The sequence below is a fragment of the Zingiber officinale genome, chromosome 7B, assembly GCF_018446385.1.
Source record: "Zingiber officinale cultivar Zhangliang chromosome 7B, Zo_v1.1, whole genome shotgun sequence".
NCBI lineage: Eukaryota > Viridiplantae > Streptophyta > Magnoliopsida > Zingiberales > Zingiberaceae > Zingiber > Zingiber officinale.
In genome coordinates this window covers 39,132,257-39,204,345 of record NC_055999.1, presented here as the reverse complement: position 1 = coordinate 39,204,345, position 72,089 = coordinate 39,132,257, and the positions used below count along the sequence as shown (strand labels likewise).

Sequence of the window (72,089 nt, the reverse complement as noted above, 5' to 3'; positions counted from 1 at the left end):
TTCAAGGCGGCTCCAATATGCGGTCCAAGGTGCCTCCAGCTCTACCGCGTAGACTTCAGCTCCTTTTCACTCGAGGCACCTCTAAGCTCCATGGAGGCGCCTCGGACACTATTTATCCGAGGCTTAAGGTTGCTCCTTTGTACCTGCAAGATACGTTAGTCCAAAGAATACCCTACAGCACAAAGTTAGCTCATAATATCATAAATATAAGGTCTGACAGTCATCGGACTGTCCGATTTTGACTTCAGATTTCCAATCGGAAACCCTAGGTCGAACCGACGCCTACTATTCCTTCTTTGGGGGAACGCATCCTCACCTACTCCTCTTGGGAGATCATACCTATTGCTAGTTCAGTCCGCCAGACTGATTGGACTTTCCGCCTAGGGTTACCACCCCCTAGGACCTAGGGTTACCACCCCCTAGGATTTTTCTCCACCTAGGGTTACCACCCCCTAGGACCTAGGGTTACCCCCCCTTAGGATTTTCCTCCACCTAGGGTTACCACCCCCTAGGACCTAAGGTTGCCGCCCCTTAGGGTTTTCCTCCACCTAGGGTTACCACCCCCTAGGACCTAGGGTTACCACCCCCTAAGGTTTTCCTTCACCTAGGGTTACCACCCCCTAGGACCTAAGGTTACCGCAACTTAGGATTTTCCACCTGCCTAACCGCAGCTAGGACTTTCCTGAAACATCATTTAAGCACGTTAGATAACAAGAAATCTTAACTTTGAATCCCTTTGCCATTATCAAAACCTAGGTTCGATCTTCAGATGCTTCCCGCACTAACACAAAGCAATACCTTTCTCAACCAGCAGTGCATTAGTCTATTAGTGAAGCTTAAATTTTGAAAATAGCTCATCTAATTTAATTACTAAAAGCTCCTTAGATACTTTGTAAGCATCTACCATGGATGCCCACAAAGTATTCCTTGGGAAGGCATTAAGTGCATACCTGATAATGTTACAATTTTCTATTTTCTATCCGATTGCATGGAGACCACTGAGTAGATATTAAATTTGAGCATGTAATTGACTTGTCAATTTGCCATCCTGCATTTTTATGTTATATAATTTATTAAGAATTAAATCTCTCTTACTTACCTTAGTATCGAAGGTGCCCTCGTGCAGCTCAATTTTCTTTTGCCATAACTCCTTGGTACTGTTGAAGGGGCTGACTCAGCTCAGCTATTCTTTCGTTAATCCAAATTGGAGGGTTTGGGTTACTTTGGCATCAGCCTTGATCTTTTTCATAAGACTTGAGTCCCAATTTTTGCACAAAACTGGTTTTCCATTGCCATCGAGTGGATGTCGAAGTCGGTGTGGATGATGATCTACATTTTGACTTGCGTTTTGAGGTGATACTCTATTCGGCTCTTCCAGTAGTGAAAATCCTCGATGGAGAATAGTGGTGGTCATGCAGTGTTATAGCCTTCGTGGTGGGTCATTTAAAAAAATACTCTTGCAAAGATAAAAATGATAAAACTTGTTCCAAGACTTAGTCTTGGGTTAGTAGAGTGGTAGGAAAATAAGGCAATAAATCAACTCGAATGGTATTGCACTAATTTTGAGAAAAAATTTGATGAATCGACAAATTTTTCAAGAGAGGTTATTAGACCAGTCCTAACTTATAGCAAGAATTTGAAAACAGAAGAAAGGCGTAAGAATTTATTTAAAACAACGGACAAAAAAGTGACGAAAAATGCTCTAACGGTTGTAAGATATGCGAATTTATTTTAGAGTTATGGTGGAATAACCTTATGAAAATTTTAGGAAATTTTAGAAATTTTTCTGGAATTTTTCGGATGTAGTATGAGTAGTTTTACGGGGATAGGAGTGGAGGTCGGTTAAGGATACGAGTGTGAGAGTCTAATTGGGGAGGTAATTAGGGTTTATTTCCCTTAAACCTAACCTTACGTTCCTTATTAATAGGCTTCATTCCCCACCCGAACCCTAAAAACCCGACCCGACCCTTTTCCTTTCTTCTTTCCTCTCGCACGAACACTCGACGCAAACACTGCGAGTTCTTCATCGCGATCACGACTGAGACCGGCGATCTCCTCTTCCCTCGGCGTCGCCGGCGAGGAGCGGATCTTGGAGCGTCAAAGGGAAGAGAGGTTAGTAGAGCCGAACCCTCTTTCTCCCCGATCCCTTTCCTCTTCTCTGATCTCGGTGAACAACGGCGACAGATCTCAATCAGTGGTTTTCTCCGGCTGTCGGGAGGGAATCGAGGGCGTCGGCGTTAGATCTGGGCAGCGTCGGCCGAGTAGAAGAGGTAACAACCATTGTCACTTCCCGATCTCTTCCCTGTTCGTTAGCAAGAACAAGATCGATCGTGCCTTAGCCGCGATCTTGAGGTAAGAGGTTTGGTTTTCCTTGTTGATCGTGAAGTTTGAAACCCTAATCCATCTTTTGGGAATCGATGCTGGTGATCTTTCTGGGAAGCAGGAGGTTTTGTGGTGATTCCGGCCACCACAGCTTGGTTGGGTCGTTTCCTCCACCGGATCTGTGATCATCTCCGGCAATTGAAGAAGAAGAGGTAAGGGAAGCAATTGGTTATTGTTGTTCACAGAATTTTTAGTGGTTTCCTATTGTTCTGTTCCTGATCCGATCAGTGAAGATGCTAGGTGTAGTTTACTGCTCGTAGGAAATTCATGCAATGTTAACTACTGCTCTGTTCTCTTGATCGGGATTTTGGCTGAGATATTTGGGACTCAAATTAGGTGAGTAAGGTTCTGTGTGATAAGAATTTTTGCAAATTCGGTATTCTACATGTAGCTTCTGTGTAGAATTTTGCAAGGAAGAAGGTTAAGGAGTTGGCAGCTGTTGACAGCATTTTGAGAGGGCTGGGGGTTTGATCCACTACTACTTTGCAAGGTAAATGTAGTCCCGTGAAGGTAGCTTTGTGGATTTCTCTTGTACGTGGTTAAATTAGGTTAGTTTAATGGGGGTAGAATTTTATTCTTGCTTAGCTTAACAGTAGAGAATGGTTGTGATTTTAAATCCATGTTGACAATAGGTTATTAGGTTTTAAAATCGGATTGGATGTGGTGGATTAAAATCTTTGGTTAGGGGATAATTGAAAGGTGAGATATAGTTGCACCTAGCTTAATTGATTATGGTATGTCTAAGGTTGAATTATTTTAGATAACCACGGTTGGCTAGTACTATAGAGTTGGTTATTTTTGTAAAGGGGATTCAGTTATGTGTAGTATTGTTACACATATATATATATATATATATATATATATATATATATATATATGCATATTACATGAATTGTATTTGTAACACAGGACCTTGATTTATACGAGCGGTGTGACGTGGGGTGGTTCTGTTGATTGCGGGATATATCGAGGCGGGTATTTCTTCCTTATCTTCTATTTAGTTCTTTGAACTATAAAGCATGGTTATTTTCGGATGCTTAGGTTGCATTACCTTAAATCTGTATATTTGTCTTTATTCCTGCTTGTCTCTTTCTATTTGAGCTTTGATATGATCTTGTTTACCTCGATACAGTCTCATCCTTGATATCGGAACTCTGTGCATGTGCATATGTAGAGTTTGTGTCTTAGAGTCATCTGGTTGGTACGATTAGTGTATTTACCATGCATTTCGAGGTTGAGTGTACATGTGACGGGTATGTGGTATTGGGGTGTGTAGCTTGTTGACCATGTTGTGTGTTGGAGTATGTATATACGTTTGTGGTGGTTATTGGGGGTTTTTGGGGTGCACTATGGATGATGGTATTTATATTGTGACTATTCACATCATGTCATCATTCATTGCATACTGATGACTAATGCCTCCCTTGTGGTGAGGGGGTCGTCAGTTGTCTATAGCTGTCCATTCAGCCACTTTTGGAGAGTGGTAGATAGGAGTGGAGCTAGTCCTGTCGCGCTTGCTCAGCCGTTCAGTGATTATACTCTGTCAGCCTCGACCACTCTGGAGTAGTGGGTCTTGAGGGTACAGTAGTCAGAGGGCTTGAGTTGTGAGTGGTAAGGGACCCTTAGTTGTGTAGTTATATAACTACTTAGCTGACCGTCCACTTCGGCTGCCTATAGCGGTGCTTGTACTGGAGGCTAGTACGGGTTGTCACAGACCCAAGCCTCTCGGCCATACAGGGGTCATGGTGTCTAGAGAGGTGGCGGGGGTGACCATGGAGCATGCATGCACTTTTGCATAGGATGCGCGGTGCATCTGGGGAGATATTTTCACATACATGCCTAGTAGATATTAGTTGCATGTGATTGTGTGCTGTTGCATTTGTTTGCGCTATGTATGTTGCATTTTGGGTGTCATACTGCATACATGTCATCTATTTTACATGTATATGCAGTCGTATCTATATTTGCACAGGTGTCTCGAGTTGATCTGTTGCTAGTTCGGTGAGTTCCCTGATTTTGGTATCATGGTATTGATCCTAGTCGAGTATGTGCATCTACTGTGTCAGGTATGTTTATGGATAGTCATTGTATTAGATATGGCTAGATGTGTTATGTTTAGATAGCATGATCCTATTCTTATGATGGAGACTTTATCTCTTGATTCTTATGTTGTTGTACCTACCATGCTTTATTCTGTTCTTACCCGCTGAGTTCTTTGTACTCACTACCCCGTCTATACTATGATGTTTTCAGGTAGTAGGTAGATGACATGGAGTTACTTGAAGTATGCTGCCAGCCGGTCCCACTTCCCGCGTTATATCCGAGGATTTTTACCGGTTTTTTTGTCTTTTACTATTAGCATTTTATGTTTCGTGGATTTGGTGTTGTGATATCATACTATGTTTTGATACGTGTATTGTGGACTTATACCTGTGGTGTGTTTTGTGGACTTTCGCATTTGTGGGTTCCTTATTCGTTTTTCCGCTGTGTTTTTGATATAGCCGTGTGGGCTACATATTTAACTGCATGGTTGTGGTTATTTTTATGCACATATATCCCAGTCGCATGTGGCTGACGTATTTTGCATGTATGAGAGTTTCAGATTGTCACCGGTACAGGGGAGGTGCTGCCGAAATTTTTCGGGAGGTACTTCCCCGGGGCGTGACAACGGTAGTTGTACCGATTCAGAGCGGCCCTAATCTGATACTAATTGTAGGATCAAGACGTGCTAGAGGGGGTGAATAGCACTCGTGACTTTTTTACACTTTTCAAAAAATAGTCAATCAGAATCACGCAGCGGAAATAGAAAGTAAAATAAATTAAACACTAACAAGTGTTGATTTTACTTGATTCGATGCTTGTGACGACTCCTAATCCAAAGCCCGCGATCGTTGATCGCTTTCATTCGGTAATTCATTATCAATTCAGAAATTCCAATTATAAGGATGAGTACAATAAAAATATAATTTGTATGCTTTACAATAGTTATACTGATGACTTTTTAAATTCAAAGAGTCTTGCTTTCGATCGTTAGAGTCGCATCATGGAGTCGAAGGATCGTCCTTGAAGCAACGCGCAAGAGAAGAATTGTAAGACTGAGTTGTTGATGATGCACTACTCGAAAAGGACATTAATAAGATGTTGAAGGCACCTTCAACTTCCTTTAATGCGCCTCTAGCCCGAATCTGATCCCCACAGCTTCGATCGTCAATAACATCTGCTTTCCATGAATGTTGTCTCTTCGAAGGCATCTTCAAGCACTTGGAAGGTGCCTTGATGCCTCTCCATGCGGGCTTTTGGCTAAGCCTTTCGAGGAGCCTCCAGCACCCCCGGAGGCGCCTTGAACACTATTTATCCGAGCCTTTTTTGTCCTTTTTACTCCCTGTAATATACATTAGTCCAAAATACCAAACATACCCTGTAAAACAAAGTTAGCACAATACATAATGATTAATAGAAGTGTTTGATAGTCTTTGGATTGTCTGGATCTAACTTTTGGATTTCTTAAAAATTCTAAATCAAATCAACGCCTACTGTTCCCTCAACGAGGAATGCGTCCTCACCTACTCATCTCAAAAGAAATTATCTTTTGCCAGACCGGTCCTCCAGACCGACTGAACTTTTGCTCAGCATCAGAGAAATTAAAACTTCATGCTGAATGTCCAACCCTGACCTATCCTGTAACACCCATAAATTTTCTATTCCAAAAGAGCAAAAAGAAATAGAAGAAGAGAAAAGAAATAAAAATATATTCATAAATGCCCCTGGCTAGGATTGAACCCTATACCACTTACTTGAGATTTGTTTAAGTAGCCATTAGGTGGTGGTAAAGTATCACATTGGTAATAGGAAACAATTTCTTATATGTAGGTTATGTGGGAAGACATGCTTCAACTTCCACTTAGTATAAAAGGGAATAAAAGAGACCAAAACCTAAAATCTTTTCATTTCCTCTTCTCCTTTAGCCAAAATTTCTTCCTCCTCCCTTCAAATTTTGGCGAAGAACCTTAGGGTTCCATCCTTTGAAGCTTTTCAAGAGGAGAATCTAAGAGGAGGGTTTTCTACCGGGGATTAGTACGCGGGTGAAGAGAAATCCGGATGTCAAGGCATACAAGGGAGGCTTATTCTCCCAAAACCTTAGTGGTATAATTGTAATAAATAGCAAAAGGAAGTAAGTATCTCTCACCTGCAGTATAAGTTGCTTCGATGTTACATATATTGATACGTTTTAAGCATGTAAAGGAAGATGCATGATATGAGATGTTTATTGCATGTTAAGAAAAGATAGATGCTATGATATATAAGATGCCCTCCAAGTTTGGGATTAAGAGCAATGTTAGAGATCTTGATTTGCTTCCCATTAAGTTTTGGGACTAAGAAGCATAATCAAGTGCCCTAAAGTGCTTTTCTATAAGTATGAGGGATTAAGCGCACATAAGGTGCTTGCTGAAATGACAAGTAAGTGCAAGTATAAGAAAACAATATTTAAAAGAAAGTATTTTACTTTATAAAGGCATGTACTGGACACAAGGTCCATGGGTGGGCTCCTAGATCGCCCCTTGGCCCCTAGATCGCCTAGTAGTACCTTGATAGGTTCAGGATTAGCTACCTCATATCTTATTAAGCATGCGCGTAAAGTGGTATAATGCCGGGCCCAAAGCAAGTTGATTATTATTTTCACTAATTATGTAATATAAAGTTTTCAAACTTCATGGTTTATCTTAGTGGAAGTTTCCTAAGTAGAGAATTTGAGTTATATTGGGTAGCCTTGATGAACTCTATAAAATTCCAAGATTCCTGTGTTCCTTACATTACTAGCAAGGTTTTGAGTTGATGGTTTGCATGATAAATTGGTTTCAAAATACACGTCATGTGCATATTTCTGAAGTATGGTTTTAGCATGAATTACAATCAAGTGCATGTTTTGTATTTTCCCAAGCAGTTCTAAAAAGCATGTCCTCTTTTAATGTATCGTTTTATGAGTAGATGGTACTTACTAAGCATTTGCTTATAGATTTGCATTTCCTTATACTGCAGATAAAGGTAAAGGAAAGCACGAGTAAGAGGGGGCAACAGGAGCAGTGCTTGGTGGGTGGGTGTGTGACGGAACTGTGGAAAGGATCCTGGAACTTACTAGTGCAGGGAATGTGTTAAAACTGGGTGTAGTGTAATTTTCTACTTTTTGGTTATGCATGAAATACCGTTAAGAGTTGCTTATGATGAATTTACAGTTTGCTAGCAATTAATGTATCAAAGACTCTTCCTCAAGTAAAGGGATAGAAGGGTAGTCCAAGGAGGAGTACAAAGGGGAGAACAACTCCTTTTGTAGGGTTGGGTGTGACCCCCACACGGCCCGTGACACGGCCATGTGGATTCACATGACCAAAGTCCTCTCCCTTTCGGCCAAGGTGACATGGTCGTGTGCATTCAGACGGCCGTGCACCTCCTGCTCTCGGCCAAGTGACACGGCCTTGTGTTTTCACACGGCCATGCACCTCTTCATGTCTGCCAGAGTGACACGGTCGTGTGGATTCACACGGCCATGCACCCTTTTAGTCTAGGCCAAGGTAACACGGTCGTGTGAAGTCACACGGTCGTGCACCTCTTCTTCTCGGGTAAGATGACATGGTCGTGTGGCTTCACACGGTCGTGCCCTGCTCCAGCAGTGTAGGCCTTACATGACCGTGTGGCACACAAGATTGTGCCCAGACTCGGGCCCGGTAAGGTCACACGGTCGGTTATCACCACACGGCCACAACTAGCTCCTTCTCGGGTGAGACTACATGGTCAATCAGGGTCACACGGCCCCGACCCTCTAGCAACTCTAGACTTCATCTCAGCTCTGCATCACTCCAAACCATGACTCAATAGTCGAAACAAGTTCAAAGTAGATCTTTGAACCAAGCAGTGTGCATATAATGAAGTCTTTAGAAGGTATGAAAAGTGTAATGCCTGTGACTTAGGTTTGAGTAAAGAAGAAAGGCAGGCGTTACATATCCAGTCTTCCACCCAGTGTCTGTGACCCCCAAAATTTTCACCTAGAGTCCTCAACTCTAGGATTTGGTCTGACATCCTCGACCTGCCAAGACTTTGTCCCAGTCCCTCGGACCAGGACTTCATTGTCTAACCATAGCTAGGACTTTTCCCCTATCTAGACTCCACTAGGACTTTCCTACAAACTCATTCACACTTGTTAGATAACAAAATAATCTTAACTTTGAACTCCTTTACCATTGTCAAAACACAGGTTCGATCGTCTGATGCTCCATGCACCAACAAGGGGTACCTCATAAGTTTGTTTATAAATGCAATGCTAATTCTTTTTGAAGTTTAATCATCAGTTTAAGTGAGCCCCATGACCTATCTAGATCTAAAGCCTCTTATGTGGCAAAAAGGCGACATCGCTCGCCCCCAGCGCCCCCGCCGCACCCGACCCAAGGCCATCACGAGGGAAGTAAATCACAGCATCCTGAGCTAGTATGTGGCAGGTGGGGTGAGTTGCACAGGGATGGGGGGTTTACGCCCCGACTACCCTGAGTTTCGACCCCGCGACCTCATGTGGCAAGCATCCCACCACATACCAACTCGGAGCCTCTTATGCGCGTAGATTATATATGTTAATTTACACTATTTGACGTAAATCTACTTATATTTCATGACTATAATTTATGTGTTTTGCACCTTTTTTTATCATATTTCATCATAATTACTATTTTATTTCTAGAGATCTGCTCAGTGTTTATTTTCACTTTTAGGAGCATTTTGGAGAGGAAACCCAATCAAAAGATGCAAAAGAAGATCAATTAAAGAAGACCATGACCCAACCTTGTCTACCCTAAGGAAAGAAAAGCAAGGATTGGAGTGCCTAAGTTATTTCAGATGCAAATTGGGCTAGTCATGCCTTGAAGCATGACTAGAAGTAGTAAAGGCAAGAGGACGTGCCAAGTGGCACGGCCAAGGAGAGGATGTTGGTGCGGGAAGCATCTGACGATCAAACCTTAGTTTTGATACTGGCAAAAGGAATTCAAAGTTAAGGTTAATTGTTATCTAACAATTTTATATGAGGTTTTCAGGAAAGTCCTAACTGCGGTTAGGCAAGTGTAAAATCCTAAGGGGCGATAACCTAAGGTCCTAGGGGGTGGTAACCCTAGGTGGAGGAAAACCCTAAGGGGTGGTAACCTTAGGTCCTAGGGGGTGATAACCCTAGGTGGAGGAAAATCCTAAGGAGGGGTAACCTTAGGTCCTAGGGGTGGTAACCCTAGGTGGAGAAAAAACCCTAGGGGGTGGTAACCCTAGATCCCAGGGGGTGGTAACCCTAGGCAGAAAGGTCAGTCGGTCTGGAGGACCGGACTGGCAAACAGGTATGCTCTCCTGAGTGGAGTAGGTGAGGATGCGCTCCCCGGAAGAAGGAACAGTACGCTTCGGTTCGATCTAGGGTTTCCGGTTGGAAATATGAAGTCAGAACCGGACAGCCCCGAGGCTGTCAAACATTTCATCTATTATGTTTGTTATGTGCTAACGTTGTGCTGCAGGGTATTTTGGGACTAACATATCTTGCAGGTACTAAAACACAAAGATTTTCCTCGGATGAATAGTACCCGAGGCCCCCTCATGGAGCTTGAGGCGCCACGGGTGCAAGGCAGATGCAGCGTATGCAGTAGGGCTGGAGGCGCCTCGGACGGATCTAGAGGCGCCTCAAATGGGCTTGGAGGCGCCTCAAAGGGTGATGGAGGCGCCTCGGACAGGCTTTGAGGCACCCTCAACAAGCTATTTAAGGCAATTTCGACCAGCAGCTTAGGGAACTTAAGCAAAAAAGCAATCCTTCTTTAGTACGCTGCTAACGAGACATTCCGGTTGAGCTACGACAAGTCCCCGACAATCCGAAGCTTCAAGATTGTCATTTTTCATCGGTATAATTGTCATTTCAAATTTAAGATTGTAATTTAAAATTGTAATCTTTAATGATATTATAGTTGTTGTCCACCGAAAGCGATCAACGATTGCGGACCTTGGAGTAAGAGTCGTCTAAGGCTCCGAACCAAGTAAATCTTGGTGTCCCTATCTTTTGTGTCTTTGATATTTCCGCTGCATTATTCCGATACGTTTTTAATCGATAATTTTCTGATTACGAAACGCGTGAAAGCCACGAGCGCTATTCACCCCCCCCCCCCCTCTCTAGCGCGGTCTCGATCCAACAATTGGTATCAGAGTGGGGTACCTTCGATTTGGTGAAACCACCAATCAAGCATTCTTTTCGTGGTGATTTCAGTTTTTCGGAATCGATATTCTTGCCATCTTCTGATCTTATTTTTTCGTAATCGTACTCTTTTTCTCGAAGTTGGTGCAACACCACTCAAGAAAGTAATTTACTCTTATTTTTATACCGCACTGCTAATCCAGGATCAAGTCCCGGGACATTCTTTTCGTTCATTTTTCTTGTGGTAGATCTAAAATAGCTTTCCAAGAAGGGTTCAGCACTGCTCGCCCACCGCTCTTCTCCGGAGATGATTTTGGGTACTGGAAGGGCCGGATGGAGGCGTATCTCTAGACTCACTTTGAAGTCTGGATGATCTTCAAAACTGGGTTTCAACTCCCAACTAACAGTGCCGGCAAGCCACTACAATACGAGGACTGGGACGCAACTCTTATCAAAAAGGCAGAAGCGAACGCCAAGGTGACTTTCACCCTCCAGTGTGGCCTATCGAAGGAGGAGCTGAACCGCGTCGGCCCTTTCTCCAGTGCCAAGGAATTGTGGGAGAAGCTGATCGAGCTTCATGAAGGGACGCCCGACACCAAGGTAAGTAAAAGGGATTTAATACTTAATAAACTATATAATATTAAAATGCAAGAAAACGAGACGGCTAGCCAACTCCACGCCCGAATACAAGACCTACTCAATGGGCTTTATGTGATCGGACAGAAAGTGGAGAACTGCTACATATTTAGGTATGCCTTAAACGCCTTTCCGAGGAACACCTTGTGGGCATCCATGGTAGATGCTTACAAGGTCTCTAAGGATCTTTTGTCAATAAAACTAGATGAATTATTTGTAGAATTTGAGTTACATTAACAGATTAACTCACATCTGGCCGAGAAAGGGATTGCTTTGGTTACAGGTACAAGCAGAACCCGGGAAACTAAAACAAAGCGAAGAACCGAACTGGAATCAGAAGAAGAACAAGATTTGACGACGACAATGATGAGCTCACGACTGAACTCGTCAACCTAGTAAGGAAACTCTATAGGAAAAAGTGGGGTTTCAACAAGAAGGACGTCAAAAAGGTAATCAAGTCCAAGGAGGCCCAACCAAAGGTGATGTAGCGACCCAACCTCCCTACTACTCTCCAGAGGTGGACGCTACTCAACTACTAACTCTACTTAACTGGTATGATTGAAACCACGAGGAGTCTCTATCGAAAAATTTCGGCAATATCTCCCCTGTACCGGTGACCATAAACTGAGATACATATATAGTATACATTAGCCACAGGTGGCTGGAACATATATCAAACACCCACGCAATTAAATAAGTGTCAAACACCAAAATATACCTACTTACTAAACAGAACTCATCTTAACATGCAATCTAAAACAAGAATAAACTCGAATGACATGGAGTATAAAATACAATCTCAAATGTTTACAATCTCAATAAATCTTATCCACTAAAACACGGAAACTCAATAACATCCCAAGTCTCTCCCATAGTCCTGGTATCACACACCATCCGCACCTCCTTGTCGCCTCCCTTTATCTACAGTAAGAGGAAATGCAAACTATAAGCAAAATTGCTTAGTAAGCGCTATCTAACTCACAAAACTCAAATATGCATGTGAATATACTAAAATCTAAAAGTTGAATGCTCAAAAGGAAAAACTACTCATGCTCATCTACAAGCAAAAGAAACATACTGAAATGTTAAACATGTAAAACAAATCTATACAATCATGCTAGCATAAAGAACTAAACTTACTGAATTTTAAACACTTTCTGAATCTTATTTCACTTGTTTAAAATTTATACTTTTATACTTATGTGAAACATATTTTACTTGTTCAAAAGCTTATACTTTTATACTTCAGAATAATAAGTTTAACTGAACTGATACATAAGTTGAGCTAAACTGATGCTAGGCTAATGCTGAATCTGAACTGTATTCACGTAACTGATTTGTGAAGTTTTGAAAACTATTTTCATAATAGATAAAAATAATAATCAAGCTGCTGATGGGCCCGACAACTGTACTTGCTATGCGTGCATCCCTAACTAGACCCGAGGTAGCTAGTCCCGAATCTAATAGGGTTTACTAGGTTATCTAAACCTAGGGACGACTATGGGAGCCCAACCCAAGGACAACTAAGAGTTCAGCACAGTGCCACTGATAAAAGTAAAATACTGATTCATAAGCTGATTTATCTTATCTTGCTCTTACTAGGTTATCTGAACCTAGAGCTAGGTTATCTGAACTCAGGGGCGACTATGGGAGCTCACCCATTGGACCGTAGTCCCATATAAACTTAAGCATGCTATTTATAAGAATTGTAGAATGAAATGTTAATTATAAGGACTGCTCTTTATGTCCAATCACAAAGCATAACCATTTTGCAGTAGCTACCAAAAACCAACCTATATGCTTTAGAAGAAAACTACACTCTTTCTTGTTCCTTGCCCAACAACAGAAATCCTAAAATCTGTAACCCTTCTACTAACTGATCATGCCCATAAAAATTCATAACTGCAATTGCTAAACATTTGAAATACTGCAACACTTTAACAAAATCTGCCTTCATATATAACTAATAAAAATCGGCACTACATTATGCTAATCAAGATTCTGCAAGTATAACAAAATTTACTACGAACTGCTAAACCACAGGCCAATCTAAAACTGCTTATATAAAAACTGATAATGAAAGATCCAATAACACAAGGGGTTTAACAGCATGTTGAATCAACTGATATCTGAAGAATCTATCAAAGCCATCAAAATCCAACAGGACACCCAATTTAAGGTTATTCACACCCAATGCATGGCACAAACCCAAATTCGTACAACAAGCTTTAAGGAATTGTTCATGCCCCTTTTTCCTAACACCAATCCACATGTTACAGAATTGACAAAGAAGGGTCTAACATAGCTACTAAAATCCAATTGAACGGTTCCATAATTAAAGTTGTTTCATTTGCTCTAAGCTATTTCTTTTATAGAGTGACATAAATCTTTAAGCATGTTTCAGCCGAAATTGCAAAGGAGAAGGAAATCTTGAAACTATTCTTAAGCCTGATCAATTGGTACAACAGCAGTAACCCACAAAAATGGCACACATGCTCCAAATCCACTCACCTCATGCTCATTGTTAGCAACAACCCGAAATCGAAACCTCAACATCCCCTGTTCAGTGCCACGGCAGAAACCAAAGGAACAAAATACTCTACACACTTATCCTTTTCATGTACTTCCTTTGAAACTCACGGCAACAAGCCCTAAACCATAACTTTTACAGCATAATTCGAAAACCAGAAGAAATTAGATCCTTAGCACATCCAAAAATTCTTCACGGCGAAATCCGAAAACCAAAAGAAACTCTATCCCTAGCAACTACACTTCTTAACAATATGTTTTAAAAGCCATAAAGGAAACCTAAATCCTTAGCCAATTCAAAAATTCCTCACGGTAGCAACTTAAGAAAAGCAAACCTCCTTAATAACATGCTTCGAAAACAAGAAGAGGAACAAGGAATAAACCTCGGAGCTATCCTACTGCAGGTGAGTAGCAACTTACAATGGTTTCTTGGACTCACAACCGAAGGGAAGACTTCTAGGGTTCGGATAACCTGAAATCTCCAGCGACTCCTTACGTCTCCGTGCTCTCCTCGATAAGGGAACCGTGAAGACGGAAGAAACTTCTCAGATTGGACCTTGGCCGGCCGTCAGAAAGCAAAACCCTAGCTTCTCTACGTCTCCGCCCGAGCTGAGGCCGACGCCACACGAGAGAAAGAGGAGAGGTAAGAAATTAGGCCACGGGAGAAATCAAGCCCTAAGTTCCTCTCTTTATAACTTAGGTATTTCTGTTATCTACTACCATATAAATATTTTTCGCTTCCCTTCTTATCAGAAACACCCGCTTGAGCACTTGGTCAAACAGAACAACTTAGGGTTCGGGTCGGCTGGAGCTTGTGGGTTCAAATCTCGGCCGAATCCCTTTTATTCCTATTTATTTTTCATTTATTAACTACTACTTAAATAAATTTCTCTCTTCTTTTAATCAGCAGCGCCTGCTTGGGCACTTGGTCAGTCGAGACAACTTAAGATTTTGCTAACCGGAGGTCTCCGGTTCGAACCTCGGCTTAATTTCTTTATTTTTTTTGCAACTTGTATCTTTTGGTAAAAATACCAAACGAACTCCAAAAATTGCATAAAAATACTCTAAAAATTTCTAAAAATCTCTAGAATATTTCTAAAACATTTCTAAATATTTTTAACCACTATTAGAACTCATAATGAGGAAATTTGGGTTGTTACAGGTGAAGTTCGAGGTGATGTGCTACGGGTGTAACCAAAAGGGGCACATCAAGGCCAATTGTCCAAACCAAAAAGATGCAAAAAAGGCAAGAAGGAAGAAGGCCCTGAAGGCAACTTGGGACAAGTCATCTTCAGAGGAGTCCGATGACGAAGAACTCAAGTAGACGAGTTTTCTCGCAATGATGGCTCGGGACCAGATCAACAAATTTGAAAGTGAGGACGAATCGGAGGCTAAGTCTGAGAGAAGCCACGGATCCGCATCCATTTCTGAAGGGCCAAACCCCTTTGTAAGTACAAATCATCTATATAACTTAACAAATTACTTAATGCGCAAATTAGCTAAGTCTAATGTTCGGATCAAGTCGCTTCTAAAGGAGATAACATTCCTTAAAGAAGTGACTAATACCGAATCCTTGTCTGACCCTATTCAGGCTAGAACCTCAACTCAAGTTCAAAAACTTGAGGAAGAGAATTCCATCCTGAAAAATCAAGTCAAGGATTTGAAGACTACATTGGAACGGTTTGCACTGGGTTCCAAGAATCTTGACTTGATTCTTGAAAAATAGAAAGTCGTATACAATCGATCTGGACTAGGATATAAAGCTAAAAAGAAATATCGGTCTTATTTATCGCTTATTAACAGACCGAATAGTAAGATAGTCCAAGCATGGGTACCTAAGTCCAACTTGGTCAATCAAGTTGGACTTGGTCAATATTGGGTCCCCAAGGATCAAGTACATTACCTTGATAGACCATATCGAGGCTATGATCCAGGGGGAGCCAATAGAAAAACTATCTTAATAAATAAATAGAATTGTTTGATGATTGTTTATTTACTTTCCTATTAATATGCATGGTTAGATTAAGATAGATTAAGGACCTAGGCATAATTTACAATTGTTCAATTAAACCTAGGGATTTCAAAAAGAAAATTAAATATGACATTTCTTTAAGCGGTTTTATCTAGGAAGTGGTGGATGATCCTATACCCAAGATGGCCTAGTGCCTCGCCATGACCTGGGAACCAATCCTTGAAATACATATTTAATTGACTAATTGGAAAACCTAAGTTTAACTCAAATGTAAATTAAGTCTTAGAAATAATCTACATCAAAGATAACCATCTCACAAAAACTACTTAAAGTTCCCTGATTGATAACTTAGAATCGAGTGAGGTGGATTTAGATTAAACTTAGTTCAAATTAATAATTTAACTTAATTAATCTATTTATTAATTTAACTTAATTAATCTATTTAATAATTTAACTTAATTAATCAATTTAATAATTTAACTTAATGTAACGCCCGAGAATTCTCAAACTTGCATTATAAATATTCTATGATTTTTCTGGAATTTTTAGATATTTTTCCGGAATTTTCCGAGTAGCGGAAGTGGAAAAAATAAGTATAAACGAAAACGGCCTAGGCGGGAATCGAACCCGAGACCTGTGGTTTAAGGGATAATGTTAGTAACCAGTTGAACCCAGCAGGGCCGTGCTGAAAGAGAAGGGAAACATTTATATTTATATTTGAGTTGGGCCTAGTATCCACTTAATATAAATTAAATAACTTAAGTTGGGTTGGTTTAAGTTTTGGTTCGGCACCTCCTCACCTCACGCCACTTTTCTCTTCTAAAACCTCACCGCCGCCTCTCCCTCCTTCTCCTCTTCCTCACGCACGGCACACCAAGGCAAGGGTCCATAGGTTCATCTTCCGGCGACGACTCCAACACGAAAGAGGTTCTTCTCCGCGAGAGGAACGCGAAGACGTGATCGGATCGTCGAGAGGATCATCTCCACCGGAACTCTAGCGAATAGAATCGTAAGAAATTACGATCAAGAGGTAAGAAACCCCTCACCTGCGGTATAATAGCTCCGTTTGGTTTCCTACGCATTAGTTTTAGCTATATGCAGGTTTTTCCGGCACATAGGGTATGTTTAAACCCTCCTCGAGGATTTAGGGATCTAGTTGAACACCTCTAGACGGGCCGGACACGTTGTTCTCCTTTAGTTGGAGATTCTAGACGTTGTCGGGTGCCTAGAGGTGATCTCCCTATTAGAGGAGAGAGTTGGAGCACACCAAGTGTTCGGTAAAATGTTAGTGTAGCTAAATACCACCTCAGTTATGTTTAATAGCTCAGTTAAATGCATTAGAGGCATTTAAACCAGAACATTAGTTTAGTTCAGTTTTATGGGACTACGGTCCAATGGGTGGGCTCCCACAGTCGCCTCTAGGTTCAGATAACCTAGCTCTAGGTTCAGATAACCTAGAAACAGCATGTTATATCAGTTAGCTATAGATATCAGTATTTTATTTTCAGTGGCACTGTACTGGATTAGATATCCATTGGGTTGGACTCCCACAGTCGTCCCTAGGTTCAGATAGCCTAGATAACCCTGCTAAATTCGGGACTTGCAACCCCGGGTCTAGTAGGGATGCGCGCACAGCAAGTACAGTTGCCGGGCCCAACAACATGTTTAGTATTTTCACCTATTATGTATTAGATTTCAAAACTCAAAATCAATTATGCTAGTTGAGTTTGTTTCCAGTTATAGATTTAGTTTCAGTTAGTTTAGCTTATGTCCAGTTCAGTGTTTTATTGCTTGCTACGATATGATTCAGTGCTCATGCCATGCTTATGTGTTATGCTTTATGATTTCAGTATACCATGTCTTAGCAAGTTCAGTGCATATTTTCAAATAGCATGCTTTAAAAACCATATTGCACCGAATGCATGTTTTTGTGAGGTAGATGGTTTCTTACTAAGCTTGTTAGCTTACAGATACTACTTTTCTTATACTGCAGATAAAGGTAAAGGAAAAGTGGACTAGCAGTGGAGGATGGAGGTCAATGCAGATGAGGATGTGTGTGTATGGAACTGGAATCAATGGTCCTTAGGGGACGTAGCAAATTGAGCATTAGACTCTTTAGCATTTACTTTAGCATTTTATTTATTGGTTTTGGTTTTCATGTTCTAGGCACTTTTAGTTGTGTGTTGCCATGAATTCCTAAACTATGCCCTATGTTAAGTTAGATTACTAGTTTATGTCGTTAAAATGTTATTACATGTTGTTAGAATAGTTTATGATGCATTAGTTAGATGTTATGTGGGGTTTTGGCACGCCAAAGTGTTGGAAATCAGAGTTCCCCGGGTGAAATCAGACTCTGATCGGTCTCCCGACCGATCAGGGCCTGGCTGTGTCACTGGATCGGTCAGCCGACCGATCCAGCCAGATACAGTATGCTACTGTATCCTCCTGGATCGGTCAGCCGACCGATCCAGTACAATACAGTAGCGAGTCCCCGGATTTCCAGGTACCTGGATCGGTCAGCCGACCGATCCAGTACAACACAGTAGCGAGTCCCCGATTTCCAGGTGCCTGGATCGGTCAGCCGACCGATCCAGACATACCTGGATCGGTTGTGCCGACCGATCAGGACACTCCTGGATTGGTCGGTAGACCGATCCAGCTGGGGACAGAAGCGATGTAGCTTCGGGATCGGACAGCCGACCGACCCAGGGTCTTGTGGCCGTACCAGTATCAGCAGATCGGTCTGTGGATCGATCCGGAGGGTGTTACCAGTTGTAAATACCTCCCCTAGCATGTGTACAACTCCAAGGTACACCCAGAATGTTAGTGTCAGAGTTCACATTAATCAGATAGTTAGCAAAAACTCAAATTAGATCAGTTTTCCGCGCAGCTTAGCACAGCAAAACCGTAGCGATTCGCCTTACAGCCTAGTAGTGGAAGGTGGGTCGTTACAGAGTGGTATCAGAGCAGTGTTCCATACTTCCTACACACACGTCAGCATTGTACCTGCAGCTTCCAAGTAAAAACACCTCTACTTTATTTATGCTTCTTGTTTATTATTACAGTTTATGTTTATATACCTACTGCTTGTTGGTATGTGATAGTTTAAACATGATATCAGTAGTTAGATAACTGTGATAGTGTTAGTTATACCTATGTTCTCTATGTCTTTAGAAATGGCACGAGGACGCCCAGCTAGAAGGGCACTAGCTACTGAGCCCCAGCAAGAGGCAGGCAGTTCAGTGGCTCAGTTACAACAGCAGCTCGCTGAACAGCAACAGGAGATAGCCACCTTAAAGGCTAATCAGCAGAACACCCCCACAGTCACCCCGGAACCGAATTTGACGACTCCGGTAGTCTTAGAGGTTCCACCAGCTCAGCCTACAGCACCAGCACCAGCACCAGCACCAGCACCAGTAGCCCCAGCAGCTGAGCCAAGAAAGGAAGCCTATCTGATCCAGTGGCAGCGAGTCAAGCCAGAGAACTTCTCAGGCGCTAGTGAACCATGGGATGCACAAGCCTGGTTCAAAACACTGGAGAGCACGATGGAGCTTCTGGACTGGCCAGAACACGAGAAGGTGAAGTGTGCCTCCTTCTGCCTGACAGGAGACGCACGCATGTGGTGGGAAAGAATCAGAACGAAGCGCCCAGTGAACCAGATGACATGGGCTGACTTTGAGAAGGAATTCTTTGAGGAGTTCTTTCATATGCGGGTTACAAACCGCCACTATGACGAGTTCATCGAGTTTCGGCAACCTCTCGATTGAGGAAGCCGTGAAGAAATTCAACAGTTGGCTCGCCTATGCCCAGAGCTAGTCAGCACGGAAAAGGAACGGATCAGGTTGATGCTCAAGATGCCGAGGCCGGAAACAGTGAACGTGGCCGGTGGCATACATAGGCCACAAACCACGGAGGAGTTAGTGAGCAGTGCCTTGACCACGGAGCATTACCAGGAAGCAGCAGAAGCAAGTCTCCTCAGAGTCCAAGGGCCAAGGAAACTCTCACACTCAAAAACAGCAAGGCCACAGCTCTAACTGGAAAGGGAACTCCAACAGCAAGCGCAAATCAGGGAGTGACTCAAAAGGAGGACCATCTAGCAAGCGACCCAGTTATCCAAAGTGTGCCACTTGTGGGAAATTCCACCCAGGAGTCTGTCGCAAGGGCACACGAGGATGCTTTGAATGTGGACAAGAAGGGCACATGGCCAAGCAGTGTCCAAACAAGACCGGTCTTCCTCATCCACAGCAGATCCAGTATGCAGGCCAGCCAGCTCAGTTACATCAGATGCAGGCCGCTCTAGAAGGTCCACTTATCAGCCAAGGCCGATTAGAAGCCCCTCCAGCTATGGCGAACGCGAGGATTTACTCACTCACCAGAGAGGACGTAGCAAATGCCTCGACAGCTGTTACAAGTATAGTGCTACTGTTCTATTTGATACTGGGCAACCCATTCATATATAGCCGTGGTGTTCTCCGAGAAATTAGAAATACCCCAGAGGTACTCAGTGGACGGCACTACCTTCAGGAGAGGTCATGGCATCCACGCCGCTCGGTGCAGGCTACCATTATAGCAGCATAGGAACTCTTCCGTGATCTCGATCCTATTGAAATGATCGACACGACGTCATCCTTGGGATGGACTTTCTGATCAAATACGGTGCTTCCATAGATTGCCGTAAACAGAAAGTCGTATTACAGCTCGAGTACATCGGAGAACCAAGGAGAAAAGCCGAAAATTTCTCTCCTATGAAGGCGCGAAGTTGATGGATTCGGGATGTACGGGTACCTAGCACATGTAGTCAATACCAGCCATGACGAGGAACAACTAGCAGAGGTCCGAGTTGTATGTGACTACCCAGGTCTTCCCTGAAGAGTTACCAGCCTAGCACCGTGAGATTGAATTTGAGATAGAGCTCTTCCCCAGCACCAATCCTATTTCCAAAGCGCCCACCGCATGGCTCCAGCAGAATGAAGGAACTTCATGAGCAAGAGCTACTTGACAAGGGCTTCATACGCCCTAGTCACTCACCATGGGGAGCGCCTGTGCTATTCGTGAAGAAGAAGGATGGAAGCATGCGGCTATGTATAGACTACAGAGCACTGAATCAGGTCACGATCAAGAACAGGTATCCTCTTCCCAGAATAGATGACCTGTTCGACCAGTTAAAGGGAGCAGCAGTGTTCTCAAAAATTGACCTCAGATCAGGATATCACCAAGTCAGAGTCAAGGAGGGTGATATACCGAAGACAGCATTCAGGACCAGATACGGACATTACGAGTTCGTAGTCATGCCTTTTGGCGTGACAAATGCTCCAGCTACATTCATGGATCTCATGAACAGGGTATTCAGGGAGTATTTAGATAAGTTTGTTATTGTGTTTATCGATGACATTCTTATCTACTCAGGAACTCAGGAAGAACACTCAGAGCACCTGAAACTAGTATTGCAGACCCTTCAGCAGAACCAGCTATACGCCAAGTTCACGAAATGTGAGTTTTGGCTAAATCAGGTGTCCTTCCTGGGTCACGTCATCTCAAAGGATGGTATTATGGTAGATCCCAGCAAGATAGAAGCAGTAAGTAACTGGAGGAGACCTAAGAACGCCAGCGAGATCAGGAGCTTTCTGGGATTAGCAGGATATTACAGAAAGTTTGTAGAGGACTTCTCCAGGATAGCCTCCCCACTGACAGCTCTCACCAGGAAGAACAAGAAATTTCAGTGGACAGAGGACTGCGAGAACAGCTTCAGCGAACTCAAGAGGAGATTGACTAGTGCACCTATTCTGACACTGCCAGAAAATACAGACAACTTCGATATATATAGTGACGCCTCTAAATTGGGATTAGGAGCAGTGCTGATGCAAGATGGCAAGGTAATCGCCTATGCCTCCAGACAACTCAAGGATTATGAGAAGAACTACCCTACTCATGATCTTGAGCTTGCAGCAGTAGTGTTCGCTCTCAAAATTTGGAGACATTACTTGTATGGAGCTCAGTGCAGAGTGTATACAGATCATCAGAGTCTGAAGTACTTCTTCACTCAGAAGGATCTGAATATGCGACAGCGCAGGTGGCTAGAGCTAGTCAAAGATTATGACATAGACATCCTCTACCACCCAGGGAAAGCCAATAGGGTAGCAGATGCACTTAGCAGAAAATCCAGCGCTACCTTATTATCTCTAGCAGCCATGTCACCACCCCTACAGAAGGAGATCGCGGATTTTGGTCTCGAACTCATCGTCGGACAGCTCTCTACTATGACCTTAGAGTCTACCTTGCTTGGTGATATTCAGTCAGCTCAGGATCAGGACCCTGAAATTCAGAAAATCAAGCAAGGGCTAGCAGAAATAGAGAGTAGAGAATTCAGAGTGTCCGATGGCGGGGTGTTGTATTCTCGTGATAGACTCCGTGTTCCAGATCAGGAGAAACTTAGATGAAGCTCACAGGACTCCTATGCGATGCATCCTCCACCAAAATGTATCAAGACCTGAAGAAACGCTTTTGGTGGCCCGGGATGAAGCGAGACATCGCCAAATATGTTAGCATCTGCCTCACCTGTCAGAGGGTCAAGGCAGAACATCAGCGACCAGGAGGAGTTCTGCAGCCTATACAGATTCCAGAATGGAAGTGGGAGGATATCTCGATGGACTTCATAGTGGGGCTACCCGGAACCACGAATGGTTTTGATGCCATCGGGTAATAGTCGACGGGTTGACTAAATCAGCCCACTTTTAGCTATCAAGATATCCTACTCCATGGAGAAGCTAGCTCAGTTGTATCTCCAGGAGATCGTCCGACTACATGGAGTCCCACGAACCATCATTTCGGACAGAGAGATTCACATCACACTTCGGGAGTGTATACATCAACATTGGGCACCAAATTGAAATTCAAGACACCTTCCATCCTCAGACGGATGGTCGACGGGCGAGTAAATCAGTACTCGAAGATATGCTCGGCTGCCCTAGACTTCAAGGAAGTTGGTGCAAATATCCGAGTTTAGCGGAATTTGCATACAACAACAGTTATCGGGCCACTATCGGCATGACACCTTATGAGGCACTCTATGGGCGGAGGTGCGGATCACCAATCTGTTGGTATGAGGTGAATAGAAGGAACTAGAGCTTCAGATAGATCTAGTGGCGATACCACAAGCCCATACAGATTCGCAGAGGATAGAGACAAGATAGAGCCGTAAAAGCTATGCCGATACACCACATGCACCCTAGAGTTTTCAGTTGGGGATACAGTTTTCCTCAGAGTAGCTCCCATGAAGGGAGTCATGCGTTTTGGGAAGAAGGGCAAGCTAGCTCCCAGATATGTGGGACCATACCTTATCACGAAGAGAGTGGGCAAGGTAGCATATGAGCTAGAGCTACCTCAGAAGATGTCAGCCGTCCACAACGTATTTCATGTCTCCATGCTGAAGAAGCATATTCCAGACGCCACCCAGGTGATTGAGCCCCAGTTGGTACAGGTCCGTGATGATCTCAGCTATGACAGTCGGCCTATTCAGATAATAGACCGAGCGGTAAAGAAATTGCGGAACAAGGAAGTACCATTAGTCAAAGTCATTTGGCACAGTCACACAGCAGAAGAGGCAACTTGGGAGACAGAAGCCAGCATGAGACAAAAGTACCCAGAATTGTTCTAAGTTCGAGGATGAACTTTTTATAAGGTATGGGGGATTTTAACGCCCGAGAATTCTCAAACTTGCATTATAAATATTCTATGATTTTTCTGGAATTTTTAGATATTTTTCCGGAATTTTCTGAGTAGCGGAAGTGGAAAAAATAAGTATAAACGAAAACGGCCTAGGCGGGAATCGAACCCGAGACCTGTGGTTTAAGGGATAATGTTAGTAACCAGTTGAACCCAACAGGGCCGTGCTGAAAGAGAAGGGAAACATTTATATTTATATTTGAGTTGGGCCTAGTATCCACTTAATATAAATTAAATAACTTAAGTTGGGTTGGTTTAAGTTTTGGTTCGGCACCTCCTCACCTCACGCCACTTTTCTCTTCTAAAACCTCACCGCCGCCTCTCCCTCCTTCTCCTCTTCCTCACGCACGGCACACCAAGGCAAGGGTCCATAGGTTCATCTTCCGGCGACGACTCCAACACGAAAGAGGTTCTTCTCCGCGAGAGGAACGCGAAGACGTGATCGGATCGTCGAGAGGATCATCTCCACCGGAACTCTAGCGAATAGAATCGTAAGAAATTACGATCAAGAGGTAAGAAACCCCTCACCTGCGGTATAATAGCTCCGTTTGGTTTCCTACGCATTAGTTTTAGCTATATGCAGGTTTTTCCGGCACATAGGGTATGTTTAAACCCTCCTCGAGGATTTAGGGATCTAGTTGAACACCTCTAGACGGGCCGGACACGTTGTTCTCCTTTAGTTGGAGATTCTAGACGTTGTCGGGTGCCTAGAGGTGATCTCCCTATTAGAGGAGAGAGTTGGAGCACACCAAGTGTTCGGTAAAATGTTAGTGTAGCTAAATACGACCTCAGTTATGTTTAATAGCTCAGTTAAATGCATTAGAGGCATTTAAACCAGCACATTAGTTTAGTTCAGTTTTATGGGACTACGGTCCAATGGGTGGGCTCCCACAGTCGCCTCTAGGTTCAGATAACCTAGCTCTAGGTTCAGATAACCTAGAAACAGCATGTTATATCAGTTAGCTATAGATATCAGTATTTTATTTTCAGTGGCACTGTACTGGATTAGATATCCATTGGGTTGGACTCCCACAGTCGTCCCTAGGTTCAGATAGCCTAGATAACCCTGCTAAATTCGGGACTTGCAACCCCGGGTCTAGTAGGGATGCGCGCACAGAAAGTACAGTTGCCGGGCCCAACAACATGTTTAGTATTTTCACCTATTATGTATTAGATTTCAAAACTCAAAATCAATTATGCTAGTTGAGTTTGTTTCCAGTTACAGATTTAGTTTCAGTTAGTTTAGCTTATGTTCAGTTCAGTGTTTTATTGCTTGCTACGATATGATTCAGTGCTCATGCTATGCTTATGTGTTATGCTTTATGATTTCAGTATACCATGTCTTAGCAAGTTCAGTGCATATTTTCAAATAGCATGCTTATGTGTTTCTTACTAAGCTTGTTAGCTTACAGATACTACTTTTCTTATACTGCAGATAAAGGTAAAGGAAAAGTGGACTAGCAGTGGAGGCTGGAGGTCAATGCAGATGAGGATGTGTGTGTATGGAACTGGAATCAAAGGTCCTTAGGGGACGTAGCAAATTGAGCATTAGACTCTTTAGCATTTACTTTAGCATTTTATTTATTGGTTTTGGTTTTCATGTTCTAGGCACTTTTAGTTGTGTGTTGCCATGAATTCCTAAACTATGCCCTATGTTAAGTTAGATTACTAGTTTATGTCGTTAAAATGTTATTACATGTTGTTAGAATAGTTTATGATGCATTAGTTAGATGTTATGTGGGGTTTTGGCACGCCAAAGTGTTGGAAATCAGAGTTCCCCGGGTGAAATCAGACTCTGATCGGTCTCCCGACCGATCAGGGCCTGGCTGTGTCACTGGATCGGTCAGCCTACTGTATCTTCCTGGATCGGTCAGCCGACCGATCCAGTACAATACTGTAGCGAGTCCCCGGATTTCCAGTACCTGGATCGGTCAGCCGACCGATCCAGTACAACACAGTAGCGAGTCCCCGATTTCCAAGTGCCTGGATCGGTTGTGCCGACCGATCAGGACACTCCTGGATCGGTCGGTAGACCGATCCAGCTGGGGACAGAAGCGATGTAGCTTCGGGATCGGACAGCCGACCGACCCAGGGTCTTGTGGCCGTACCAGTATCAGCAGATCGGTCTGCGGATCGATCCGGAGGGTGTTACCAGTTGTAAATACCTCCCCTAGCATGTGTACAACTCCAAGGTACACCCGGAATGTTAGTGTCAGAGTTCACATTAATCAGATAGTTAGCAAAAACTCAAATTAGATCAGTTTTCCGCGCAGCTTAGCACAGCAAAACCGTAGCGATTCGCCTTACAGCCTAGTAGTGGAAGGTGGGTCGTTACACTTAATTAATCTATTTAATAATATATTTAACAATTTAACTTAAATTAATAATTTAATAAACTTAATAATTCAATCGAATTGACTTAACCCAAATTGAGTTAATTAACTTAATAAATCATCTCACAAACACCCATAGGAATACCATGGTTGATCATCTAGATTGGGTGAGATGGAACATTAAAATAATTTCAGTCAAACCATCATCTAAATTCAGAAATTGACCCAAGTCAAGTACTTTATGTAGGAACATAAAGATTTGGATCAATGGATGCTAGATAATAGATGCTCCAGACACATGACTGGAGACAGACTGAAATTCATGAAGTTAAAACTCAAGAACCTAGGGTTTGTCGCATTCGGCAACGACGGAAGCCTTAAAGTAATCAGAATAGGTAACATCCAACTAAATTCTGATTTTTACATTCGAAAAGTATTATTAGTTGAACAATTTAGTTTCAATTTACTTAGTATTAGCCAATTATGTGACTCAGGATATTTAGTCACATTTTCAAAAACTGAATGTATAATTAAGAATATTAATAATCCTGAAATTAAACTTAAGGGTATTAGGAATAGAAATATTTATACTATAGACCTACCAACTTCCTCACTAGAGTGTTTATTAACACAACAAGAGGAAACTGAGTTATGTCACAGGAGATTGGGTCACACTCATACTAGACTCATTTCAAAAATGAGTTAAAATGGTCTAGTTAGAGGTCTGCCCAAATTAAAATTTACTGAAAATTCAACTTGTGATGCTTGTCAACAAGGTAAACAAACCAAGTCAAACCATAAGTTAACCAACCTAAACAGAATAACTTCAATATTTGAGCTCCTTCACCTAGACTTGTTTTATTCACCTGGAGCCAAGTCACTAAGCAAAAATCAATATTGCTTAGTAATAATCGATGACTAGTCAAAATTTACTTGGGTAAAATTTTTAAAAATGAAAGATGAAACCTTTGAAGTATGTAAAATTTTTTGCAAACTAATAGAAAATGAAAAAGACACTCAGATAAAAAGAATTAGAAGTGACCATGAGGGAGAATTTGAAAACCATAACTTTATTGAATTCTGTAAAACTAATGGGTATAAGCATGAATATTCTTGCCCTAGAACCCCTAACAAAATGGTCTAGTAGAACGTAAAAATAAAACCCTACAAGAAGCCGCTAGAACTATGTTAAACGAATACAAACTATCTAATCAATTTTGGGTTGAACCAATTAATACAGCCTATTATATACAAACTAGAATTTTAATTAATAAAATTAAAAATAAAACACCGTATGAAATATATTATAATAAAATTCCTAACTTAAACTATTTAAAAGTATTTGGGTGTAAAGTATTCATCTTAAACACCAAAGATTACTTAGGAAAATTTTCATCAAAAACAACACCAGGAATATTCTTAGGGTACTCAACAAACAGTAGGACATACAGAGTTTATAACAAAAACACCCTAAAAGTTGAATAAACTGTAAATGTAATATTTGAGGAAGAAAATAAAATACCCAATTTAATAAATAAAAATAATACAGAAAATGCTAACTCAAGAAATATAGAAGACGATGAAGAAAACCTACTTAAACCTAGTGATTCACAAGCACCAATTACTAACCCAAATATAAGGCCAACTAGAACAAGTACTAATCACCCATCTGACCAAATTTTGGGTGATCCAACTCAAGCAGTCAGAACTAGGTCATCCAATAGGAACCTAAGCCAGATAGCCCCTATTTCTAAAATTGAACCCAAAACTATAAATGAAGCCCTACCAGACCTAGACTGGACCTTAGCAATGTAGGAAGAGTTAGCCCAATTTCAAAGAAATCAAGTCCAGGAATTAGTACCTAAACCCGTGAACAAGACTATAATTGATACTAAATGGGTTTTTATAAACAAATTAGATGATCAGGGCAATATATTCAGAAACAAAGCTAGATTAGTAGCCAAAGGATTCAATCAAGTAGAAGGATTAGATTATGATGAGACCTATGTCCCTGTAGCTAGACTTGAATCCATTAGGATGTTGCTGGCCTATGCAGCACACAAGGGATTCAAACTATACCAAATGGACGTAAAATCCACATTTTTAAACGTATTTAATAAAGAAGAGGTGTATGTAGGTCAACCCCCAGGATTTGAGGACTTAGAACATCCAAATCATGTCTTTAGACTAAAAAAGACCCTATATGGACTAAAACAAGCTCCTAGGGCTTGGTATGAACGCTTGTCCAATTATCTAATATTAAAAGGGTTCAACCAAGGTTAAATAGATCCAACCCTCTTTGTAAAAACCTTAGAAAAAGACATCTTTATAGACCAAATTTACGTAGACTATATAATTTTTGGATCGACCAACTCTAAATTTTTAAAAGAATTTACCAAATTAATGGAAGATGACTTTGAAATGAGTATGGTAGGTGAACTGAACTTTTTCTTAGGTTTACAAATTAAACAAACCAAAGATGGAATTTACATTTATCAAACTAAATATGCTAAGGAACTAGTTAGAAAATTTGGAATGGAAAACTCAAAAAATATTAATACATGATGTGCGCAAATATTATGATCATTTACGCATGTTTTAGCGCACATTCACGTACTTTATTCATATATATTCATTGCATGATTGCCTCTTTCGTCTTGTATTCATTATATATATTCTTTTCTTCGGATATCTGCTCTTTGTTTGGTTTTGTGTTGACAGGGATGACTTTCAGAGCAAAAACGACGATTATCTACGCACCGAAACAAGCCAAAGAACACGGCCGTGCAACACACGGTCGTGTGACCAGACAGAAGGGAGCAGTGCAAATTTGTGCACCCTTGCACGGTCGTGCGGCCATGGCAGAGGTGGAGCAGTGCACAGCCATGCACCCTTACACGGTCATGCGGCCATGGTAGAGGCAAAGCAACACACGGTCGTGCATCATTGCACGGCCGTGCCACCCCAGGTCGAGACAAAGGAATGCCCGGCCGTGCATCCTTGCACGGTCGTGCCTTAGGGAGCAGAAGCTAGAGACTACACGACTATGCCAATCGGCACGGTCATGCAGCTTCGCCAGAGGAGAGGATGGGCGTGGCCGTGCTAACCTTGCACGGTCGTGCCACGGGCCTTGCAGCGCCCATACCCTAGCTTATAAAAGTGTCAAGAAACCTATTCTTGGGTTCATCTTTGGTTCGGGACTTCGTCCCTCCCCTCGGGGAAGGCCGTCGAGCTTCATCCACCGCCGTCTGTTCACGATCCGTCCATCTCCGAAGCAAGGAAGCATCCCCAAGACATCAGAATCATCAAGCATCTCTTCTTCCTTTCCTTCTAGGGTTGTAAGTATGCTTTTCTTTATGTTCTGGGGTTGTTCATCCACCACAATGGAGTAGACATCCTCTTCTAGGATTAGGAAGTATTTGTAATACGATGGAGATGTAGAACTATGTTGATTAGCCTTATTTCTATTCAATGAATTGTTTATGCCTTGTTCATACTTGATGAAGTTGTGTGCGTGACGTAGTTATGTTTCTTGCACGCTTTGTTGATTGATGTGGAGGATTGTTGATCATGCAAGGGGATGCCCTAGAGGGTATTGACCAAGGTACCCTCGTGACAGGGGTAACCCTTTCCGGACGTCTAAGACATTCCCTTAAAAGGAGAAACAATCCCATAGGAATTGCTCCTCTCATAGAGAGAGTGCTCTAGATCGTATACCCGAGGGGACCTGGTGACAAGGGTAACCCGTTCACGGACGTCTAGGACATTCTCTTGAAAGGAGAGGCAATTCCTCCATAAGGAAGTAGGAACCCGTACCATCTACCTTTATCCTTATTGCTACTTACTAGGCATGAATTCCTATGATCTACCGAGGCGCCCTAATGACAGGGGTTAACCGTTATAGGATTTCACAGGGATCGTCTCTATTCGATACTTAGGGATATTGACCAATCTAACTTCCTACAAGAGCATGGACATAGAGGGTAGAAACTAAGCAATCTATGTAGGATGTCCTAGTATTACAATGAAACCAAAATCCTAGAATCCATCTCCCGAAGCTCATTCCCTCCAAGATCTCTTCTCTCTCTCTCAACCTTCTTTCTCTCTTCAATCACTCTCGTTAGTTTACAAGCGCCAAAGCTAACTTTCGACCGTCTAGATAACCTACTTGCGACATCTCTAGTGCTTAATCAACAACCCTTGTGGATTCGACAAATCTTTTATATTATTGACGACGAAACCGTACACTTGCGGTTGCGTAACAAGTTTTTGGCACCGTTGCTGGGGACTGTTCGCATTAACATTAGTAGATTAGCAATGTAGTTAGTCTAGACTTGTGAATAGTTTTTGTTTTTCCATTTTCATAATTCAAAAAATAAAATAAAAATCTACATTTTCTTTCTTATCTTTAAATTTTGCATTTATTTTTTGTTTTTCATATAGCAATTTATTTCTTGTCTTTCATTTTTTATTTTAAATTCTTCTCATAAAATGTTTTCTTAGATACCATGAGCACTAACATGTCAAGCAGATCCTTAAGAGATTTCTCTGCACCCATTTCGGCAAGATTTTTATCTCCTATTGTGCAGCCTCATATTGAAGCAGAAAGTTTCCAACTAGACCCAGAGTTAATTTCCATGATACAAGGTCATAAATTTGGAGGAGAAGTATCAGAAAGTCCTTATCTGTACCTTGAGAGATTTCTAGAGCTTTGTGATTTGGTGGACTATGAAGGAGTGTCAGCGGATGCAGTTCGATTGATGACATTTCCTTTCAGTATCAAGGATAAAGCAAGGACTTGGTTATATTCTCTTCGTCCTCAAAGCATCACAAGTTGGAAACAATTGGAGTAGCAATTTCTGAATCATTTTTTCTCTCCAAGCAGAACAATCTACATGAGGAGTTGCATCACAAATTTTGTTCAAGCAAATGGAGAACCTTTATTTGAAGCATGGGATAGATTCAAGAGTCTACAAAGGCAGTCCCCTCACCATGGCTTGGAAAAATGGCTTACCCTGCACATATTTTATAGGGGAATTTCTTTCTCAGATAAATGTTATTTGGATTCATCAGCTGGAGGTTCTTTTATGAATAAAAGTGTGGACGAAGCATATACATTGATTGATCAAGTGACATTGAATCCCCAAGAATGGTCAGATAAAAGTTGGATGGAATCTCCTTCAAATATTCAAGAAGTGGAAGCCATAAATACTAGAGAGCCTGTCAAACGAAATACAATTCAACCATCCAAGAATGTCGAAATTCGGAAGTCACAGAATGAGGAGTTCAAACATTTGGGGGCAAAAGATTGAGATCATAGTTTTGAAATGGTTCAAAGAAGATCCCCCTCCTACACAAATAAGATCTAGTGAAAAGTGTAATGATAGTAAGTTGAGGAGCGGCAAGAATCATGAAGAGCTTTTGAAAAATGACTTGTATAGAATTGAGGAGAAGAACATAGAAGACCACATGAACTCAGTTCCATTATTCCAGGAGGTTCCCAAATACCACAAGTACCTTTCCCTCAACGATTGATCAGACCATCACTAGACAAGCAATTTGAACCTCAGCCATATGCTCAACCATTCTAAAGACTTTCACTAAAGGTTCCTTTTCCACAAAGGCTAGTGGGGGCTAATGAAGATAAAGATCTTGGAAAATTCTATGATACAAAAATGGTTGAGTGTAGATTTTTGGATGTATATGAAGATGAGGACTCTTCAGATGAGGATTGTGATGATAATGCAGCGGACAATAAGTTTTCAGATCTACCTTCTAGGATTACAGGGTGTTATGAGGAAATTGAATTTTCAGATGATGAATGTGATGTGGTAGATCAACTTAAAACTGTAAATGAAGTTAATGACCCTCCTACAGATGATTCTCCCACTGAGGATATGGAAGTTGGTTTATATATTGGTGCTTGTGTTAGATGATGATGTTATGGAAGGAAGTGTAGGGAGCTGTGTTGTGGAAGCAGCATGATGTGCGTAGATTATATACTCTTTTATGCATATTTTTACGCACATTTACATACTTTGAGCATGCTTGATCTATGCATTTTTATATTTCCAGCTTTCCTTTTAGCATATTTACTCTTTTGGTTCGGAGATCTGCTTTTTGTGCATTTTCTGTACACAGGAGTCGAAATTGGTGAAGATTATGCGTCCTCGGACAAGCTTGGAAGGAATTGAAGGGAGAGAGCATCAGGCCGTGTACCACACATGGCCGTGTAGTTTTAACAGGAAGGGAAGAGGACATGGCCGTGTGAATCTCACACGGTCGTGTCTTGATTTGAAGAAATTAGAGCAGATGCCATACATGGCCGTGTAGATCTACACGGCCGTGTGAGGTTTCCAGAGGCCAAGCAGGTGGTGGCCGTGTGCACCACACGGCCGTGCAGCTTTGGCAGAGAAGGAAGAGGACATGGCCGTGTGAATCTCACACGGCCGTGTCTTGGGGCCGTGTGGCGCCCGATTTCCTCCTCTATTTAAACCCTCCTTCATGAATTGAAAGGATCTCTCTTCCCCTTTGGGAGAAGGCAAGATTTGGTGGTATCCTCCCATTCTTGGGAGGATTTCTGGGCGATTCGAGGGGAGTTCTTGACGATTTCGACTCCGGAGCGAGGATTGGATCCGAAGACGAGACTTCTTCGTAGATAAGTTTTCTCTTTCCCCCTTTTCTTGGTTTCTTGGATTGGGGATTTAAGAAATGCTTGTAATCTTTATTTCTTCGGGTATTCTTCCTCGATTCATGGAGTAGATCTTGTATTCTAGGATTAAGGGAGTATTTGTATGATGGATTGATGTAATCTCTTATGGATTTGCCAATTTCTTGTTTCAATGACATTGTCTTGCTTGTATCAATTAGATCTTGAATGATTAATGGTGATTTGTGCTTAATTCTCATTCTTGATTGATTGTTTGGATTTCTTGGGGACTTAATAAAGATAAACTCTCACTCGATCATCCGAGGGATCCACGTGACAGGTGCAAGCCCGTGTAAGGACGTTTGAGAGATAATCTTGAAGAGGAAATAGGAATATTCAAGAGAGTAGGATGGATTTTGTGATTAGTTTCTTGTATCTTGATAGATTAATAAGTTGTGGGCTTCTATGTTGATATCCGAGGAAGGCATAGTAATAGGTGCACTTCTGTGTAAGGACAACGTAGGTTCACGTCTAATTGATCATATTTAGATACATTTCTCAGTCCTTAGGCGGTTATCTATTGCAAGAGAGAACCGGCAACTTTCTACAAGTGTTTGGCAATTGAGGGATAAGAATTGGTGAACCATTTACATTCAAGAAATCTTACAAATAAACCGAAACTCCTAGAATCTCCCCTTATCATAACCCAAAACACTAAACTCTTGTTTGTTGATCTTTAATATTAGATTTGTTTACCTTCACTTTGCATTTGAAACAATTGGATAGTTGTTTAGCTAATTCGCATTGAGGCATTTCTAGTGATTATTCCAGTCCCTGTGGATACGATAATCTTTTATATTACTTGCGACATTTCCGTACACTTGCGGAGCGTAACAAGTTTTTGGCGCCGTTGCCGGGTACTACGCTATAACATTAGGAATTATCAATTGAGTTAGACTAAACATAACATTTGTTTTCCTTTCATATTGCATAGTTGTAACTAATCATTAGATTTCTGTTTTTACTTTCTTGTATAACTTTTACTTCTTGTTAATTCTTTTTGTACAAATTCAATTCTGCATTTTTGATTCTTTTATTTTTTTTTCTTTTTCTGTTGAATTGTCATTTGCTATCTTGTTCTTGTGTATGCGAAGATCTAACTTTGCAGAACTTTCCATAAAAGAAGAATTCTGCAAAGGCAAATTGAAGAACAGGAACATTTGAACATGGCGAATAGACCACTCAAGGATTATGCAGCACCTTATGCAAGAGGTTTTCGATCTAGTATTTCAAGACCTCCAGTAGAAGCTAATAACTTTGAGATCAAACCCGCAATTATATCTATGGTGCAGCAGAACCAATTTGGTGGAGGACCTCATGAAGACCCCAATCAACACTTAGAGGTCTTTTATGAAATATGTGGTACCATGAAAATGAATGGAGTTCCTTCAGAAGCAGTTAGATTATTATTATTTGGGTTTTCTTTAAGAGATAGGGCAAAGCAATGGCTGAATTCTTTGGCCCCTAATAGCATCACCACTTGGGAGTAGTGTGAGCAACAGTTTTTTGATAAATTCTATCCACCAAGCAAAATAGCTCATATGAGGAATTTAATTGCAAGCTTCAAGCAAACTGACTCAGAATCTCTTTTTGAAGCATGGGATAGATATAATAGTATGCTCAGACAATGCCCACATCATGGGTTGGAAAGATGGTTAGTGTTGCACACTTTTTATAATGGTATCAACTATCATACCAAAGTGTCCCTTGATTCAGCTGCTGGAGGGGCACTTATGAATAAAAGTTTAGATGAAGCTGAAGAAATTATTGACAGTGTAGCACAAAATCATCATCAATGGGCAAATGAAAGAAGTGGTGGCTATTCTTCTGTAAACCCAACAATTAAAGCATCAGGGAAGTTTGATGTAGATGCAGTCACTCTTTTGTCTGCAAAATTGGACGCTCTTACAAAGAAATTTGAGAATATGGGGACTAGTGCTAATATGGTCAATGCTATTAGTACATCTTGTGAAGTATGTGGGAGTTCAGAGCACTCAAATGACTCATGTCCATTGGGAGCTATCACTGCACAAATCAATCAACTGGAACAATGTGATGCAATCATGAGTTACAATCAAAGGCAGAACAACCCATACTCAAATACTTATAACCCTGGATGGAAGAGTCATCCCAATTTTTCTTACAGAAATAATCAAGATCAAGGACCATCTATGGGGGCAAGACCAAATTTTCAAGCTGGGCAACAAAATTTTCAACATCTATCTTCTCAAGGCTTACCAAAGTCAAATATTAAAAAGATGCTTGAAGAAATTATCTCAAGTCAGAATGAAATGAAGCAAGATTTAGCAAAGCTCATTCAGAGAATGGATAATTCTGAAAAGCATCAAAAGATCCAGGATAGTCAAATTGCCCAACTAGCTTCCTCATCATCCAGAGCACCAGGATAACTTCCAGGAAAACCTGATGTGAATCCTATGGAGCATTGCAATAGAATTGAGCTTAGGAGCGGACGGACCTTGGGAGACTCCCAAGTGACTGCTCTAAAAGGGATACAAAAAGAAGAAGAGCTCTCTCCTCTTATACCAAATCAGATTCAAGCTAATGAGGAGAGTACCATTGAGGTTGAAGAGACTCTTCCACTGAACCATCAGAGCAAAGCTGTCCCTTTTCCTCAGAGACTTACAATGCTCAAGAAAGATGAAGAATTTGGCAAGTTTTTAGAAAAAGTTAAGGAAATTTGTGTAGAGGTACCTCTTATTGATGCTATTCTTCAAATGCCTAGATTTGCCAAATTCCTGAAGGATCTCATGTCAAACAAGAGAAGAAGAGGAGAGGTTGAGACAATTGCGCTTAGTGAGGAATGTAGTGCTATTTTGGAGAAGAACACTTCCCCAAAACTAAAGGACCCAGGGAGCTTTTATATTCCTTGCAACATAGGAAAAGATTTTTTTGAAAAAGCTTTTTGTGATTTGGGGGCAAGTGTTAGCCTCATTCCCTATTCAATCTGTAATAAATTAGGTCTCAAAAACATTAAACTTACTACTATGACACTTCAACTTGCCGATCATTCCTGCAGGTACCCTTTGGGTATTATAGAAGATGTGCCAGTAGAGGTGGATGGGAATGTTATTCCCACAGATTTTGTCGTGTTGGACATGGAAGAGGACCCCAGGATTCCTATCATATTAGGAAGACCTTTCCTTGCTACAGCTGGAGCTATAATTGATGTCAAAAATCATAAGCTTTCTTTGGTAATTAGTAAGGAAAGGTTGGAATATGATTTATCTAATATCTCTAACCATGTCTCGTCTCTTTTAAATGCTTGTAGCAGGACAAGCGTTTATAAACTTGAGGAATGGAATTTCCATCCTCATGGAAGGCCACCAAACGAAGGAGACAATGTGGTGGAAGATGTTGGGAGAAGATCTCCCAACAAAAACGAAAAGTATATCTGTCCTCCAAGGGCGAGGAAAAGAAGTGAATGATCAAGTTTGGTCGAGCTAAAGACCTTAAACAAGCACTTCTTGGGAGGCAACCCAAGGGTTCTTTTAGTTAGTTTTGATTTGTATTTTAATTTCTTTTAGTTTGATGCATTCTTTTGATTTTGTTTTCAGGTTAGGTGCAAAACAGAGCCCGGCCGTGTGCTATACACGGCCAGGCAAAGGTTACAGAGAAGGGAAGTGCTTGGGCCGTGTCATCCAGACACGGCCGTGTAGGATCTCCCGAGGAGAAAAAGGTCTAGGCCGTGTCTCAAACACGGACGTGTAAAGAATCCCGAGGAGAAAAAGGTCTAGGCCGTGTCCCAGGCACGGCCCGCGTCTGGAATCCAGAGAAGAAAGAGAAGGGGGCCGTGTCACAGACACGGCCGTGCGATGAGAAATGAATATGGCCGTGTGATATCACACAGCCTGATCCACATCTTTTTAGGGAATTAGGGCACGGGGTGTGGGCGGCACACGGCCGTGTACCGCCGCTCGTTCCTCTTTCCTATTTTTCCATTTCTAAAGATTTAAACTACTTCTTCTAATTTTTCTTTCTCATTCTTCTTAAGGAGATTTGATTTTCTTCCATGGAAAACGTGATTGAGGAGATTTCGGCCACAAGAAAAGGGAAGGAGAAGGTGGTTGCAAGAGAGGAGAGGAATGTTTGCCTTAAAGGTATTTCTAATGACTTTGGTATTATTTTCTCTAGTGATGAGCAACGGTATAGATATTCTTCTTTATGTAAACGACCTCTTTTAAGCACTAGGTTTCTTGATGTTGAAACTTTAGAAACTTTGGGGTTTAAGGATGATTTATTTTGGTTATTTGAAAGGATAGGATGGAGTGGTTTAGTGAACATAAAATATCCTACTTATCCTAGAATTGTTTTTGAATTTTTAAGCTCAATAGAGGTTGATAATGTTCAAGGTGGGGGGAAGCTTAAATTTCGTTTGTTTAATGAAATTTATGAATGGACGTTGGGAGATTTTAATACTTGTTATGAATTACCAAAGAATGATGTGTGTGTGATTTTGCCCCAATTTGAGAATTCACATTTTTGGCGACAAATTTCTGAACAACCGCTATTTGATCCTCATAATTCTAGAGTTTTCCAAATTATCAATCCTATTTTTAAATATGCTTACTTATTCATGAAAAACACTATATTTGGAAGGGAGGACAAAGAGGGATCAGTAAGACTTATAGATTTGTATTGTTTGTGGGCAATGGTTGAAAATGTTCAAATTAATTCTGGTTATTTCTTTCTTAGACATTTGGCAAAATTAGGGAAATCGAATTCTACCACACCTATTATTTTAGGGGGATTACTTACTCAATTGGCCTTAGTATTAGGATGTGATTTGAGTGAATTAGAGGTGGTGGAGAGTTCTTGTACATTGGATTTGAATTCATGTTTAGCAATGAAAATGATTAAGCATGAAGAGCATGGATTTAGTTTATTCATTAAAAATGGTTTCCCTTTAAAATTGCCCAATCATGATTTTACTACAATTCATAATAAAGAGAATTGGTGTTTAAAGTTAGCTAGGCAACAATCTAGAGCTTTGTCATCTTTTACTCCAAGAAATGTTTCTAAGGGTAACCAAGAGATTCATAGTTTTATGTTTCAAGAACTTAATTCTGCTTTAAATAATATTCATAGTGATTTAGATTCAACTAATGAATTTCTTGAGAATAAGAAGCTTATGGAGGAAGAACTATTTAAAAAGCTACAAAATTGTTTTAAGAGTGAGAGAGAATTGTGTGATAAGATTTCTAAAATGATGAATGCTTATAAGGCTAAAATGGAATTTCATGAAGATCTTAGAGGTTTTATGAGATTTGTGCAGGATGATATTGATAAATTGTTTGAGTATCATAATTTTTTCAGAAACGAAGTTAAATGGTTTGTTAAAGATTTTGCATTTTTCTTCCCTGATTTTCCACCTCCTCCACCATATTGATTTCATCGGGACGATGAAAAGTTTAAGTCTGGGGGGGTGTCATGTACTGTTTAGTTTGGTTTTCAGTTTTTAGTTTTTAGTTTTTGTTAGTTTTTCATGTTGGTTCATATTTTCATTGCTTGTTGCTTTATTTTGCTTGTTTTTGAAATAATCATGGCAAAAAAAAAAAAAAAATTTGAGAACATCAAATCTTCACTTATATGCTTTCTTGGATTCAAGTGAAATGTTAGCACGATTATTGTCTTGATTCATGATGTTCGAATGATGCTAGTAGTAAACTTTGTGTAGTTCTTTTTTCTATCTTGGGAAGCATTAATAAGCTAAGAATCTTATGGTGATGAGTTTTAGTTTTGGTTCAACCTTAAGGATTTTATCTTCACTACACTTGTGCTTGATGCTTGAATAGTTGATGTCATTGAAATAGTCATGATTCATCTTGTTTGCTTAGTACTTGGTTTCCATGGTGATTTCTCAACTTTCATTTTGGTTTCTGGATGAGGCTCAAATCATTAAAGTTCATTTGGAAAAATCAAAATATCCCAACATGTGTGCTAAAAGAACATTTGTGAATAAGTTTTGTACAATGCAAACACTTATAAAAAAAAAGTAAAAAAAAATAAGGGATATAAAAAACAGTTGTCATGAGTGGAATCTAGCAAGTCACCCCTTTGAGACCGAGTTAGGTTACTGGGGAAATGACTGCCTAGCTTCCCTTGAGATTGAGCACACCTTTGAGACCTTGGGCTAGTTGAAAAATATGAACCAAGTGAATGGTGAGTAAGTGCCTATCACTGGTTACTTGTCTTTCACTGGAAACATTAGGAATTTAAATTTGATGACGACTTGACTAGGACATGGATTGAGACTTGAAGGGTGTTGAGTTACTTTTACACTGTGCACAAGATTCTTATGCTTGAACCATACTTTACTTGTTTCCATGATCACGCTTGTTAATGAAACTTTTTGATAGAGTTAGGAAAGTGCACTAGGTTTTATGAATGTGTCATAGAACATATGAATTTAGACTGCAGCATTTTGCTTGAGGACAAGCAAAGGTTTAAGTCTGGGGGTGTGATGTGCGTAAATTATATACTCTTTTATGCATGTTTTTACGCACATTTACATACTTTGAGCATGCTTGATCTATGCATTTCTATACTTCCATCTTTCCTTTTAGCATATTTACTCTTTAGGTTCGGAGATCTGCTTTTTGTGTATTTTCTGTACACAGGAGTCGAAATTGGTGAAGATTATGCGTCCTCGGACAAGCTTGGAAGGAATTGAAGGAGAGAGTCATGGTCGTGTGCACCACACGGCCGTGTAGTTTTAACAGGAAGGGAAGAGGACATGGCCGTGTGAATCTCACACGGCCGTGTCTTGATTTGAAGAAATTAGAGCAGATGCCTTACATAGCCGTGTAGATCTACACGGCCATGTGAGGTTTCCAGAGGCCAAGCAGGTGGTGGCCGTGTGCACCACACGACCGTGTAGCATTTCCAGAGAACAGAAGGGTCCTGGCCGTGTGAGTCACACGGCCGGGCAGCTTTGGCTGAGAAGGAAGAGGACATGGCCGTGTCTTGTGGCGCCCGATTTCCTCCTCTATTTAAACCCTCCTTCATGAATTGAAAGAGGATCTCTCCCCCTTTGGGAGAAGGCAAGATTTGGTGGTATCCTCCCATTCTTGGGAGGATTTCTGGGTGATTCGAGAGGAGTTCTTGACGATTTCGACTCCGGAGCGAGGATTGGATCCGAAGACGAGGCTTCTTCGTAGATAAGTTTTCTCTTTCCCCCTTTTCTTGGTTTCTTGGATTGGGGATTTAAGAAATGCTTGTAATCTTTATTTCTTTGGGTATTCTTCCTCGATTCATGGAGTAGATCTTGTATTCTAGGATTAAGGGAGTATTTGTATGATGGATTGATGTAATCTCTTATGGATTTGCCAATTTCTTGTTTCAATGACAATGTCTTGCTTGTATCAATTAGATCTTGAATGATTAATGGTGATTTGTGCTTAATTCTCATTCTTGATTGATTGTTTGGATTTCTTGGGGACTTAGTAAAGATAAACTCTCACTCGATCATCCGAGGGATCCACGTGACAGGTGCAAGCCCGTGTAAGGACGTTTGAGAGATAATCTTAAAGAGGAAATATGAATATTCAAGAGAGTAGGATGGATTTTGTGATTAGTTTCTTGTATCTTGATAGATTAATAAGTTGTGGGCTTCTATGTTGATATCCGAGGAAGGCATAGTAATAGGTGCGCTTCTGTGTAAGGACAACGTAGGTTCACGTCTAATTGATCATATTTAGATACATTTCTCAGTCCTTAGCCGGTTATCTATTGCAAGAGAGAACCGGCAACTTTCTACAAGTGTTTGGCAATTGAGGGATAAGAATTGGTGAACCATTTACATTCAAGAAATCTTACAAATAAACCGAAACTCCTAGAATCTCCCCTTATCATAACCCAAAACACTAAACTCTTGTTTGTTGATCTTTAATATTAGATTTGTTTACCTTCACTTTGCATTTGAAACAATTGGATAGTTGTTTAGCTAATTCGCATTGAGGCATTTCTAGTGCTTATTCCAGTCCCTGTGGATACGATAATCTTTTATATTACTTGCGACATTTCCGTACACTTGCGGAGCGTAACACAGCATCTCAAGAATCACCTCCTTTATCCACGCAACCTTCTGAGATTATGAGAGTTGCAAGGATTGAGCATGTTGTGGACCAATGTGTAGGAACTTATGCAATGGAAGCAAAGCTCCAAGAATCACCACTTTTAGAGCCAGTTCCACCTGAGCTAGAACTAGAACCAATTCTTAATTCTGAAGAAGTCACATCCCATTATTTAGAGCTTTCAGGTACATCTCAACAATGCAAGGTTAGTATTTCTAGTGATCTTTTAGAAAATTTCATAGAGGTACCTATAATTGATTTTGTTGGATGTGATTCAATTTTTGATGCATATTCAGTTCATACTAATATGGTTCTAGTTCCTTCTAATATTACATACTTGTGGGAGTGTAATACCCCGGTTCTGAGATTCTGGTTAAGTATAACTTAAAAGATTAGATGGTACTATCCATATCACCAAGGTGCACCTTCCTTTTCGGAAGCCCAAACTTAAGAACTCCAAAGTTAAGCGTGCTTGTCTTGGAGAAATCTGAGGATGGGTGACCTCCTGGGAAGTTTTCTAGGGTGCGTGCGAGTGAGGACAAAGCACGCTGAAAGGACCTCCGGTGGTCTGTGGAGCTAGTCATCAAAACGATAGGTAATTCTGGTGTCGTTCCTGGTTCGGTCCGGGTGGGGCCCGCCTTGCGACCGTGAGTGCGCCTGTGGCTGGAGCACCCAGGGCACCACCTAGCAAGGGAAATTCTGGGATTTGTCTGTGGTGTGATTTGTGGTTACACAACGAGGACGTTGTGTCTTTAAGTGGGGGTGATTGTAATACCCCGGTTATGAGATTCTGGTTAAGTATAACTTAAAAGGTTAGATGGTACTATCCATATCACCAAGGTGCACCTTCCTTTTCGGAAGCCCAAACTTAAGAACTCCAAAGTTAAGCGTGCTTGGCTTGGAGAAATCTGAGGATGGGTGACCTCCTGGGAAGTTTTCCAGGGTGCGTGCGAGTGAGGACAAAGCACGCTGAAAGGACCTCCGGTGGTCTGTGGAGCTAGTCATCAAACCGATAGGTAATTCTGGTGTCGTTCCTGGTTCGGTCCGGGTGGGGCCCGCCCGGGCCGGGGCGTTACAGGGAGGTTTGCCTTTCTTTTGGATGTGCAGATTTTCTTGGGACCTATAATTGGAAGCTCGATCTGAACCATCTTCGACCACCTGAAAGGACTTTAAAGAAGACGAAGATGGAGAGAGTGATACTTCACTTCTTAACTCCAACATTGAAAGCTCTCTGTATAATAAGAGCCCTTGGTAAGAGGGTTCTAAAATATTTTACCCCTCCAAGAGCAAGATTTCGATGAATCTAATGAGGTGGTCGAGTTAATGACCTTAAACAAGCGCTTCTTGGGAGGCAACCCAAGTTCTTTCTTATTTTATTTATGTCTTCAGTTCTTTCTTTATAATAAACATGTATCCTCTACTTAATTTTTGTTGTCAATCTTCTTTTATAGGATTCAAATATTAGGAGGAGGGCAACTACATGATGGAGAAGTTCATGACATGGATATTTGGCACGTATCATTTGGTAACTTCTCTTACTTTAAATCTCCTCCACATTATTTTTAGTTTTCATTGTGGCAATGAAAAGTTTAAGTCTGGGGGGATGCATTAGATGCATTTGGTTCAGTTTATTTTTTGCTTATTTCTTTTTGCATAATAAAATTTTTGCTAGTTGCATCTTACATCACATTATGATTGCTTGTTCCTTATTGCAAAATACCAGCACGTTTATTCTAGATTTTATGTGTTACTTATAATGCTAGTATGTTTAGTGATATATCTTTTTAATCTTTAATAGCATGAAGTGAGCAATGCTTTTACTATAAGAGTTTAAGTATTGGCCTTGTTTTATGATCTCTATACACTACCTATTTTTGATGGTTGATAACTCTAAAATAGTCATGATTCATAGAATTGGACTAGTACTTGTGCTTCTATGGTGACCTCTCAACTACATTTTGGTTACTGGATAAACTCAGATCATGTAAGCTCATTTGGAAAAAAAAATTAATCCAAAAAAAAAAAATTTGAAAGTTTGTTCAAGTTTGGTACTTTGCAAAGATTCAAAAAGAAAAAAAATGAATGAAAAAAAAAACAAGGGATAAAAAATTTGTTGTCATGAGTGGAAACTAGCAATTCACCCCTTTGAGACCGAGTTAGGTTACTGGGAAAATGAATGTTATGTTTCTCTTGATACTAAGTATTCCTTTGAGACCTTGTGTAGACGATGCATAGCATTTTTTGAGGGGAACGAACCTTGCGTGTGGCAAGTAAGTGCCTTTCGCCGGAAGCATAAGGAACACAATTTTATGACGAGTTGACTAGACTTAGGGATTGAAACTTGATAAATCTAGGCCACCTTTGCACTGAGCACGGAGGACTACTACTTAGGTCATACTTAAACTACTTTTGTATCTTGCTCACCAATGAAATCACTTGATAGAATTAGATTGACTTGCTAGAGATTATGATGCACTATCTAACCACATGAATCTAGATTGCGGGTTTTGCTTGAGGACAATCAAAGGTTTAAATCTGGGGTGTGATGTGCGCAAATATTATGATCATTTACGCATGTTTTAGCGCACATTCACGTACTTTATTCATATATATTCATTGCATGATTGTCTCTTTCATCTTGTATTCATTATATATATTCTTTTGTTCGGATATCTGCTCTTTGTTTAGTTTTGTGTTGACAGGGATGACTTTCGGAGCAAAAACGACGATTATCTACGCACCGAAACAAGCCAAAGAACACGGCCATGCAACACACGGCCGTGTGACCAGATAGAAGGGAGCAGTGCACGGCCGTGCACCCTTGCACGGTCATGCGGCCATGGCAGAGGTAAAGAAGCACACGGTCGTGCATCATTGCATGGTCGTGCCACCCCAGGCCAAGACAAAGGAATGCCTGGTCGTGCATCCTTGTACGGTCATGCCTCAGGGAGCAGAAGCCAGAGACCACACGGCTGTGCCAATCGGCACGGCCGTGCAGCTTCACCAGAGGAGAGGATGGGCATGGTCGTGCCAACCTTGTACGACCGTGCCACGGGTCGTGCGACGCACATACCCTAGCTTATAAAAGGGTCAAGAAACCTATTCTTGGGTTCATCTTTGGTTCGGGACTTCGTCCCTCCCCTCTTTACGATCTGTCCATCTCCGGAGCAAGGAAGCATCCCCAAGACATCGGAATCATCAAGCATCTCTTCTTCCTTTCCTTCTAGGGTTGTAAGTATACTTTTCTTTATGTTCTGGGGTTGTTCTTCCACCACAATGGAGTAGACATCCTATTCTAGGATTAGGAAGTATTTTTAATACGATGGAGATGTAGAACTATGTTGATTCGCCTTATTTCTATTCAATGAATTGTTTATGCCTTGTTCATACTTGATGAAGTTGTGTGCGTGACATAGTTATGTTTCTTGCACGCTTTGTTAATTGATGTGGAGGATTGTTGATCATGCAAGGGGATGCCCTAGAGCGTATTGACCAAGGTACCCTCGTGACAGGGGTAACCCTTTCTGGACGTCTAAGATGTTCCCTTAAAAGGAGAAACAATCCCATAGGAATTGCTCCTCTCGTAGAGAGAGTGCTCTAGATCGTATACCCGAGGGGCCCTAGTGACAACCCGTTCACAGACATCTAGGACATTCTCTTGAAAGGAGAGGCAATTCCTCTATAAGGAAGTAGGAACCCGTACCATCTACCTTTATCCTTATTGCTATTTACTAGGCACGAATTCCTGTGATCTACTGAGGCGCCCTAGTGACAGGGGTTAACCATTACAGGATTTCATAGGGACCGTCTCTATTTGATACTTAGGGATATTGACCAATCTAACTTCCTATAAGGGCATGGACATAAAGGGTAGAAACTAAGCAATCTATGTAGTATCTTCTAGTATTACAATGAAATCGAAATCCTAGAATCCATCTCCTAAAGTTCATTCCCTCCAAGATCTCTTCTCTCTCTCTCAACCTTCTTTCTCTCTTCAATCACTCTCGTTAGTTTGCAAGCGCCAAAGCTAACTTTCGACTGTCTAGATAACCTACTTGCGACATCTCTAGTGCTTAATCAACAGTCCCTGTGGATTCGACAAATCTTTTATATTACTGACGACGAAATCGTACACTTGCGGTTGCGTAACAATACACCTATGGCCACTAATATTAAAATTGATTCAGACTTAGATGGTAAATCAGAAGACTTGAAATACTATCAAAGTACGATAGGAAGTCTACTGTACCTAACTGCGAGCCAACCAGATATTCTTTTTGCTGTAGGTATGTGTGCAAGATACCAATCTTGTGCGAAAGAGTCTCACTTAACCTTTATTAAAATAATACTAAGATATATTAAAGGGACCCTAAATGTAGAATTATAGTACCCTAGGTGTTGCACCCTTGATCTGACTGGCTACTCGGACTCAGACTATGCTGGGTGCAAGCCAGATAGAAAAAGCACAAGTGGTAGCTGTCAATTTCTAGGTCAGTGCCTAGTAAGTTGGTCAAGCAGAAAGCAACATTGTGTTGTTTTATCTACCATTGAAGCTGAGTATATAGCCCTAAGTGAATGTGCATCTCAACTGTTATGGATGATGCATACACTAAATGATTATCAACTAGAATATCATAAAACAAAAATTTCAATTGATAATATAAGTTCAATTAATCTAACCAAAAACCCAATTCACCACTCAAGGACTAAACATATAGAAGTAAAGCACCACTTTGTAAGAGATCACGTAGCTAAGGGTGATATTGTACATAACTACATTGAGTCAAAATCAAACCTAGCTGACTTATTCACAAAGCCCTTACCTGAACTTGAGTTTAGTTCACTTAGAAGACAAATAGGGATTTGCTTAGTAGAATAGAACTCATTCTCTGCTTACTTTTCTTAACTTATTTTTTTAAAAAAATTAATCTTAGGAAAACTATTTTTCAAAATTCCAAATTTTGTTAGTTTTTTCAAAATTCTGGTTTAGCCTAGGAATTCACCCCTAGAAATCATGTTCCCCTAGTTTTTAGCCAGAGCATCTCACAAGCACACTAGGCTTACCTTGTTTGTGTTTGAAAAACTTAGAATGAGGTGAGATGCAAATGGTACAGTCTAGACTTCAGAATGCTTATTACTGTGCATCGTAGTAAATCTAGACAATAAATACCAATATATATTAATCAAGTTAAGTTATCCATTTTTAGTTAAATCTAACTAGAATTCTAAGCTTAACTTGACTAACCGAGTGAAAGTTGTTGCCCTCTAGGTAATCAACTAGTAACTAATGGTTAGACATGTGGCCAAGGAATTAAGTATTTACCTTTCAGTTACTCATGCTTGGACTTTAGGAATATTTTTTTATTTTGTTTTGTTTCTTCAAAGTGAAAATGGCCTTAGTTAAAATTTTACAAGTTTTTAAGTTAAGCATTTTTCAAAATAATTTCAAATTTGACTAAGTTTCTGTATTTCAAACTTAGCGTCTAAAGCGATTCTAAATTTTTTTTTATGCTAAGTGTCTTTCAAAGGATTATTAAATTTAGCAAAGTACTTCAAAACTTAGCTAAGTTACTTTTCAAAAATACTTGACTTAGTTAAAAATACTTTTCCAAACTTAGTTTTTAAAGAAAAGTTATGTTTCACTTAGCTATATGTTTTATAATGCAATTAATTCCGACAAGCTAAGTGTTTATTAAAGCAAGTTTAAATTTTTTTTTCTCTTTTAAAAACTAAGCGTCTGTTTAACACCCTATTTTTATACTAATTGTTTTCCTTCTCTTTCTCCCTTAGTTATTTTGATAAATGGCAAAGGGGGAGAGTATAAGAAAATTCAAAGAAAGCTCAAAGAAATATTTTAAAAAGAATTATTTTAAAAAAAAATTGTTTAGTCAAAAAGGGGAAGTTGTATTAAGGGGGAGCTTATCATTGTATGTGCTAAAATTGTGCTATCTTTATGCTTGTGCCTATGATTGGTAATGCTTTGTATCTTTTCATTATTATCCTTTTGCTTAACTTTGAATTTCAGTTGTCATAATAAAAAAGGGGGAGATTGTTGGTGCGGGAAGCATCCGATGATCAAACCTTAGTTTTGATAATGACAAAAGGGATTCAAAGTTAAGGTTAATTGTTATCTAACGATTTTATATGAGGTTTTCAGGAAAGTCCTAACTACGGTTAGGCAAGTGTAAAATCCTAAGGGGTGGTAACCTTAGGTCCTAAGGGGTGGTAACTCTAGGTGGAGGAAAACCCTAAGGGGCGACAACCTTAAGTCCTAGGGGGTGGTAACCCCAGGTGGAGGAAAATCCTAAGGGGGGGGGTAACCTTAGGTCCTAGGGGGTGGTAACCCTAGGTGAAGAAAAAACCCTAGGGGTGGTAACCCTACGTCCTAGGGGGTGGTAACCCTAGGCAGATTGTCCAGTCGGTCTGGAGGACCAGACTGGCAAAAGGGTATGCTCTCCTGAGTGGAGTAGGTGAGGACGCGTTCCCCGGAAGAGGGAACAGTAGGCGTCGGTTCGACCTAGGGTTTCTGGTTGGAAATCTGAAGTCAGAACCGGATAGCCCAGAGGCTGCCAAACATTTCATCTATTATGTTTGTTATGTGCTAACGTTGTGCTGTAGGGTATTTTGGGACTAACATATCTTGCAGGTACTAAAACACAAAGATTTGCCTTGGATGAACGGTACCTAAGACGCCCTCATGGAGCTTGAGGCGCCTCAGGTGCAAGGCAGATCCAGCGCATGCAGCAGGGCTGGAGGTGCCTCGGACAGATCTGGAGATGCCTCAGACAGGCATGGAGGCGCCACAAAGGGTGATGGAGGCGCCTTTAACCAGATAAGCTGCGACCACTTCTGTGCTAATCCATGCGGCTGACTTGGCAACTTGGAGGTGCCTCGGACAAGCTTGGAGGCACCCTCAACAAGCTATTTAAGGCCATTTCGACCAGCAGCTTAGGGAACTCAAGCAAAAAAGCAATCCTTCTTTAGTACGCTGCTAACGAGACATTCCGGTTGAGCTACAAGAAGTCCCGACGATCCGAAGCTTCAAGATTTTCATTTTTCATCGGTATAATTGTCATTTCAAATTTAAGATTGTACTTTAAAATTGTAATCTTTAACGATATTATAGTTGTTGCCCACCGAAAGCGATCAACGATCGCGGGCCTTGGAGTAGGAGTCTCCCAAGGCTCTGAACCAAGTAAATCTTGGTGTCCCTGTCTTTTGTGTCTTTGATATTTCTGCTTCATTACTCCGATATGTTTTTAATCGATAGTTTTCCGATTACGAAACGCGTGAAAGCCATGAGCGTTATTCTCCCCCCCCCCCTCTAGCGCAGTCTCGATCCAACAGAGGACCAACATAGAAATACTTTTGCCCATGCCAAATGGCATGGCCAGGAGTTTGCCCATACCTTTCTCCAGAACAGACACAACTATCGTCATGCCCTGAGACACGGCCATGCCTCTAGAGCTGCTTTTCTACTTCTGGGTTGTGCCATTTGGCACGACCAGATATTTAAATCTACAATTCTGGAGGCATGGTCATGCCTCAGGCACGACCATAGCTATGTCTATTTTAGAGAAAGGCATGGGCAATCTCTTGGATGTGCCATTTGGCACAGGCAATCTCCTGGCTGTGCCATTTGGCACGGGCAGAAGTAATTTTTCACTGGTCCTCTCCTTGGCCTTGCCATTTTGTATAACCTCTTGCCTTCACTACTTCTAGTTGTGCTTTAAGGCATGGTCAGGCCAAATTTACATCTGAAATGACTTGAGCACTCTAATTCTTGTTTTTCTTTCTTTGTGGTAGGCAAGGTTGGGTTATGATCTTCTTCAATTGATCTTCTTTTGCATCTTTGGATTGGTTTTCGCTCCAAATGCTCTTGAAAGTGAAAATAAACACTGAGTAGATCTCTAGACATAAAATAGTAATTATCCTGACATATGATGCAAAAGGGTGCAAAAAACACATAGATCATAGACATGAAATATAAGTCGATGTGCGTTAAATAGTGCAAATTAACATATATAATCTACGCGTATCACACCCTCAGATTTAAACTTTTGTTTGTCCTCAAACAACAACCTACAATCTAAACTTATGAATTGAACTTATGCATCATAATCCCTATTGAATTCGTTTAACTCTATCAAATAGTTTCACTTGTGAGCAGGTTATCAAAGCAATATAAGTAGGACCTAATTGCTAGTTCTCTGTGCTCAGTGCAATAGTGGCCAAAATTCTTTCAAGTTTCAAACTCCAAGCCTAGTCAAGTCGTCATTTAATTGTGTTCCTTATGTTTTCGGTGATAGACACTTACCTGCCAAACATAAAGTTCATCCTTTTCAATTTACCTTAGGTCTCAAAGGTGTGGTCAATATTAAGAGAAACAAAGCACTCATTTCCCAGTAACGTCTCAAAGGGGAAAATTGCTAGTTTCCATTCATGACAACTATTTTTTTTATTCCTTGTCCATCACATTTTTTCTTTGAGTATTTACAAAGTATTAAACTTAAACAAACCTCTATTTTTTTGGGATATTATTTTTCAAATGAGCTTACATGATTTGAGCCTCATCCAGTAACCTAATTATAATTTGAGAAGTCACCATGGAGATACTAGTACTTACAAGTTCAATGAATCATAACTATTTTCGGTGTTATCAATAATCAATAATTCAGCAAAGTGAAAGAGATCCTAATATCAGGCATTACTCATAAATTATCAATACAACTTTTGCTCATTTCATGCTACCAATGATAGAGAAAACAATCCACTAGACATACTAACACAAGAAACAATATACATAAGTGAAGAAATAAATGTGCTAGTATTTTCACTTGAGAACAAGTCAGCAGTAATAGTGTGGGTAATGCAACTCAAAATGACTCAAAAATTTTATTTTGATCAAAATCTAAATTTAATTATCAAAATCTACACTATAACCCAATATATATGCATCTAAGTATGCATCCCCCAGACTTAAACTTTTCATTGTCCCAATGAAAATAAAGCCAAATATGAAGGAGAGTTAAGGTTAAAGGAGATACTAAGTGAGACATGACAAGTTAATAAGTCAATCAAGTTATGAAATTACTCTATTATCCTCAAGCCTCCTAAACAATGTATCCTAAAAAAGAAGTATGGACAAGAAAAACTAAGTAAAGGCATTAGGTTAAGAAAAGAGAAAATAAAATAAACTGAAATAATAACAAGGAAGAAACTTGGATTACCTCCCAAGAAGCGCTTGTTTTAGGTCCTAAGCTCGACCACCTCATTAGACTCAACAAAATCTCACTCTTAGAGGGTAAGATATTTCAATATCCTCTTACCAATCTCTCTTATTATGGAGAGAGCATTCAATATATGAGCTATAATGTAAAGTAACTCTCTCTTCATCGTCATCTTCTTAAAAGTTCTTTCAGGTGGTCGAAGATGGTTCAGATTGAGCTTTTATTTTTTAGTCCAAGTGAACACTACACACCCAAAAGAAAAAGAAATCTTCCACATGCATGTTCTATAAGATAGAACCAGAACCATATCAAGATAAGCTGAATAAGTAATAAAAACTGAATCACATCCAACAAAGTCAATTATAGGTACCTCTATACAATTTTCTAAAATATCACAAGAAATACTAACCTTACTTTGCTAATAGATACCTGAAACTTCTAAAAATGTGGGTGTGACTTCTTCTAAAGCAAATGATGGTTCTGGCTCTGGCTAAGGTGTTGGTACAACTAAAGGTGGTAATTCTTGAGATTCTGCTATCTTTGCATATGTCCCTATGTATTGATCCACCACATGTTCAATCCTTTCTATTCTCATAGTCTCTGAGGGTTGTGTGGACAAAGGATGTAATTCTTGAGATGTTGCTTCCACAACATAGCTCTCTACACTTCCTTCCATATCATTAACATTAACACATGTGGTGGAGAATATTCCCACATCAATATTTTTAGTAGGAGAATCAACTACAAGAGAGTCAATAACTTCACTTACAGCCTTACGTTGATCTACCTCATCACATTCATCATCTAAAAATTCAATTTCACTACAATGCCCTATAAAATCAGGAGGTAGATGTGAAAACATGTTGACCACTGCATTATCATTACACTCATCATCTGAAGAGTTTCCATGTTTATACACATCAAGAAATCTACACTCACCCCTATTAGTATCACAAAATTTACCAAAGTCTTTGTTTTCATTGGCCCCCACTAGCCTTTGTGAAAAAGGAATCCTTAGTGGAGGTCTTGGGAAGGATTGATCATTCTTTTTTCCCAAGTTCCCTTTGAGCTCATGCCAGAGATTCAACGTGTTTGTCTGGTGATGTTATGATCAACCTTTGAGGGAAAGGTATTCGTGGCTTTTGGGTTCTAAAGTAATGGAACTGAGTTTTTATGGTCCTCTATTGTTCTTCTCCTCAATTTTATACAAGTCATTTACCTGAAGTTCTTCATAATACTTGCCACTTCTTAACTTAATATCATTTGTAACAGCCCAAATTTCCTCAATTAGAGTCCTAAAAGTAATTTAAAAATATTTAAAAATACTATAGAAATATTCTAGGGATTTTTAGAAATTTTCAGAGTATTTTTATGTAATTTTTGGAGGTCGTTTGGTATTTTTACTAAACGAAGGAAGTTTCGACAAAAAAATGTCCAAGCCGAGAATTGAACCCACAACCTTTGACTCGGTCAAAACCCAGCTGACCAGGTGGGCAAACAGATTTTTCTGTTTAGAAAAGGTAGCGAATTTATTTAAGATAATTAATAGAATATTATAAAAGGGATAAGTTGATCTTGGATTTGTTTGTTTAGAAAAGATAGCAAATTTATTTAAGATAGTTAACAGAATATTATAAAAGAGATAAGTTGAAGTTGGATTTGTTTGTTTAGAAAAAGTAGCGAATTTATTTAAAATAATTAACAGAATATTGGATTATAAAAGGGATAAGTTGATGTTGGATTTGTCTGTTTAGAAAAGATAGCGAATTTATTTAAGGAGTTAACAGAAATATTAAGTTATAAAAAGGGATAAGTTGATGCTCTATTTTCCGGTGACTTAAACCATTCTCTCCTTCTCTTCTGCGTACGATGGCGGAGCTCGGGCAGAAAACGAAAGGGAGTTAGGGAATCATTTCCGGCGGACGGCCAAGGTCCTAGAAGCCCTTTTTGTTCGGTTGTGAGTCCAAGAAGCAAGGTAAGTTGCTACTCACCTGCAGTAGGATTGCTCCGAGATTTTCTTTCCTTGCTGCCGTGGTTTAAGGATTTTGGTTTTATGCTTATTGGCGTGAGTTAGATTTCTGAGAGTAGTTTTTGGACTTGTTCTTCTTGATTTCGAATCATGCTGTAAAGATTATGCTTGTTCTTCTTGATTGTTGAAGCATGCTGTAAGGAGTTTTGTCTTTGAAGATTTCTGCCGTGAGTGTTCTATAGGTTATCGCTTGATTTCTAATTCTTTTTGGAAGTTAGAATGTTGGACCTATGTAGCCCTATCTTTGCATGATTGTCTATTCCTTTGTATCGAAAAGGTTAGTAGTTGTTTGAATTTTCCTTGTTCTCCGAGTTTGGAATGGTAACTTAAGGATAATGAGCAAGTGATTCTATTTCCTGTATCTTTTCTGTTCGAGTACTTTGTTAGAGAAGGTTATTAGGTTTGTTCTTCATATCTAATTTGTATAAGGATTATTCTCTTTTATTAGCAGCAGTAATCTTTTTCTTATTACTTTGCTTAGTTGGAAATAATTCAACATGTGTAGATCTAGTGATGCGTGCTTCAGTATACCACGTGTAAAGGTTGTTAGCAGCAGTAATCTTTCTTATTGCTTTGCTTAGTTGGAAATAATTTAGGATGTGTAGATTTATTGAGTTATTGTTCTTGAATATGCAGATTTATTTTCCAATTTTGTTTGCTATGAGTTAAGCTTAAGATGCAGATTTTTGATAAGCTTAGTATGCAGACCTTAGATAAGCTTAGTATGCAGATTTTGTTAAGCTTAGTATGCAGATTTTAGATAAGCTTAGTATGCAGATTTTAGATAAGCTTAATATGCAGATTTCTGTTTAAACTTGTATGCAGATTTTGTTTAAGCATTGCAATGTTAGAATTTGTTTAAACATTTTAGTTTTGTAAGAAGCATTCTTTTATAAGAAAAGTATAAGAAAGATTAAGAAAAGAAAGAAAAAGGCCAAGGCCTTAAGTAAATCCCAAAGTCAAGACTTTAGGGATTTTGGCACACAAGGTGCTAAAGAAAATGCCGAGGCATTATATAAAAGTATTAAAAGATAACAAGTATTTTACTTTTATCAGTGGCACTGTGTTGGACTCTCTGTCTTTGGGCTGGGCTCCCATAGTCGTCCCTAGGTTTAGATAACCTAGTAGTAACGGCTCTGCCGACGGTCGACGGTCGACGACCATAGGGTCGCCAAATGGGCCGCCGAATGGGTCGGGTCGTTACAAAAGTAAAAGCACAGTTGCCGGGCCCAAGAGAAGTTGATTATTATTTTGAAGTATTATAAGTATAAGTTTTTGAACAAGTAAAACGAGTTTTACATAAGTATAAAGTATTAAAGAATAAGTCTTTAAACAAGTGGAATAAGATTCAGAAGGTGTTTAGAATTCAGTAAGTTTAGTTCTTTATTCTACCATGTTTATCTAGTGGATGAGTAGTTTCATGTCTACCTATTAGATGAGTAGCATGATTAGATGAGTAGATTTCTTAGCTTTTCTTTGCTATTAGTTTGACATGAGCAGTTATGTTTATGCTTTATTTCTTTTTAGAGCATATAGTTTTTAGTTCTTTTCGTATACATGCACATTCGTGATTTTGTGAGTTAGATAGCGCTTACTAAGCAAATTTTGCTTATAGACTACACTTCCTCTTACTGCAGATACAGGAAAGGAAAAGATATAGAAAGGAAGGCGACAAGGTGGCGTGGATGGTGTGTGATGCCAGGACTATGGAAGCCTTGGGACTTAGTTTAAGAATTTATTAAGATTTCCATTTATTAAGAATGTATTAGATGAGTCATTTAGTCTTCCGCTGTTAGTTAATTGTATGTTTTTATTTTGTTTCCGCTATTCATTACTTGCATGATTTGATTTCATTAAACTGCGTGGTGATGTTATTCCTTCTGTGTGTTTGATATGTGTTCCAGCCACATGTGGCTGTGTATATTATGTTATGTATGTCAGTTTAAGGTCACCGGTACAGGGGAGACTCTGCCGAAATTTTTCGGTAGGGTTTCCATGTGATTTTTAATCATACCGGTTAAGTAGAGTTAGTAGTTAAGTAACGGTCATCCTTAGAGAGTAGTAGTAGTAAGAAGGGTGGTCGTTACATCATTACACTATTCTCTAGACCTTATCTAGGTAGGAGGGGGTCATTTTTTAACCATTTTAAAACTATACTATCAATCTTTGCCTTCAACTATTTGAACCCCTCATTTTGTGACTTATAATTTTTAAAATTCTAGAATGGTTGAATTGCATTTTATTTAACAACCACTTTTGCCTTCATGGCTTGCACTTCTAGACTTATCATGGGAGAATCCATCCAACTTTTATCTGACCATTCTTGGAGATTCAATATCACTTGATTAATTAATGTATATGCTTCATCTACACTTTTGTTCATAAAAGAGACTCCAGTTGATGAATCCAATAAAGATTTATCTGAGAAAGAAATCTCCATGTAGAATATGTGCAATTGTAGGCACCTTTCTAAACTATGATGAGAACACTGCTTTAATAAACTTTTGAATCTCTCACATGCTTCAAATAGCGATTCTCCATCTACTTGAGCAAAACTTGTAATGCACTTCCTCATATACATTATTCTGCTTGGAGGGAAAAATAATTTAGAAATTACTGCTCCAATTATTCCCAACTTGTGATGCTTTGAGGACGGAGAGAATAAAACCAATTCTTTGCCCTATCCTTGATATTAAAAGGAAATGTCACCAACTGAATGGCAACCGCTGATACACCCTCAAGTTCACAATATCACAAAGCTCTAGGAATGTCTCAAGGTGCAGATATAGGTTTTCTGATACTTCTCCTCTAAATTTGTGATCCTGTATCATAGTAATTATTCCTAGGTTTAGTTGGAAACTTTTTGCCTCAATATGAGGTTGCACAATCGGAGATAAAAATCTTATAGAAATAGAAATTGGTGTAGAGAATTCTCTTAAGAGTCTGCTTGGCATGTTAGTGCTCATGGTATCAAAAACAAATTATGAGAAAATATAGAAATGAAGAATTAAAGACAAGAAGGAAAATACAGTAATGAAAGATAAAAAATAAAGAACACGAGAGTTAAAGAATTAAAAAATTAAAAAATTGAAGAATTATCTAGACAAAGTCTAATGTAAACTAACTAGACTTAAACACTCAATTCCTAGCAACGGCGCCAAAAACTTGATGTGTGTCACCACAAGCGCACGGTTGTTGTCAAGTAATAAAATTTATATAAGTCGATCCCATGAGGACTAAGAATTAAATGCTAATGGGTTTTACACTTCGAATTTAACTAGACACCAATCGATAATCATTGTTTTTGGGTTTTCAACTAAGATGAGAAAAATAACAAAGAAGAAAAATAACTAAGGAAGTCCTTAGTTTAGAAAATGTTCTAAGCCATGAGTTTCATTGTGATAGTGAATGTTGTACTACAAATTTGTCCTTTCCTAGTTTTCCACTTGTGTGTTTGCAGGATAGTCAAAATTGCTACCGAATACCACTCCACGATAGTGTATCAAAGTACTTCCCTTGCTAGTAACTAAGTATGTTATCAAGTGAAAAAGTAACTTGAGAGTCTGGATTTTCAGTAGAGAATCTCCTATCACAAGGCCTCTCCCTTGTGTATATCTCTAGATTACATAGGTCACTTACGTAGCATATGATTAGGGAAATCCCATTAGGTCAAGTGATAAACTTATCCATACATAGAATTTTTCTCCCTTAGAAGGTTATGTTCCATATAGAAAGATAGTTACCTTAGATGCTCAACCTTAAACAAGTATCCTAAGGTTATGCCGAATTATATCAGAGCATATACTTAAAAGAGACAACAATTTATGCATCAATTTAATGAAAATTCAGGTTCACACCCAGACATAGACATACAACAATGTATTTAACTCAGAAATTAAATCTATGCATATAGAAATGCAATATAGATAGATAAATTTATGTTCATAAGTAAAGCCCACTTGCTAGCATTTTATCAAATAGAACAAGTGTCATACAAGCTTCATCAAATAAGGAAATTGACAATTCAGTAGAGTTTACAACATCCACACATTATAATTACTCCTATGTCCTAGAACAATAGAAATCTACTCCATAATTAGAAGAACTACAATCCAAGAACTCAAATACATAAGAATTTCAAGAACCCTAAGGAAGGGAAGGAAATCATATCCTTAATGTCAAGTGAAACCCTTCAATGCAAATCTTAGAGTGTTGATGAGGATGGAGTAATGGAATGGCCTCGAATCGCCCAGATGACATCCCCAAATGCAAGGATTTGACCTAGATGGTCCCTTCTCACCTTGGATCTTCCTCCCTTTCCAAGGGGATGAAGTGCCCATTTTATAGAGGTGAGGGCACTGGGCGGTCGTGCCTTGGAACACGGACAAAAACCCTTCAGCTTCCTAACCGTGCCATTTGACACGGCTAGAGCCAACTTGTCTCTGGAAAAATAGCTTAGTCGTGCCATTTGGCACAGCCAAAGCATTGTCTGGCTTCATGGCCATGCTTTACGGCACTGCCTGAGCCAACTTGGCTATGTTCACAAAGCTTGGTCATGCCCTCTGGCATGGCCAAAGCAGGGCTGCTCTACTTTTCTACTTTTGGGTCGTGCCATTTGGCACGGCCAGATCTTTAAATCTACAATTTCGGAGACATGGTCGTGCCTCAGGGCATGGCCATAGCTATGTCTGTTCTAGAGAAAGGCATGGGCAAACTCCTGGCCATGTCATTTGGCATGTGTAGAAGTTAAAGGATCGAAGAATGCAATAGAGAGGGGGTGAATATCGTACTTTAAAAACTTTTCTTTTGCTTGTAAAAAAACTCAGAATAAGCAGCGAAAATCAAAACAAAAGCAAAACAGATGACACAAGTTGGTTACTTAGTTCGGAGCCTAGATCGACTCCTACTCCAAAACCCACGATTCTTGATTGCACCGTTGGGTAATTCACTAAAATTCTTCTTTCTAAAAGCTTTAAAAAGAAGCAATTAGTACAATGAAATGTGTAAGATAGTAACAACCTTTTATCTTACTTGAAATAAAGTACAAATCAACCTAAATAAAAATATACCGACACTAGATGTAGAATGAAGCTTGGTCGGTACTTCTTGAATGGAGCAGCAGCTTGCTTAGAGATGAGTAGTAGAATTGTCGCACAAATAGCAGCTTTGCACAGAGATGAACTCAAAATTGATGCCAAGCCTCGAACCTCGAGCACCACTTTTATAAGAATCGTCAACATTCGGTCGACCGATCCTTGGGTTCGATCGACTAAACCCACTCCCTTCCTTCTTCAGTGAGATCTTATCTTCAGAAATTGATGACAATAAATGGTTCAGTCGACTGATCACCTTGTTTAGTCGACCGAACGGGGAAAGTACGGTGCACTTTCCCCGTTCGACAAGATTCTTCATTAATGCACCTTTAATGCGATGATTGTTCGGTCGACCGATCAGTCTGGCTTCCTTCTTCACCTCAACTTAATCTGATCTATGCCACGTCTACTGGGTTCAATTGACGCATCAATGTGTTTGGTCGACCGATTAGTCACTCTACTCCAACTGATCTCTAGTCTGAATCAACTTGGTTTGGTCGACCGATCCTGGTGTTCGGTCGATCGATAAGGTCAAACCTGTAAAACAGAGTTAACCAAAAATGCATTCCTACACACTACAAGAAAAACCCTCATAGACATCTGTGGAACAACATCGGTTTTAAGCAAAAACTGATGTCTTTGAATATTTTACACCGTTTTTTCCAAAAATCGGTGTCTATGAGCGCAGATTTTCACTCATAGACATTGGTTTTTTAGGCGATGTCTATGAGCACCTTTTTTTCGTTAATAGACACCGTTTTTTACAGCGGTTTTTAAAACCCGGTGTTAATGAACCAAAATAAAATAATTAAATTTTTCCACCAATACTTAGCCAAAATTTGCAACACTTCACTCTTATCTCCAAAGCTAAACCTAGCGCGCCATCCACCGTATACACTTCACTCTTCCACTCGCCCGACAAACCCTCAATCCCTAATTCTCATCACCCTCTTCCCTCTCCCTCCTCCGCTCCTCGTCAATCCACCACCCACCTCCCTCTCCCTCCTCTGCTTCGCTCGCCTCCGCTACTTCTCCTCCTCCTCATCAAGCCTCTGTTTGTTTTCTCTTCGAGATCCTCACCTCCTCCACCCCTTCCTCAGTCGATCGTGCCCTTGATAACACTGGCGTCCGTGTCTCCTCGCAGGATGTGGAGGTCGTGCTCAAGTTCTCTTACTCCCAGCCAGGTGTTGTCGTCGCTTCTTCCATTAGGCAAGATCCCTCTACCTTAGCGACCAACACTCACCCTACGCGTGGAACCTTATGGCTGACGTCCTTGACAAGAACCCCCTTCATCGGCTACCCCCTCGAAGAAGGATCGACATATTGTAACTTGGATACCTCAGGCCTCAGGTCCCAAATTCCCATCTTTTTGGTTGTTGGCATGCTGATGTCATTGCAAAATTGAGATTTTGAGCAATTGGATCTTGATTTCTTGTAGGAGGATGATTTACTATGGGAGAATATTTCTCTGCACAGGACTGATAAGTTAGTTTGCAATACTGGTTTCTTCTTTTAGATCTTGTTTGAGTTTGATAGAACAATTTCTATACTGACATGCAACAATCCTTGGTTGGCTTTGGCTACAATTGGACAAGTATCGAAGCTTTGTTTAATGACAAGACTAGCAGATAGTATCGGAGAAGGTGAACAAGTTTGTAAATTGTCAAAAAATAAACATTTGAGATTTCAAATGTGTATCATAATTATTTTAGTAGAGGTTACTCCTGGTGAAACTTGATCAGCAATGCCAAGCATTAGAGCTCCATCATCAAAAAGGACTACAAGTTTATTGGTATCCCTTTCAATTTAGTAAAAATTTGATAATTTTTCAAAAGAGTTACTATAATGCCACATTCTAGTTTCTTTGTGTAGGTGGCAGTAAAATGTAGGCCATTGACTGAAGTAGAACAAAAGCAGTGCATGCATATTATTCAAGTTATGGATGATAAGGTGTTAACAACAGATTATTTATGTTTTACCTATTCTTTGTCAAGTAAAATTTTCTCTCTAGAGTTTAGCCGTGAGATGATTGTTTCTTACTTTACAGAGCTTAATTGTCTTAGGTCTTGACATGTCAAAGGACTGTCTTGACCTCATACAAAATCGGACTAAAGAAAGAAGATATAACTTTGATGTATTTGGATCTAGTTGTTCCAATACGTGGTATGCGCTTTTTATTTATTTTCCTTGTGTTTTTGGTTTATGTATTCCCCCTTTTTTCCACTTTCTCCTTGTGTTTTTGGTTTATGTTCCATTTTTGTATATGCGCATCACCCTGTGTAAACTTCAACTATTTCTATGTTTCTTGATTCTTCATAATTTCTTCAATCATGTGCATTTTTGAGAAAGAGGAAAGGTGTTTTTTTTTTCTATTTTGATATTATAATTATAAGGATGGTGTGATTCATTATGCTTATGTATTTTCTATGTTTCTGGCTCAAAATCCTTTTTGTTGATCATAAATTAATAATAGTTGTAATTATGAGAAAGGTGCAAGGAGATAAACTTTTGTGTTTCTTACCCCTTATGCATCTGACCAATGAGTCACCTTACTTATAATCGTCATACTTAGTTTCTCTTGCAAATTACATTTTTACCTGATTGAAGGGTCCAAGTATATAAAGAATCCACTCAGTGTCTAAGATATGCATAAAAGTGTTTGAGTAATTTGAAAAAGGAAAAAATATGTATTTCTGCTTTGCTGTTAGCTCATTCTAGCCATATATGAACCATAATAATTAACTATATTGTAACATATTTGGAAGAAAGAGTTACCTGCTGATTTTTGATGGTTTGGTTCTCACAACTAATCGAGAGTATTCTGTTGGAAGAAAGGCATGAACAACAATGACTTAGGTATGCTGGTGCATGGATGATCGAAATGTTTCATTTAAGTCACTATTAGTCGAATGGAGCTTGCTGAAGAAACCAACAAATATATTCTACGTTGGCACCCATTTTGAAGCTACTTTGTTTTATAAAACTTAGTGTTGGATCTGCTTAGTTATGCTTGAGCCGTGTAGATTTATGAGTATGAGTTATAGTCCCTTGTTTGGCTAAAATTAAGCAACAATCACACAAAAAGTGGTCATCTACTTATTGTATACACATTGATGTTAGCTTCAGAAATGTTATTCTTGTTGTTAATATTGTATGAAATTCTAGGATGGGGTCTTTGACATGGTTTCTGCACTGTATAAATATTAATTCCTCACATTATGTTAGCAATGTGCTGATGATTAACAAATTTGTCACTAACCATATAGATTTATGGTAAGTTCTTTATTGATACTTCTTCAAAATTCGTGTGATTCTATGGGCAAAATTGAGTTGCCTGTGAGAGATAACCCTTTTAACACAAATTCAAGCACTGACACTCCGACACTCCAGGTTGACATTCAAAATCCCTCTGCATTGTTCCGGTGTTGTTGTTCCCTTTACATTATTCTAAAAACCCAGTTTGTTTTAATATTGTTGTATCTTATGCAATGCGTTTTTAGTGATGTGGAACCTTGGGCTTGTTCCTTGAAGACCAATGCTCGATATAGAGTTTGAGACAACAAAGTGATGAGTGGATGTCATTCTTTCTGGGCTTTTAGCAACTTTTGTAGTGTTTTTTTTTCTTCTATATCGTTGGCGTTGGCTCCTAAAGGCAAAGGCTAACTTCTATTTAGGAAGACTAGATCAAGCATTTGAATTGTTGAAGAAGCTTGAATAAAGAGCCTTAATTGTTGTGTTCTATGAATAGATACTGATTATTAGATTCACGGGTGCCAAGCTGTTCTAAAAATAATTGACCATCAGTTGCTGATGGTACCTCATCTGGTCAATTGGTTGTTGTGCCATGCAACGTTGGGTGAGTAAGAATAACATTATATATCACTCTCACTTGGATATTTTGAGAACTTGCAAGATGCATATATACACTAATTATATTTCTTTGTGTAGTTTTCACTGGATTTTGACTATCATCAATGTTGAGAAGGAGATTATTTTTTTGTTGGATCCTCTTAGTCACCGCATTCGTGATCAAGATTGGAAATATGTTGTCAACATGTAAGTTTTTTGGCTTCTTTTCTTACCTTTGTTGAAACATGTAAGTATTTTGATGTGGCAATACAATTCCCACGGGTTATATGCATGTAGGGCCTTGAAAATGTATAATGCGGAGGCTGAAAGGAAAGGGAAAAAACAACCAACATGGGTAGTTGTCAAGGTATGTCCTTTTGATTAGCAACTGTTTCACTATCCTTGAAGGAGTTATTCCAATATTTCTTTTCAACATAGGCTCCTCAACAACCGGATGCGGAGCAATGTGATTTTTATATCATGCGATATATGAAAGATATAATTGAAAACTTTGGAATTGACCACAAGGATTCACTTCCAGCAATGGTAATAATACAATATTTTCCATTTTGCATATAAGCCCTAAAGGTAATTTGTTGCATTTTCCAACACTGTTTCAGTATCATAATTGATACAAACTCATTGATTTTGATTGATTATGAACGTCTTTTAGCTTTTGAGATCTTGCTGCTGCTATGTTTTTCCCCTGGTGCTTGATGTGTTTCTATGTTACAATGATTTTTTTGTGAACAACCGGATGCTTTTCCCATGGTGATTTTGATAATTTCTATGCTTTTCCCCTGGTGCTTGCTATGATTTTTTTGATACAAACTGGATGCTATGCTTTTGTTACAATGATTTTTTTGATACAAACTGGATGTTATGCTTTTGATACAAACCAGATACTAGTTGGAGACTAAATGATTGCCTAAGAAGAAAGGAATTAGAGATTAGGAGTTGTAGTGAGTAGAGTGCCTGGATAAGCTATCTTAAATGGTAACCTTAGGATTAAAGGATTGATTACATTTTTTGAACCTGCTCAACTTCCTCTAAATATCTAACACATTGATACTCGAATTTAACCTAACCTATTAAGATAAATGGGTAATCAAACCTAAAGGGTACCCATTACCATATTTAGCTATACCAATGAATTTCAAGTTCAACTAGAAGTAAGAGTGAGTATCCACATTCCTTAGCTCTTCTTTGATTCTTTCGCTGCGGATGTACTGACATGGGGAAGAACAATACAGTAGAGTAAGTTGCAGATTGGAGAAGGGAAAAAGATTGTATATTTCATAATGGACATTGTACCTGCCGTTTCCCATAGAGTGAGGATACATTCACTATCCTTGGTGATTGGGATGACTGAAGCAGAGGGATAAATGCCTCTGTCACTCTTTTTGGACCATAATAGTTTGTGTTGATGCAATCTTCGGCTAATTCATAAGTCTCTACAATTGCATTTGCTAGGCCTGATGAGCTAACTGGCTGCATCTATAACGTTTTCCTCAGAGAAAGAATCATACACAACCAAAGTAAAAGCACAAATGCTCAGAAATAAGAGAAAAATACAGTTCAACAAACCACTTTCAATAATGTTTCTATTTCTTTTCTCTATTCAATCTGGGGTTTTTATTTCCCTTTCCATTGGAAGACTGAAATTGGTGGTCTTTTGTGTTTTAAGGGTTTTATTTCTATATTGAATTTAGGAATACAAAATAAAATATGAAACATAGTCTTAATTGTGTTCCAGTAGTGTACTTGTACATGCTTGAGGTGCCTTAAGTCTCGAGATATTGATTTGGTTTACCGCTTGCTTGGAGGAATCCAGTAGCTAAGTATTCGATGCTATTCCCCCCAATAGCTGCATTATTCACCTGGAAAAAACAATGTCACCAAGATAGTCAAAGAGGAGATATGAAATTCCACCCTTTCAATTTTCATGTTTTCCAAACAGTATTCTTTCAGTAGTGTAAGGGTCAATTCTTCCCTTGGACACGACATTATTTGGTCATCTTCTAACATTAGACTCTACAGTAAAGGGTAAGCGTTAGACAGATTTGATAGATGAATCCCTTCATCTATCAGGATACCAAGATGGCATCAGAGGTAGTACAATAAATAGTATATCTCTTCATCAGAGGTAGCTTTGTTCTTCTATGCTTTCTTCACTGGATTTGTTGTGTAGTCATATTTCTTTGTTCAACCATTATCATGCCTAGTAAGTTGTTGTATGATGTTGTCGGTTCTTATCAATTTGTACACTTGAATTAGAAGGAGCAAATTATCTATGTTATATTCTAAGCAGCATATACTAAGTGTCATATATGAAAGTTTTAGATTCTATGTTATATTCGTTATCTTCCACAGCAGCTTTTAGAAACTCAGTATTCTATTTTATTTGATACATGTACACATTTGTTTTAGTTATTTGACATATGGTGGATTTATGTGTTTTTACAGTTTGCAAATCTCAAGTACTCCAGAGTTGAAACTGATGAAGTGCGGTTCGAGTGGGCTGAATGCATGCTAGATTACATTTGAAGTGTGGTTCTACCTTGATGTGTTAAAAGAATGTTCTACCTTGATTTTGATATCTAGTAGCTAGCTTTTGATGTAAAAAGAATGTTTGGGTATTTTATGGATATTGTTGTAAGAAGATTATTTATATAATTTGTGAATATTTGTGTATTTTATGGATATTATTGAATGAAGAATATTGGTATAATTTGTGAATATTTGTGTATTTTTTTTTGTTATTGTCGGTTTTAAAATCAAATGTGTGCTGTTAAAAAATGTACATATTACATCGGTTTTCCACCGCTACAAAACCGGTGTTATTAACTAATATTACATCGGTCATTTACCGCTGCCAAAACTGGTGTTATTAACATACAATATTACATCGGTTTTACACTGTTGATGAAACAGTGTCGTTAAGTGATACTACACCGGTTAATAACCGATTCGAAGACCGGTGTCGTTAAGTGATACTACACCGGTTTTAACCCGATATCTAAAATGACAGACTTTTAACATCGGCTTCATAGACATCGGTCGAAAATGAAATAGACACCGGTGGAAAACCGATGTCTATGAAGGTTTTTGTTGTAGTGACAAAACAAATGTTAGCACAATAATATAATAAGATGCATGAGTAGTGATTGACAGTAACACTGTCTTGATCTCAACTTGGAAAACTTCCTGGTTTCTTCAGTTGGATCAATGACCTAGGTTTTGTTCCTTCCCAGAACACAACCTCAATGTCTCTACTCCAATTGCTTATCTCAACCTACTTGGCAAACCTTGGTCCACTAGACCTGTTTGGACTTTGCTGCTTAGCATTGGATCGGCTAACCAGGAATTTCTCTCGATCTTCGGTCGTCCAAACCTATTGAGCTTCCCCGCCAAGTGTCGAATCCTCTCGACCCACTTGGTCTTCCGCCTAGCTTCCATGATCTGCTAAGTTTTCCCTACCTAATCTTGACTAGGGCTTTCCTAGTTGAGTAAACAGTCTGCACACTCAGTTAACTTGTTATAACAAGACTTAACTTGAATCTTTGACAACATCAAAACTCAAGTTAGATTCTGGTATGCCCTGCACCAACAATCTCCCCCTTTTTGATGTTTGGCAATCAAGGTTCATAATTAAGTTAATATATAAAAAAATAAATAAGTAGTTTTTACTTAACTCACCCCCTGAGTTAAACAACTCCCTCTGAATCACTATCTCTCCTCCTTTGACACACATCAAAAATAGGGGAAACACAATACAGTTTTGAAAATAAGGGTTGATAAAAAAAAATTGAAGTATCCAAGAAAATTTTCTTGTTGAGTTTTTTAGGTGAATTTTCCTAAGTGATTTTTAAGGTTTAAAATATGGTCATTACATCCAAATATTTTAAAGTAATTTATGTTTGGAATTTCATTAAAATAAATTTTATAAGATGTTTTATTTAGTAATTTTTTTATTATAATTCTATTTTAGACATAAGAAGCTATATTAATAGTTTTAACCCAAAAATATTTAGGTAAATTATATTCATTTAACATTGTTCTTGCCTCTTCTTGTAAGGTTCTATTTTTACAAATAAAACTCATTTAACATTATTCATTTAACATTCTACTAGACCATTTTATTATGGAGTCTTAGGGCATCAAAACTCATGATGATAACCATTATTCAAATAAAAATTTGTAAAGTTTTGAATCTTAAATTCTCCTCTATTTTCACTTCAAATTTTCTTGATTAGTATTTCTTTGTCATTTTCTATTTGTTTGTAGAAATTACTAAATATTTCAAAAGTTTCATATTTATGAGTTAAGAATTTAACCTAAGTGTATTTGGAGTAGTCATCTATTATAACTAAGCAGTAAAGACTTCCATTTAATGATTTTACTCTATAAGAGTCAAATAAATTTAAATGTAATAATTCAAGTATTTTATTAGTTCTATTTTGATTAGTCAATTTATGAGTTGATTTAATTTGTTTTCCTTGTTGACAAGGGTTACATATTTTATTCTCGGGGGTTCCTAATTTTGGTAGACCTCTAACTAAACCATTTTTGTTTGATTTTATTAAATTCCTAACATGGGTGTGAGTTGATCTCCTATGCCACAACCATGTTTATTCATGTTGTGTTAATAAACACTTGGGTGAGGTTTTTGGTAGATTTATTGAGTAAGTATTTTTTTATCTCTAAGTCCTTTCAGCAATATATTAGTTGATTTAGTGTAACTTATTAGACATTTAGAAGATAAAAATTTGACTTTAAATCTAGAGTTAAATAATTGACTTATACTAAGTAGATTATAATGAAAATGTTCAACAAGCAGTACTTTTTTAATTGATATATTTGATTGTAATTAAATTTCACCTATACCAATTACCTTTAGCTTGTCGTTGTTCCCAAAGGTAACTGATCCTAAGCTTTTGAACTCAATATTGGTGAATTTGTGTTGATCCCTAGTCATATGTCTGGAGCAGCTGCTGTCCAAAATCCATTTGTCCAGAACTTTGGATTCCAACGCATAACATAGGAGTTAAACCAAAGTTTTGGTTAATGGAGTTTCAAATATTTGAGTTTAGTTATCAAGTTTTAGTTTAAAATTCAAGATTTAGTCTTATTTTAAGTTTAGGAATTGAGTTAAGTTTAGATTAAGTTTTGAATTAAGTTAATAATTTTAATTTAATATTAATTTAGAGGTTATATTTAAATTTTAATATTTAATAATTTTTTAGTTTTTTAAAAATTTTATTAGCTTTAAAACATTTTAAGTTTTAAAATAATTTTGATTAAGTTTTAAGATGATTAAGTTAAAAATAATTATAATTAAGTTTAAAAATTTTTAATTAAGTTTTAATTAATTTTCATTAAGTTTTAAGATAATTTTGATTAAGTTTTATGATAATTAGGTTTTAAAATAATTATAATTAGGTTTTAAAATTTTAATTAAGTTTTAAAAATAAATTAATTAAGTTTTAAATTAAGTTGTAAAATAATTAAGTTTTAGAATCTTAAATTAAGTTTTAAAATAATTTTATTTTAAAATAGTTTTAACGACAAAGTTTAATTATGTTAGTTTGTTTTGATTAAAATTTTAATTTAAGTTTAATTTTGAGGTTTTAATTTATTTTGGGTTAAGTTAACAATTTTAGATGTAAAATTTTAACTTAATATTTTTATTTTAATTTATGTTAATAATTTTAATTTAAGTCAATAATTTTAATCTAATTTTTAAGTTAATAGTATGTTTTTTTTATTCAATAATTTAAATTTGAGTTCTAATATTTTTTTTAAAGTTGAAATTTAGTTAAATTAACTTTGGATTTAAGTTTTAATTATTTTTCAAATTTAGCTTTAAATTAAGTTTAAAATAATTTTAGATTTAGGCTTGAATTTATTATTTAAGTTATGATTTAAGTTCAAGTTAATTGAGTTTAAAAATTTAAGTTCGAGTTTATGTTTTAATTAAGTTTAGATTTCAAGATTTAGGTTATGTTTTTAATTTTAAATTTTAAATTTTAAGTTTGAATTTTAAGTTTTAATTAACTATAAGTTTTAATTAATTTTGATTAGTTTAGAATTTTGATTTTAAGGTTAAGTTTTAGTTGATTTGAATAAAGAGCATATTAAAAAAGATTGTTTTACCCATGCTATATTCAAATTTAGCTTTGGGTTAATCAAGCAGGCTTCCGAAGGATAAGTTTTCAGTTCAGTGGTGAGACAGATGGTCTTCTTGTGTATCAACGGTGGACCACTTGCTGAATACTTTCTAAAATATTTCTGCCAGAAAAACTTAATACTAAGTTTTGGTCTAACTAGCTTATGTTTGACTAGGGTAGCTTCGGCCAGATCCACTAAGTCTAGTGCACCTGGTAGAATACACAAGATTTAGCCTAGGCATGACTTCGACAAAGCTTCCTTGATGTATTATCATCCCAATCCATTCTGGTGCTATGTTATTAGAGTTTGGTAAACCTTTTTAACTAACCATTCTAAGTTAAGTAGAAAAGTAAACATAATCCTAAGCATGCATAGTAGATCAAGTTGATTGAACCAATTTTCTATTTGCTCCCCTTGAGTCATAGCTTAGATACGGTCTATCTAGATAATGAATTTGACTCTTACAGATCAAATATTGGTTTAGTTTGATTGGTTTATTTAAATATTTTTTAGGGACCCATGCTTAGACTTGATTTCTAACATTTTGACTGATTAGAGATAAATACGATTTGTTGGTTTTGTTAGGGTTATAGCCAAGTCCTGATTTGTTGTACACGGTTTATTGTGACCCAAGTACCATATTTAGACACTTGGATCCTAATTTTAACTTTTCCAACGTTTTCTTGAGTCGCTCGACTCGACCTTTCAGGTTGGAATTTTCTTCCTCAAGTTTTGCAACTTGAGTTGGAGTTCCAACTTGAACTTGGTTAGCTGAGTTACTCAAGTTAATTTGCTCCTTAAGGTGGTCAATTTCCTTAAGTAGTAAGTTATTTTATTTTCAGGTTTTGTCAATTTTTTAAACAGACATTTAACTACTTTAAGTAAATTCGACTTGGAATAAAATGTTTCCATATTGAGACCTTCGGAAATGGATACGGATCCGTGACTTCTCTCAGACTCGGTGTCGATCTCGGACTCGAACTCTTCCTCGGACTCAGAATCTTCATTTCTTTCTATAGGGAAAAGATGGCTCGAGTGCTTCGGTTCTTCCGCATCGGATTCTTCAGAAGATGACCCATCCCACGTTGCTTTGAAGGCCTTCTTTCTTCTTGTTGACTTTGAATTTTCCTCCCTCCGATTAGGGCATTCCTTTTGGAGATTCCCCTTTTTGTTGCATCCATAACAAATCATTTCTTATTTGTTTTGTATCTGGTTGACTAGTGTCTTCATGGTGCTCCTTTTGAATTTCTTCCTTGTTAGTAGTTTTTTAACCATGTTGACCAGCTCCTCTTCATTGGTTGAGTCTAAGTCAGACTCACTTTCTAGTTCCTTCTTGGCCCTAAACTTGGTTTCTTTGCTTGATCCTGCAAACAAAGCAATTCCTTTCTCAACTTGACTCAAGTTAGACTGTTCATGTAATTCTAATTCACAAAATAGTTCATCTAATTTAAGATTTGAAAGATCCCTTGTAACTTTGTATACATCTACTATTGATGTCCACAAAGAATTTCTAAGGAAAGCATTTAACGCATACCTTATTGTGTCGTGGTTCTCCAAGTTGTGTCCGATTAGATGTAGGATGTTGAGAATGTCTTTCAGTCAAGCGTGTAGTTACATGACCATCTCTTCGAGAAGTATTTTAATATTAAACAGATTATTCAATAACAAATCCCTTTTGTTTACCTTAGATTCGTTGGTTTCTTGGTGTAACTTTACTAGATGATTCTAGAGTTCTTTTGCATTTTCGTAGGGCCCAACTAGATTCAGTTCCTCCATCGTTAGGCCGCATTAAATGGTATTGATTGCTTTGTAGTTCAGTTGTGCCTTCTTGATCATCGGAGGAGTCCAGTCTTCTGATTCTATTGGCTTTCCATCTACCATCGGGGGAGTGTATCCTTTGAGTATGGTGAACCAGAGTTCGATGTCGGACTTGAGGTAGCACTCCATTTTATTCTTCTAGTAGCTGAAGTTCTCTCCTTTGAACAATGGAGGGTGGGCTGTGCTATACCCTTCTTAGTATGAGCTTGTCATCCTTGCTATCAAAGAAAAAGAAAAAGAAGATTTTCAAGACTCTCGTCTTGGGATTAGTAGTGTGTATATATAAAATTTAGAAAAAAAAATCTTTTTAAGAGGAAAAGAATTTTTTTTAAAATTACTTTAAAAAATGATTAAGTATTTTCAGAGCTACTAAGCTCTGATACCAATTGAAGGATCAAAGAATACGATAGAAGGGGGGTAAATATCATACTTTAAAAACTTTTCTTTTGCTTGTAAAACAAATCAGAATAAGCAATGAAAATTAAAACGAAAATAACACAGATGACACAAATTGGTTACTTGGTTCAAAGCTTAGGCCGACTCCTACTCCAAGACCTGTGATCCTTGATCGCACCGTTGACAATTCTCTAAAACTCTTCTTTCTGAAACCTTCGGAAAGAAATAATTCATACAATGAAATGTGTAAGATAGTAACAACCTACTATCTTACTTAAAATAAAGTACAAAGCAAGCTAAATAAAAATATACCGACACCAGATGTAGGATGAAACTTGGTTAGTACTTCTTGAATGGAGCAATAGCTTGCTTGGAGATGAGTAGTAGACTTGTCGCACGATTAGTATCTTTACACAGAGATGAACTTAGAATTGTTGCCAAGCCTCGAACCTCAAGCACCACTTTTATAAGAATCATCAATGTTCGGTCGACTGATCCTTGGGTTCAATTGACTGAACCTGTTCCCTTCCTTCTTCACTGAGATTCGATCTTTGAGCATTGATGTCATTGAATGGTTCAGTCAACCGATCACCTTGTTCGGTCGAATGAATGGTGCACTTTCCCCATTCGTCGAGCTTCTTCATTAATGTGCCTTTAGTGTAATGATCGTTCAGTCAATCGATCCTCTGGTTTGACCGACCGATCAGTCTGGCTTCCTTCTTCACCTCAGCTTAATCTGATCTGTGCCACGTCTACTTGGTTTAGTCGACCGATCAATGTGTTCGGTCGATCAATCAATCACTCTACTTCAACTGATCTCTGGTCTGAATCAACTTGGTTCAGTCAACCGATCCTGGGTTTGGTCGATCGATAAGTCTAAACCTGCAAAACAGAGTTAACCAAAATACATTCCTACAAAACAAATGTTATCACAATAATATAATAAGATGCATGCGTAGTAATTGACAGTAGCACTGTCTTGATCTCAACTTGGAAACCTTTCCAGTTTCTTCAGTTGGATAAATGACCCAGAGTTTATTCCTTCTCGGAACACGACCTTACTGTTGCTCCTCCAGTTGCTTACCTCAACCTACCAGTAAAACCTTGGTCCTCTAGACCTTTTTGGACTCTACCGCTTAGCATTGGATCGGTCACCCAGGACTTTCCCTCGATCTTCAACCCTCCAAACCTATCGAGCTTCCTCGCCAAGTGTCGAATCCTCTTGACCCACTTGTCTTTCTGCCTGGATTCCATGATTTATTAAGTTTTTCCTGCCTAGTCACGACTAGGACTTTCCTGGTTGAGTAAATAGCCTGCACACTCAGTTAATTTGTTAGAACATAACAAGACAACTTGAACTTTTGACGACATCAAAACTCAGGTTCGATTCTAGTGTGCCCTGCACCAATAGAAGTATTTATGTGTTTGCCCTCTCCTTGGTCGTGCCATTTGGCATGGGAAATGGCACGGCCTCTTGCCTTCACTGCTTCTAGCCATGCTTCAAGGCATGACCAGACCCAATTTGCATCTAAAATGAATTGGGCACTCCAATCCTTGCTATTCTTTCCTTGGATTGGTTTTCTACTCTAAAATGCTCCTGAAAGTGAAAATAAATACCGAGTAGATCTCTGAATGTAAAATAGTAATTATGTTGAAATATGATAAAAAAGGATGCAAAACACATAGATCATAGACATGAAATATAAGTAGATGTGCATCAAATAGTACAAATTAACATATATAATCTACGCGTATTAGCCTCCTATATGTAGAACTTCATCTTTAGATACCTTCACCGTGTTATAAGCAAGACTATTTATGGTAGGGGTGAGAGTGACAGAGTAGTAAGAAAAGTGGAGCTTTACTCTATATGGGCTATGATTCACAAAGTTGAATTTGATGAAGGGTTCCATTTATTACAACTATGTAGAGGGCGGAGAAGGCGAACTCAGGAACAATTGTGTTTGGTGGGTTCATTATGACCATTGCTAGAAAACTTGAACTAGACATCTCGAGTCTAGAGGCTATACATGGAAATATTAAAATAGATATAAATACATGTCTATCAATGAAAATGATATGTTGGGACAAAAACATATTCAGTTTTCCTAGAAGGGATGGGTTCCCTATCCCTTTACCAAATTCTGATTGCACCACAATTCGTAATCCCAACAATTGGATTATTAAAGATCCAATTCTCAGTTCTTTCACATCCCCTAGAGAGCATCGTGAGTAGCCCTTGTCTAGAGGTCTGCCGCTGGTCGGATTTTTTGACTCGGCTAGACATTCATTCGCTTATGGTAATGTGGGGCCTTCTAGCTTTAATTTCTCTACTTTCCGTACATCATTGGATTATCTTCATGAGAAGCAAGATTATTTTCATAATATGTTGAAGGACCATTGTGACTTCACTCATGATTAGTTCCAATATGTATAGGAACAATTTCAAAAGAGGGATGATTTTTACAGTGGAGTATCCAATTTTGTGGGAGACTACTACACTCACCAAGAGAGGATGAATGGGTTTATGGACTCCATGGATATCACTAGTCAGTAGGTGGCCACACTATATCAGTACTATGAAAATATTAGCCACCTCCCAACGGTCCCGAGATTTCTCCCTAGGCCATGATCTCCACCAGGGAGCAGACCTCCTTCGGGTGGTTAATCTTCAGCGAGTCGTAGACCTACCTATTTTCCACCCCCTTTCTATCGCCCACCCTCGTGAGTTTAACATCATTGAGGACAATGAAATGCCCAAGTCTGGGGTTTTTTATGTATAGTTGCATTTGCTTGGTTAGTCTTATTGCACTTTGCTCTCTTATATTAGTTTTCCTTTCAAGTTTTGAGGTATTTTGAGTTACACTATCCATACTATTACTGCTGACTTGTCTAAGAGTAAACTTCTAGTACATTTATTATCTAGAGGT

At 39.0% G+C, this 72,089-nt stretch overlaps 1 long non-coding RNA gene and 3 other non-coding genes across 4 annotated transcripts; 2 read left to right on the top strand and 2 right to left on the bottom strand.

The window, feature by feature from the left end:
* Positions 1-30,664: 30,664 nt before the first annotated feature.
* Positions 30,665-30,770, bottom strand: LOC122007501. The gene has a single exon (XR_006118994.1). It is a non-coding gene; the product is annotated as a small nucleolar RNA R71 (small nucleolar RNA).
* A 3,249-nt stretch (positions 30,771-34,019) lies between these two features.
* LOC122007567 lies at positions 34,020-34,125 on the bottom strand. Its single transcript, XR_006119039.1, has one exon. It is a non-coding gene; the product is annotated as a small nucleolar RNA R71 (small nucleolar RNA).
* A 20,178-nt stretch (positions 34,126-54,303) lies between these two features.
* LOC122007483 lies at positions 54,304-54,409 on the top strand. Its single transcript, XR_006118976.1, has one exon. It is a non-coding gene; the product is annotated as a small nucleolar RNA R71 (small nucleolar RNA).
* A 3,842-nt stretch (positions 54,410-58,251) lies between these two features.
* On the top strand, positions 58,252-58,867 carry LOC122005693. Its single transcript, XR_006118465.1, has 3 exons — positions 58,252-58,275; positions 58,364-58,717; positions 58,798-58,867. It is a non-coding gene; the product is annotated as an uncharacterized LOC122005693 (long non-coding RNA).
* Positions 58,868-72,089: the final 13,222 nt, after the last annotated feature.